We start from the raw sequence: 71,724 nt of genomic DNA, 5'->3' as shown, positions 1-71,724 counted from the left end.
GCAAGTGCTTTAATCAGCATCTCCCCGACTCAGCGAAAGGAGACTCTTAACCAAGTTCAATCTTTTATTGAAGCCTGGGCTTGTTTTGGTTCTTTGAGGCACCATCTCTCGTAGTCCAGGGTGGCCTAGAACTCACTGTGTAGCTGCGGGTAAGTTTGTACTCCTGCCTTCATTCAACTCATAAGTGCTAGAATTACACACCCACTTGAATTATAAACTTTATAAATAAATAGTGTACAACTCTTTTTTTTTTTTTTTTAGAAAAGTTCCTTTTGATGTTACTGTTAATAGAATTGTATTTAATTTTCTTATTTGTTGTCATGTGTAGAAAAGCAGTTGAAGATTGTGTTCTTTAAGAGCATTCCAACTTAGCTGGGTGGCGGTGCCATAGGCCTTTAATCCCAGCATTTGGGAGGCAGAGGAAGGTAGATCTGAGTTTGAGACCAGCCTAGTCTACAGATTGAGTTCCAGGACAGGCATAGCTACACAGAGAAACCCTATCTTAAAAAACAAAACAAACAAACAAAAACTGTGAAATCAATGTGGTTCTCTGGTTTGACAAAGTTCCAGCTGGTATGTGTTGGGTAGGAAATTATTTAACTTTAAAGTCTCTCTCACTTCTGCTAAAATTCGGTGGTGTTGGCTTGAAGGGTGTCCAGAGTGCTAAATTCAATTAGGCACATACCCTGTTTCTAGTGTTGGTTGCACAAATCTCTTGCTCTCTCTTTTTAAGATGTATTTATTTATGTGTATGGGTATTTTATCTGCATGTACATCTGTACACCAGAAGAGGGCATCATAATTCATGGGAATATAGTTACAGTTGTGAATTGCCATGTGGGTGCTGAGAATTAAACTCAGGTAGCTCTGGAAGAGCAGCAGTGCTCTTAATGGTGGAGCCATCTCTCTACCAAGTCTTTTATGCAGCGATTTTCATTTGAATCTGTCGCTTGCATTGCTTTAAAATCTGTTCGCACAGTAATGGACCATTTGGCTTTCTTAACACTTTGATTTGAGGGGCTAGCAAACAGGCTCTTATCAGAGAAATGAAAGATTCCCCCCAGGTGTTTCAAAGTTGTCACAATTAAAAACTGCTGACTTAGAGACTGGAAGGGTTGGTGCTGTTTTCATGCTTCTGTTGTTTAATAAATGGTACAATGACAAAGTAAACTAATGTAGAATTTTGTGAATGATTGGACATGTTAAATCGTACTCTGAAGAACATTGCTGTGAAACTGAAGGTGGTGAACATCCCCATTTAATCAATGAAAGGTTACTGTTCTAACATAGTCTGGGCTAGAGGCACATCTGAAGTTGTGTGAATGCTCTGAAATGATACAGTAACCTCTGAGAAGATGACTAGAAGTTCATAATCTAAAGTTGGAATCAGTATTTGCTTCTTAAATTTACAAAACATTCAGTACACATTTTAAATTGTAATTATCTGGCTGTCAGTTATGGAGAACTGATTGGGTGGGGAATCTTATAAAGCTGACTGAAGAGCTGATTAATGAGACTACTGTTGAGGTCACTAGAGGTACCACACAAGTCAGGTCCTCATGGGTCCTGGGCCTCTGGAGGAAATTGCTGCAGATGACACCTGGAGGCTTCAGTTTTCAGTCTCCCCCTCCTGTTAATGGTGATCAGTTCAGCTTCTGTTTACCTCCTAACTCTTTCCCGCTTCCGTTTTTAGAGTCCTGTCGGCAGGAATCGCCCCGTGTCCTGCTCTGCTGTGTGGCTCTTGTGCTTCGTTACTCCTCTGTGCACGTGGGGAGAGCGGTGGCTTCTCGGGAGCATTCACTTGGACTTTAAGTCTTTGGTTCCTGCCAGTCCTTTATAGACACACCTCTCTTCCTGCCTTACTATTCCTAAAAACTGGCTCACTAACCATCAGTGGTCTGGGCTTTGGAAGTGGCTGAATGACTGAGAAGGCTTAGTTCTTTCTTTCTATCCCTTTGAGAACCTAAGAGATTCAGGAAGATCCTGCATCTAACTCCGCATTAACCCCCCTACGCCTCCACTTGGCTGCTGTGAAAATGTGAGACAGAACCTCTGTGGCATTCATCCCTGTCTCAGGAAAGGTAGCTCAGTGAAGCATAAGAAACACCACCTTCAAAAAGTCAGTTTCTTGAGTGATATATGTTAGAGTAAATTTTCAACATTTTGTGTTCCTGTTGGTTCACTGTGCTTTCTCTTCCTTTAGCCCACCAGGTTCGCCTAATAGTCTTGGCTACTTCCCTACAGCTGCTAATCTTAGCAGTGTCCCGCCCCAGCCCGGCACGGTGGTCAGAATGCAGGGCTTGGCCTACAATACTGGAGTTAAGGAAATTCTTAACTTCTTCCAAGGTTACCAGGTCAGTAGCTTGAAGAAGAAAAATCCTCAGTGCCCTTATTATTTAAGTTGGTTTGCATAAAGAATGCAGCTAGGAAAGAAACTGATTCTCTTGTGTGCCTGTGCTAATGGATTTGCTTGGTGGAGTACATAGATCAGATCTCAGTGTTGAGGATCTAACTCCAGGTTCATCCTCTTGACAAGATTAGGGCTTGTCTTTGCTCTCGCAGTTCTTGCTGCATAACCCTCTCCCCGTGTCTTGTGAGGTTTTAAAGCCTGTGTGCTTTGGGGGCGTTCAACAGAGCAGGCAGCTTTACAGGTGCTTGCATGAAGAACAGGCTTGACTAAGAAGGTGCCTTCCATGGGGTCACCTGTTTGATCCCTTGACTTAAAAATAAGATGGGCATAGTGGTGCATGCCTTTAATTACAGGAAAAATCAGGCAAACCTCTGTGAGTTCAAGATCAGCCTAGTCTACGTAGTTCCAGGCCAGGCAGGGCCACAAAGTGGGACACTGTCAGTAGACAACTAGGCCTGCCTGCTAATAATCATGCTTCCTGCTCTTGTAGAGGGCACTGGTGGGGTTCCCAGAACCCACATAGCTGGCTCACAGCCATCAGTAACTCCAGCTCCGAAGATGGGGTGCCCTCTTCTGGCCTCAGAGGAAATCAGGCATGCACATGTGCACATAATATACATGCATCCAGGCAAAATTTCATACACATAAAATGAATGTTTTTGTCCTGGTTTTTTTGAGACTGGCTCTTACTATGTAGCTTTGGCTATCCTGGAACTCACTGTATAGAGCACAGTGCCGCTGCGGCCGAAGTGCTGGGATTATTGACATGCACTGCCACCATGCCCACCTTTTTTTTTTTTTTTTAGAAGGCTCTTACTGCCAGGTGGTGGTGGTGCACGGTGCACACTTTTACTTCCAGCACTAGGGAGATAGAGGTAGGTAGAGATCTCTGAGTTCAAGGCCAGTCTGCTCTACAGAGCACATTTCAGGATGGCCTAGGGCTCCGCAGAGAAAGCCTGTCTTGAAACCCAAATTCTGTGACCTGAATTTGATCCCTGGGACACTCACATTTGTCCTCTGACTCCACACAGGACACAGCCTATGCACCCCCACCCCCACCCCCAGCACATGCACGTGCCAGCACACATACACACAAAATAAGTAAAGGTGATTTAAAATTTTTAATAAAGGAGTGGTAAAGATATGGCTTAGTGGCAGATGGCCTCTAATCTCCAGGACTGCAAATAAGAGTAATTAAAGAAATAGAAACATTGACGCATGGAGTTTCAGGTTGAGTATTTAAAAATCAGAAAGTGTCTTCTAATTGCACCTAGGAAAAATGAAAAGCCTCTGTCTAACCTTGGAAAAAGGAAATAAAGCAGACAGGCACCCCAAGCAACAGCATTTTTTGGTGGACATGGACTGGAGTGTGATGTTGGCTCCATGAAGTAGCCTGATTTTGCTGCAGTTACCTTTGTTCTCATCCTTTTTTTTTTTTTTCTTTTTCTTTCTGCCTGTGTCCATCACTGTCTTCTGACTTTAATAAGCTTTTTTTTTTGCTAACAGGTTTCTTAACGGTCATAATCTGTTTCTTTTCAGTTCATCTGAGCAAAACCTGTTTCTTCGTAACTTAAAGTCAAGTTTCTTCTTTCTGCAAAGTCTAAAAGCAAGTAGCTTGTAGTCCTACTGGTCTATGAGCAAAAGCTATCCTCGTTCCTCCTAGAGCTGAAATTAGCTTGAGTCTTCAGAATAGTAAATCCCTGTGCATGTGCTGCTTGGCATTTGAAAGCAAAGGAAAGCAGTGTCTGCAAAGGCCCTTCCATTATCAGAATGCACTGTCCACAATTCAGGGGTGGTGTGATCTCACCTAGAACCATGTCTCATTCCATAGTCTCCTGGCCACCACCCTAGCCATTATTGTCTTAAGGAATTTCAACAAAAAATATTTGTTATCAGTGAGGAGTAAGTTCACTTTTTATTTCTTCCTGGCTTACCATGCTCTTATGAAGACTCAGTGTTCTTGATGGGTCAGTAACTTCCGTTCTCTTTTCCAGATGATTGCTCAGCCACAGGAGGACTGGAAAAGTCTTAAAAGGCTACCTTACAGACCTCCTTTACTCTGTCTAAATTACATGGTTTTTACTGGAATTGGATTGAAAAGGTTATTCAAATCTTTTAGAGAAAATACTTTGACTTTTGTATTTCCGTTGTAGAGATTCTGAGGAATTTTCAAGATTGACAGTTAGCCGGGCTTAAAGGTTTAGCTTGGTTTGACCAGTTTCTTTTACTTTGTACTGAATAAAATTTAGCAGTCTTAGATGTACATTAATAATGAGATTAAACAAGCCAGGCAAAGGTAGGCAGATTGCTGTGATTTTGGGGCCAGCCTGGTCTACAAAGCAAGTCCAGGACAGACAGGGCTCCAAAGAGAAACCCTGTCTCGAAAAACCAAAAAATAAAATAAAATAATGAGAGTAAGTGAAATTAATTGTGTGGAGAAAGGTACCATGTTTGGTAATTGTGGGTACTTACTTTCCCTCAAACACATAATCAAGATCACTTCCAGATTTATAATGAAAATTCCAGCACAGGACTGACAACTTGGCTCAGAGTGTAATGGTACCTGCAGTCAACCTCGGCTACCTGAGTCCACGTGGTTGTTGGAAAGAGAGAACCAAGTCCTGAAAGTTGCCCTCTGATCTCCACATATGTGCTTAAGTATGCCTGTGGGAAGGCACATACACATACGAAATAGTTAAATGTAGTAAAAAGTGGGCAAGATAGAAAATTTTAAAATTTTGACCTGCTTCAAAAATGAGATAAAAATCGTAAAATTTAGAGCAAATATTCTCTTGTGGTTCCTAGAGTTGTTCCAGGTTAGAGTTCTCCCTGTTATCATCGGAAGCACAATGGTGGTACATAATTTCTTCTCTAGATATTTGGCTTTCATTTTGGAATTTATTTTTCTTATTTATGAAATTATTTTGAGACACACTCTTATGTGTTTGGCCAATGTCTGGAGCACTGTGTAGATAAGCCTTCAGCTTGCCACAGTCCTCCTGGCTCTCCTTCCAAGTGCTGAGCTTGCAGGCGTGTGCTGTCCACCTGGCAGGGAGTTAGACCTTATAAACGGCACCAGTGAATCACAATTACATTGTGGCCTCAGCCATCCAGACCTGTAGTTCCAGTATTTGCCTTCAGTAATTCAAGCTGTGAGGCCTGCATTCAACCCCTATACCCAACCCACTTCTCATTCTTAGATTAAACCTAGATTTTTCTACTGTCAAAAGTTTATGCTGCCTTATTTGTTGTTTGCTCTTCTACTATTCAGGTAACAGCTGGTAATTATGGGGTCTAGAGTCCTTAGGTTGGGCTTTTTCACAGGTGGTAAAATTTTAAGATGACTCTTAAAAATTGGTCCCTTGAGCACAATCTGTTTAACTCTTCTCCTGCTTCTGTCAAAATTTAAGTCTATATCCTTGGCTTGGAACTTACTTTGTAGACCAGGATGGCCTGGAATTCACAGAGATCCACCTCCCTTTGCCTTCTGAGTACTGAGACTAAAAACAAGTCTCCATGCCCAGACACCCTCTCTCCAGTACCAGTTTGTTTCTTTCTTATTTTCTTTTTCAAGACTGAGTTTCTCTGTGTAGCCTTGGCTGGCCTGGAACTTGCGCTGTAGACCAGGATGGCCTCGAACTCACAAAGATCCTCTTACCTCTGTGTCCTGAGTGCTGGGGTTAAAAGTGTGTGCTACCACCGCCCAACTACTCCTGTTAATCTTAATGACTTGTAATTTTATTTCTGGTTCTTTTTGATTAATTTTATATGATTATGATTACATTGATAACTTAAATATTCAGGAAGTAATTGGTTGATTTTTTTTTTTTCTAGTGGTGCCCAAGTTTATCTTTTAAACAAATATAAAAATTAGTGTCATAAGAGGCAGGGGCAGCTCCACAAGCTCATGCTTGCCTAGCATGCATGAAGCATCAACAGTTGGTAAAACCAGCATGCTGGCACACGTCCGTAATTCCAGCACTTGGAAGTAGAGGCAGGAGGATCAGAAGTTCAGGGTCACCCTTGTCCACGTGGGTGGAATCTAGTCTATAATATGGAGCAAACCCTGTCAGGAATGAAGAGAGGGAGAGAGAAGAGAATGTGCTGTGGTAGAGATCATAATTTCTGAAGGGTAATCACTTTGAAAGTATTTGGCAGTAAAAGGATTGTTTTGGCCGGTAAAATGAGGGCACTGGTATTTTGGGTGGTGGATTGCCTATCCTGCAGCTCTTAGGAGTCCTCACCCCTTTAATACTTTTCATTTGCTCTTTTCACTAGCTGTTACTTTCAATGGCTTTGAGTTTTAAATAAATACTGGGGTTTTCTCCTCAACATTGTGACTCTGTGTCTTTCAATGACTCGTACAAAAATTTTTATTTAGTACCCAGCTGAGAGAATTAATTTCAGATCTGAAACCATTTAAAATTCATTGGGTTTAGAGATTTAATGTGTAATGCCTGACAAAGTAATGTAGTTGATGCTCAAATAGATAATATCCTGTCATACCTGAAGTTTATTTTCAAGAGATCAGATTCTGGGTTGGAGAGATGGCTCAACAGTTAAGACCACTGACTATTCTTCCAGGGGTCTTGAGTTCAATTCCCAGCACCCACATGGTGGCTCACAACCATCTGTAGGATCTGATGACCTGATCTTCTGGTCTGCAGGTGTACATGCAGACAAAACATTGATATATATAAAATAAACCTTAGAGAGAGGTCAGATTTGATACTTTTTAATTGTGGTCTGCTGGTTTTGTTTCAGTTTTAATCCATAAATTCAATGCAACGTTCCTCCTAGAAGAGATTTTGATAAGTAAGATATGAAGTATTGAGAAGAAATTAGTGTGTGGGGTTTGTAACAACTGTCATTTCCTAGGACCTAAATGTCATACTTTTATTGATATACTTAGTGAAAATAACATCCGTAGTGACAGGCTGTCCATCTTTTGATCCTGTTTGTTTTAACTTGCATTTTAGTATGCAACCGAGGATGGACTTGTACACACAAATGACCAGGCCAGGACTCTACCCAAAGAATGGGTTTGTATTTAAGGGCCCCAGCAGTTAGATCGGCCTCAGAGAAGAAGGTAAGGACCTATCATGTAAGCTCAATCAGAGGGGCACAAATAGAGAAGCCAAGAATCTGAAGTTCCTTTAGGAGGCAGATGAGGGGGCTTCCCCTTTCCTTGCTGTGAAACATGTCAGAATACCTTGAAGGAGCGTGGAGGGCCATGAAGCAGGTAATCCAAGAGCACAGTAGCAGCGTACCGTGGATGAAGGGGAGTCTACACTTCTGTGGAGTGTCTTCCAGCGTACTTGTTTCCTTCTCTGTTGTTCCTTTTGTTCTTCTTCCTCCTCGTTTTTGTTCTTCCTCTTCCTCCTTCCATTTTTTTTCCTTTTTCTTCTTTCTACTCTCTTTTGTTTTTAAGTTTAAGATGCTCACTTGCTACTTAGTCTGATAATTAACCTAAATTTAATCCACAAATTCCACTTCCATGTAGAATTTTCACATGGAAATTGAGAATTGATTCCAAAGGTTGCCTCTTGACTTCTCATGTGTACTATACACAAAACAAATTCTGTAGAAATGAAAAAGTCACCATTCTAGCAGAATTTACATTCTTTCTGAGTATCCCGCTCAGCCGGGTATAGTTATGCTCCTCCCGCTTCCCAGCAGGAACGTCACTTTGAGACCAGCCTGGACAACATTGTAAGACCTCAGGTTTGAGGAGAGATCACATGTGTGCAGTCCCCTGGTCATTATATGGCATCTAGGGCTTGCAATGCCATGTGGCATTCCTGGGTAAATCACATTAACCTCTTGGTTGAAGTTTCCCATTCTAGCTTTCTTCACTGGGAGACCATTACTGTTTATTCCTAGTGCTGTTTGGAAGAAAATCCCTCTCCGACCCACATTTCAGGAAAATGTTTTCCTGGTGTGTGACTGGGAATTGCTTCCGATGTTGCCCAGCCATATTTCTATTCCAGTATCGGTTCTTGCATATTTATTTGCTACTTTGGGATAGTCTAGGATTACCCTTTGTGCTGCTCAGGATGTTTTACCTCTGGGGTTTAGGGGTTCATTCTGCTCAGGTTGTCCCTTCAGTATGCTTCCATCCATTTAAGATTTTTTCTTTAGAGTCTTTGAATGTAACTGATCTATGCTCTTGCCTTCTTGGTCTCTCATCTACCTTGGATCTTAAGCGCCTTGAGCTCTGTTTCCTTTTGCCTTTTGTCGTTGTGCTGCCGTCTCTAAACAAGAAGAATCTCTGTGTGTGTCTGTGTTTGAGTGGGTATTTTGCCTGCATGTATGTCTGCACCATTCTCAATAGCTAATGCCCCTCAGAGGCCAGAAGAGGGCATTCTTTGTGATAACTGTCTGTACTCCCAACATGGGAGAGACTGAAACAGGCACTGCAGAGAATTTAAGGCCAGAATGTACTACGTAAGTTCCAGTCGGCCTTATGCTGCAGAGTATTTAAACAAGCAACTCACCAGAACCTTAGGCTTCTGGGTTTTTTTGTTTGTTTTTTGTTTTGTTTTGTTTTGTTTTGTCTTATTGAGACAGGGTCTTGTTATATAACCCAGGCTAATGTTTCGTACCTGGTGAAATCCAATTGTATTTAAAATTTTTTGTGTGTTGGTACACATTCATAATTCTAGTACTTTGAGCCAGAGGCAGGAGGATTTCCATGAGTTCTGGACCAACCAAGACCACACAAGAAGAACCTTATCTCAACAGCTATGCAAAACCCCCCAAATAACAAGTGGTCGTGGTGATTCACATCTATAATCTGAGATCTTGGAAGAGTACAAAGCTCAAAGCTCAGCTGGCTACTTAGTGAGTTCCTAGGCAGCCTCAGGCTGGTCTGCAGCATGAGGCCTTCCCTGTCTTCAAAAAGAAAAGGAAAAGTTACCTGTGCATAATACCTTAATGATAGTGTCTAACAAAATAAAACATTGTTTTAACATACATCTTACCAACAAGGAAAGATAGATTTGTGAATGTTTGCATTTACAACTTTAAACATTATCTTTAGGGCTGGAGAGATGGCTCAGAGTTAAGGGCACTGGCGGTTCTTCCTAAAGGTCCTGAGTTCAATCCCCAGCAACCACATGGTGGCTCACAACCATCTGTAGTGAGAGCAGGTGCCCTCTTCTGGCATGCAGGCAGAATGCTGTATAAATAATAAATAAAAAAATCTTTAAAAAAATTAATCTTCAGATCATATTATTTGCTTTACTGTTGCTTTACAAAAAAAAAAAAAAAGAAAAGAAAACTTTTTCTTCTGTACCCTTCTGAGGTTCTTTTTTTCCTGCTGTTAAAGACACTGCAGCTTCCTCTAAATACTGAAATGCCACTCACATCTTTGAGATTAAGAATCAGGTGTAAGAAAGCTAAACATTTAACATCCTTTTAATAACAATACTGGCTCTTCTATACACCAGCTTACGATGGGCATATACTTGTAGGTGCCCTAAGATGATTTTGAGTATCATATGGGCTGGGAATCAGAAGGTGGAATTGAGTGACTGACTACTGACAGGCCCAGGTTTGACTGACTTGGAAGGTCCGGGGCCTTGTTTCAGCCATGTACACAATGAAATGCCCACCAACAACTTTCAGGTCAGAAATAAACCAGGAATTGGGTCTTATTGGTATGGTTCGAGGTTCTCTTCACCTTTCAGGATTATGCCAGACATTCATTGGCTACCTAAATTGTTCTTGCAGCTGGTGGTAAATTGTCCCCCCATGGTACTAGCACTGGGAGAGCCGAAGTTCTTTAAGGAAAACTAGTGTGTGGTGTTGGCTCAAGAAAAATTTGTAGGAAGTTTTGTGACCATGGTGCATAATTGATAGATTTCCTTATCTGCGTTTGTGTGTCCAAAGAGAAGCTTTTCCATATATGCATAGTGTTTTAAGCCGAGTACCAGCTTGTCTTTTTCTAAACCACATTTTAAATATGAATGCTAACAAGCTGGTATGGGGGGGGGAAGGGTTGGGAGGTTTTGTTTTGTTGTTGTTTTGTTTGAATACTTGGTTTTTAATTTGTGCCAATTGTAGGGTTTGTTATTTAGCCTTGACAATTTTTCAAACTGGCCACATGAAATGAGATTTGGGCCATTTTCATTTCTGTCTTTTATCTGTTTTTCATTTACCTGTGAAAGCGTGCACAATGCCAACAGTTTTTATTTTAATTTTTGAGTACTTTGGTTTTTTTATTCTGTATGCCAAGTAAATAAGACACAGGGGGAAGCTGTGTGTGTAAAGATTTAAGCCTTGGTCTGTCTGCTCCAACCAGCCCTTGGGATCTGACTGAGACCTCATGTACCAAAATTTGCAAATGGTCAGACCTTCATAGACAGCTATGCAGCATTTGCTTATAGCCCACATTTATCCTCCCGTGTACTTTGAGTTATTTCTAGACTATTTATAATAGAATGCAAAATGAATGTTGACACACAGTTGCTGTGTTTCCTGGCTAGACTGCTACTAGCCCAGACTAGCTAGTAGTCTGGGGCTTGGGGCAGTTCTTGGGGCTTGAACTTGGGGCAGTCCTCCTGCCTCAGCTTCCTGAGTGCTGAGATTACAGATGTGCACCATCCCACCTGGCCTGGTTGCTGCTTCTGCCACTGTTGGCTTGTTTGGAGAACAGTGACAAGATAAGCTGGAGAGGTGGCACTTGCTGACAAGCTGAGTTTGGTTCACAGCAGCTATATCACAGCCACCTGTAACTTCAGCTCCGGGAGATTGTCTGGCCTCCTCAGTCCCTGCGTTCACATGCACATCTTCCTACAGACACACATGAATACACGTAATTAAAAATAATAAAAATACAATGTTTGTAAAGAAGAGGGGAAGCCGGGCATGGTGCTGTGCGCCTTTTAATCCCAGTACTCAGAAGGCATATACAGGCTGATCTCTGAGTTCAAGGGCAACCTGGTCTACAAAGTGAGTTTCAGGACAGCCAGGGCTACACAGGGAAACCTTGTCTTAAAAAAAAAAAAAAATATAATGATGAAAAAAGAGCCTATACGTGCTCGGGGCTGATACTTTTCCTTTCTGAATGTTCATCAGCTGTTTGGACTTACCCATCTGGATCCATGAGTATGGATTGCTTCCTGTGCCAGCTTAACCACCATCTGTTTCACTTTCCCCATCTTCAGGGTGGCCATAGGGACTGGGGTTGTGCTCAGTAGCACTTACCTAGTGTGTGAGAAGTTCTGGGTTTGGTCTCTAGTACCAGAATAATCAGTCAATCAAATGGAGGCAGCATTATGATGCTACATCCTACACCTAAAAGCTAAAACAGTGGTTCTCAACCTTCCTAATGCTGTGACGTTCCTTTTTTGTGTGTGGTGACCCCCAACCATAAAATAATTTTTGCTGCTACTTCATAACCATAATTTTGCTACTGTAATGAAAATTAATATATTTTTTGGAGATACAGGTTTGCCAAAGGGGTTGAGACCTACAGGGTGTGTGAGAATGGACCAGTTGACCTGAAATGCTGAACAGTCAGGGACATCGAGTCCCTGTTTGCCATTGGTCATGCCTTGATGCTGCTTATTGACTTTAATGTTTTTGATAGAAAGCATTTGAAATTTATACTAGGATTACAGGATTTTTTTTTTGTCTTGCTATTAAAATTTTTTTCAAGATTTATTTTTAAAGATTTTATTTTGTGTGTGTATGTGTGTGCACGCGCCATGACTATATGGCTGTCCATAGAGGCCAACAGAAGATATCAGAATCTTGGAGCTAAAGTTGTGAGTGCTGAGAGCCAAACCCCAGTCCTCTGGAAGAGTAGCAAGTGTTCCTAAGCCTTTTCCCCATACCTGTGTTTTTGTTTAGTTTGTTTGTTTAGTTTTGTTTGAGGCAAGGTCTCTCTCTCAGTCACAGAAATTCACCTCCCACCTCCCTATTGCTGGGATTAAAGGTGTGTGCCTCTGTGCTTAGCATTCCAGCCCTGTGTAAAGCCTGTAGTACTGAATTGAATGTCTAGTGCTAGAATATTACCATACTGGAGCTATACTGAAGAGTGGGTAAAATTGGAACCCAGTTGCGTTTGGCAGGTACAGTGTTACATGTTGAACACATTGAGTCTATTCAACTCTCACAGCATTGCCTATGAAACAGAAACTGGGACTGTCTGAAAGATGTCAGTCTCCTCAAAGCTTAAATTTAGAGGTTATAATACTGTCCTTTTTTTCCCCCTTCAGTGTTTGAAAGACGCATGGTGATCCTGAAGCTAGCAGACAAGAAGACTCCTGGCAATTTCAGGGGATGTTTGTCTACACTTAGGCTGCAGTATTTTCAGCCAACACGATTGGACAGTAGGCCTGGGCCTTATCTTTTGGTGGAGTGAAAAAGTTGAGCCAGGGAAGGCCAAATCATAATGGCAAGCAGCATGCACATACATGGCTCCTTGCTGAGTGCAAATAGGATTTTAAAATGTGAATTTGAAGTCAAATGTCTCACTTCTGACTAAAGTGGCATCAGTTGTTTCCTAAGTTCAAGTCTCAGAGTAAAAATATTCCCCTGGCATCCACCATCCACCATTAATTGCTCTGGAAGCTTCATTGTGTATTCTCACACTGTCTCCCTGTTTTCTGTAAAATAAACCCTCTTGCTAAGTAATTTAAGTGTAAGTTCTTAGAATACTTAAATTCCAAACTACGGAAAGGAGTAGAATAAAACTACTATTTTCCCAAATGTTGGTTTTCTTCAATAGGCCATCATGGTGCCTTATAGGTAAAAACAAAGACTTTTTAAACACCTCAGGCAGACTGGGCCTGTAGCTCAGTGATAGAGAGCCCTGAGTTCCAGTCCCAGCACCCCCGTCTCACCTTCACATACTCACCGGGATTTCCCTTCCACACACATGCCTAGTTAAAGGGCTTGGATGGTTTCCCCAACAGGTACCGGTTGTAAATAAGAATGAAGTAGGGGCCAAAATTTGAAACCAAAAATGAAGCAGCTACATACAGTTAGTAATTTCTAGTTTGAGCTGTAACTGAATGTTCGACTTCGTATGTATTATTTTATATTGTGCTTTCTTCGTTGTTGATGGTTTGGTCTTTAATAAGAGAAATTCCATAGTTTTTAATGTCACAGAAATAAGACTATTTGAACAGTGTATTCTGGAAAGCAATATACTAACCAAAGTAAATGCTTGTATATATTAAGCTAGCCCTTTTCCCTACTGCCTCCACTGTCAAGTAATTACAACCTTTAAAAGCGTTGGACTGTAGTTGGCATGCTGGGCTGAGGTCAACACCACTGCAGTTAGAGCTGACCAGTGCTTGGTGCTCAGTGCACTGTGCTCAGCTGCGCTCAGGCTCCAGAAATGCAGTATCAGGCCCTAGCTGGTACTGCTGCCTGTGTAACTCAAGGGGAAAGTGGCTTGATTGGATGCACAAGTTTCTTTGCTACTCGTCCTTTGCTTGGATGCAATGCCATACGGATTTTGTGGCTGCTATTTTTAGTTACTTTGCATTAATGCCTTGACTGGGGAGTCAAACCTTACCCTCTTACTTGACCAACATAAGCCCTTTAACTGCAGTGGGAAGAAAGAATTTAAAAAAACAAAACAAAACATTTTGTGTGAAAACTGATGAGATCTGGCACTTGAGATAAAAAAGAAAAAAGTTCATACTTGATGCCATAAGCTGCTTCTGCCCGAAGCTCCACAGGACTAAGATGGGCAGTGATGCTTTCTACAGTACAACTGCTTTTTTTTTTTTTTTTTTTTTTTTTTTGTAGAATTGTTACATTGATAATAAAACTTGCCTGCTTAATCTCAATGTTTGGTCTTCTTGCTTTTGAGAAGGTATGTGGTGATGGTGGCAGGAGGTGGGGAAGTTGCCTGGTTTGTATGTTGCAGTTTGCCATAGAGTCACAGAAGTTGTCACTAAATTGGCCCTCGAGTTTTGAAAGTTCTAACAGCTGTGACATGCTTGATCCTTACATCTTTTTTTTCTTGTTGCCAGGGTGGGGGAGGGCCTGTACAGATGTGTGTGCTTGTGTGTGTGAGCACGCATGCATGGTTAGTTGATCTCTCCTCTCTACTTGACACCGACATGTGGACATGACTATCCCCATACTTAGAAAAAGGCAGGAGGGTTCCAAGTTGGAGGTCAGACTGAGATACAAAGTGAGATCCTGTCACAAAAACAGAAAAGAAAAAGGTAAGTGTGGCCAGGCAGTGGTGGCACAAGCCTTTAATCTTAGCACTCCATAAGGCAGAAGGCGGCAGATCTCTGAGTTCATGGCCAGCCTGGTCTATACAGAGAAACCCTATATTGGGGGGGGGTGAGTATGAAAACCCAGCTATGCCATACAAAACTAGTAAGGTCTGCAACTTTAATGCTTTCCAATTGTACACTCTCCTTGTTTGTTCGCTAAGTTTAATGTTCTCATTTGTATTCTATTCATTCCCAGGACCAGATTAAATATTGCTGACTTGTAACATACCAAAAAAACATGTATCACCAGCATCACCTATCGGACATGTGTATTCTTGTTCTAGAGCTCAAGTGTCTTGGTTTAAAAAGCCAACTCTTAGAGGCAACAGTGTGCCTGTGTTTTCTTCCATGTCCAGTATTCTGTTCACCTGCTGTGCCTCCACTGAATGGTTCGGTTCACCTGGAAAATGTTTCCCAGGCCTTACCAGCATCATTTTCCAGCAGAGAGATGTCGGCCACTTGAGCTTGGGGTCCTTCTCCATCACGAAGAGTGGGAGATGCCAGAGTTCTCTTAAGGTGAAGCTTCTCACTTTGCTGTCTCCAAGAGATATCAGCTTTTCACTTTGCTGCCTCTAAGGGTGTTCTCCTGCTAAACCGAAGTGTTCTAGACTGTTTCCATTGGGGTCATACCTGATGCAGCTGTTCTTTTTAATCATATAAACAGTTGGACAGCCAGCAGGGATTAATGGGTAAGGGTACATGCTACCAAGGCTAAGGACCTGAGTTCCAGCCTGGCACGCCCGGCACACAGTAGAGAGAGCCAACCTGTTGTCTTCCAGGTGCATGCATAACCCCCCCCACACACACACACACCACATAACCACAAAATAGAACTTTTTAAGATGATGGATGAGGCCCCTGGTTCAATCCCCCACACCTGGACTAACAACTTTGGGGATTAGAGGTTAAGAGCACTGGCTGTTCTTCCAAAGGTCCTGAGTTTTAATTCCCAGCAACCACTTGATGGCTCAGAAGCATCTATAATAAGATATGGTGCCCTCTTGTGGCGTGCAGTCATACATGCCGGCAGAACACTGTACATAATACAATTTTTTTAAATCTGTTAAGTATTTGGATGATACGTAATTGAGTAAGGGTGATAGGTTCAGAAAATGGGAAAGAGCTAGAATGTATTTAAAAAAAAACTCTATCAGGTTTATAGGCGTACTTTTCCCTCACACAGGAACCACAGAGAATGAGCCTCAGTCCTGGACTCAAGTGGCCCTGTGTATGTGACTTCAGGCTCAGGATGTCTAGCCAGGCGTACCAATCTATGGTTCTATTTGTTATAGAGTACTTACCTATTGCCCTGGGTTTGATCTCCAATACCAAAATAATAATGAACAATGCTTCTAAGTAGTAGAATTTCATTTGAATACTGGCTAACGATACATAGGTAGAGTACTGATAGTTATATTGAAATAATATTCAAGGAGTTGCTTTTCCTACTCAGCTAGCTACACATCTGTATTTGCTTTCCCTAATACTTGGATTGCTTCTGACATCTACTGGACACACAGTGCTACAGGCCTTTCAGGAACCAGTTCCCAGCCAGTAAATACGTATCTAGGATTGTAACAGGATTTAAGAAAAGCTGACTAAAGCTGGTGGTGGTGCATGCCTTTAATCCCAGTAGGGAGGCAGAGGTAGGTGGATCTCTGAGTTCAAATTCAGCCTGGTATATAGTTCAAGTTTGTTCCAGGACAACCAGAGCTACACAGAGAAACCCTGTCTTGAAAAACACTTTTATTAGGTTATAATTCTACAATTTTATCCATGTTAAGTTTAGCCTAAAAAATTACAATTCTTGAATTAAAGCTTCCTTAGTATTAAAATAAAACTTTAAATCATAAAAAACAGTCCACAGGGAGAATGACAACTTTATTTTCCTAGTCCTTTCATTGTGTCCCATTGCAGAATATTATAGTTTCTTGTATGACTCATTTATCAAGATAGTTAAAGCTTAACAAAGTTAGCAAAGACAAGGAGGCTAGACATACATTCTTAAATCAATCTCTACTATCCTGAATAGACCTATGTGAGGAGCCACATTTTATAGAATCTGTGGGACTGTTTGACTAAGTCTTGATGTATCATAAGATAGGAATATCCCAGTTTCTGGTGTTTAGTAGTTGTGGCCCTAATTTAGTTGGCCAAGTGACTATGTTGGATGGTTGGGATTCCAGTGTAGCTTTGAGCCTTTCTCTGGGTGAGCATTTAAGCATAAAAAACATGTTTTGGGTTGACATATTTCAGTTAACAAAAACAGTCTGAAGCAGAACTTCAGGAGTTAAAAGCAAGGATAGCACATTTGACTATTTTCCCAGAAATACAGACATTGATGGATTAGGTCTTTTTGTTTTGTTTTTTTGAGACAGGGTTTCTCTGTGTAGCCTTGGCTGTACTGGTCTCACTGGCTGGCCTTGAACTCACAGAGATCTGCCTGTCTCTGCCTCTGTGAGTGCTGAGATCATACATTCAGGCTGATGGATTAAGTCTTTAAGATTACATATGTAGCCTTCTAATTATTAACCTTGTGATAAAAGTTTTAAGTCAACTTTGTTACAGATTGTATAGATTATGTTGTTGTTTGGGATTTTTTTTGTTTGTTTATTTTTCAAGACAAGATTTCCCTTTCGCTTGGAGAGATGGCTCAGAGGTTAAGAGCACTGGCTGTTCTTCCAGAGATCTCGAGTTCAATTGCCAGCAACCATGTGGTGCCTCACAACCATCTATAGTGAGATCTGGTGCCCTCTTCTGGTGTGAAGGTATACATGCTGGTAGAACACTGTATACACAATAAATACATTAAATAAATAAATAAATAAATAAATGAATGAATGAATGAATGAATGAATGAATGTTTCTCTGTGTATCCCTGGCTATCTTGGGCTCCCTTTTGTAGATCAGGCTGGCTTCAAACTCACAGAGACACGCCCTCCTCTGCCTCCCTGAAAGCTGAGATCAAAGATTTATTTATTGTTTATAAGTAATATAAATTATAATATAAATAGTGTGTGCCTGCAGGCCAGAAGGGGGCACCGGATCTCATTATAGGTGGTTGTGAGCCACCATGTGGTTGCTGGGAATTGAACTCAGGACCTTTGGGAGAGCAGCCAGTGCTCTTAACCTCTGAGTCATCTCTCCAGCCCGTAATTTTTTTTTTAATGTTTGTGTTTTGCATGCATGGATGTATGTGCATCAAATGCATGCAGTGCCTGCACCAGCCAGAAGGGCACTGGATCCCCATGGACTGCAGTTATAGACTGTTATACTCACCCCTGTGTGCTGGGAATTGAACCCTGGTCCCCTAGCAGACTAGCCAGTGCTCTTAACCACTGAGCCATCACTCCAGTCCTGTAGCTTTTTAAGCCTATTCAAAAAAACTTATAAATCCTGAGGTACAGAAAGCCCATTTAGGAGTCTTATACAGTCTAATTTTCTTAATTGATCTGCTTTTTTTTTTTTTTTTTTTCCTTCTTCTGCCACAAAGTCTGTTGGCTTGCTTGACACAGGACAGAAACTTTTCAGCTTCAGAGCCAGTGTTTCAAGAAAGTAGAATAGCATAAAAGAATAAGGGGCTGGAGAGATGGCTCAGTGGTTAAGAAAGAGTACTAGCTGCTCTTCCAAAGGACCTGGGTTTAATTCCCAGCACCCACATGGCAGCTCACAACTCTCTGTAACTCCAGTTCCAAGGATCTGACACCTTCACATTGATGCACATGAAATTAAATAAATAAAGAATATTTAAAATATTACCCAAATGACATTTGAATCACTGCTAAACTAATCCAGAGACCAGAAAGCGCAGGGGTGAGGAATTCTGAGCTTCAGCTATCAATGCAGCCATGGCATGTGGTAGCCTTGGACTTGGGCCTGTGATGGAAGAGTACATAAAGGGTGCACACAGAGCACCATGCTAGCAGAGGGTGCCTGAATTGCCCCGGCCTGGCAGCATGGGAGAGGTAGCAGCTAGAGCGTGGCCCAACTCCCAAGTTCACCTGTAACTGGCACAGAAATACATGAGATGGAGAAAGCAAAATGAAACCAATACGTGGAACTCGCCCCAGGCAGAACGCATAAAAGCAAGCAAAAACAGAAGACAAAATATAGAGTGAAATAGCAACGGAGATAATAACAATTGGATTCATTCAGAGGTTCATGAGTTTGACCAAAGAAGTTAACAAACAGGCCTTTTTTTGCCTCCCTGAGGCACCTGAAAAAGCACAATCCAGACACTGGGAAACCCACCCTAGGCTTCGTAAATGCCTGCTTTTGTTAGGCTAGTCCTTTCTGAGTTCCATCTTGGCTCCTTGTATGCCAGACGTCTTGTGCTAGGTCTCTTCAAACCTGGGGCTTGCCCGCAGTGTTGTCTTCTTGTGTGTAGCCTAGGTGTTGAAACCCTGCCTGTGGGTGGTCAGGTGCTAGGCCTCTCTGATTTTCTCAGCATGCTCCACCACCCCCCTCCACCCATGTCGCCAGAGCATCCTCAGGGATCAAGGCAGGCCAGAAAAAGAACTGGTGGCTCTGGCTGAACTTCCAATTATCCAGAAATAACCTATGGCTGTCTCCCTTTGCCCGGGATGAAGGATTGTCAGGACCCCCCTGCCCATCCTCCGATCAGGCTCCCACAGAACCAGACAGAATCAGAAACCAGATGTCCTAGAATAAATTAAAAGCTTTGATGATTTACCAAAGGAGGGCTCCATAAAAAAGAACAGAATAGATGCTTTCTCTTTTCCTCTTTGTGTTTTGGCTGTTCACTCATGAAGTCAGATGAACTGAAGGCTTGCTTTTGGGACTTGGACTAGCTCCAAAATGTATATATACTCTGAAGCAGCTCTTCAGTCCTGGAGGGCCTGAGAGAAGGATCCAGATTCTGAGTTTCTGAATTTGGATTGGGGTCTTGATCTTGAGGGGCCTCCAAATGTTTATCCCAAAGATGGATGGGTCCAATTGACCTAAACCATTATGGCCAAATTAATTAAAGCAAGCAATTAATCAAACAAGCCTTTTTATTCCTGTACATGGGCTGCCTCCCACTAAGACAGGGTTCGAGGTGTCAGCACTGGATGTGAAGAAGACAAGGCTTTTATATCTCAGGGCCAGGGGGTTTTCAAATGGGGAAATTGGTGGGCAAAATAGCTAGGGTTACAAGAGTAGAACATCATAAAAGTTAGTCCTAATGACCTCTTGAAACAAAGACAAGGTTGCAAGGTGGGCATAAAACAGGCAGTCTGTGCCTTACTGCTTACAGCCTAATATCAAAAGCCTTTAAGTCAGTTTTCAAACTTCTGTCTCAAACATATTTTTAGAGTTTAAATTGAGGACAGCTAGTTGTGCATGACTTGTTTGCCATGTGCCAGGTCCTGGGATTAATCTACAACACTAAAAAAATAAATAAATGTTACAAACTATCGTATTTGATAGATTTGAGGCTTCACAAGAAACTGTTTAAGAATAATAAACATGTGCTGGAGAGATGGCTCAGCTGTTAAGACTATTTGATGCTTTTGCAGAGGACCCACATTTGATTCCCAGCACCTACATGGTGGCTTATAACCATCAGTAACTCCAGTTTATATATATATATATATATATATATATATATATATATATATATATATATATTTTTTTTTTTTTTTTGCAAAAACTCATACATAAAGTAATTCTTTTAAAAGAATGATATACAGATACTTCTATTCAATGGACACTTAAGGTTTTATTATATAACAAATATAAAATAGTCCATCTTTTTTTGTTTTTCAAGACAGGGTTTCTCTGCATATTCTTGGCTGTCCTGGACTCACTTTGTAGACTAGGCTGGCCTTCTTGAACTCACAGGGATCCACCTGCCTCTGCCTGCCCGAATGGTGGGATCACAGGCGTGAGCCTCTATTGCCTGGCTTTGATATTCCATATCTTTAACAGAAGAAAAGCTGAACAGGTTCAGTAATTTCATACTAATCATGTTACTATTAATCAAGTGAATCCTTGGCTAAAAGGATATGTTTGAAGTAGATTTTTTAATTATTATTTTATTCTATGTGTATGAGTGTTTTTGCTTTCATGTATGTCTGTGTACCATATGTATTTCTGGTGCCCACGGAGGCCAGAGGAGTGTGTTGGATCTTCTGGAACTGAAGTTATATATAATTGGTTGTAAGCAACCATGTGGATGCTGGGGGTATTGATCCCAGGTCTTCTGGAAGAACAGCCAATGGTCTTAAGTGCTCAGCCATCTCTCCAGTCCCCAAATAAATTTATTCAGTATTATACTTCTTTTTTTCCTCTCTGTGCATGTGTGTGTGAGTATATGCACCACAGCACATGTCTGGGAATCAGGAGAGTAGGAGTCAGTTTTCTTAGTTCACCTTGTATGTCCTGGGGATTAAACTCAGGTCAATAGACTTAACAGCAAATGCTCTTACTTGCTGGTCCATCTTTCTGGCCCTTAAAATAAATTCTGTACATAACTCTTGGATTTTTAAGAAGATATGGTATTGGGGAGTTTGATATTTTTCTAGTATCTTGGCAGCATATTGTGCTTGGCATACAGAAAGGGACATGATTTCCAGACAGACATCTCAGGAATCATCTTTATTTATGATGTCAAAAGAAAAGGACCAGTTCCTACAGCTTCAGCTCGTGAATGTGAGTGTGCACATAGGCACACTCACACAAGCACTCAGAAACAAACACATTCCAACTGTCTTTTTAAAAAAGGTAGTATGTTTTTATTATGTTTGGAGGTTTTAAGGCTAGATGGCAAAATGTTCCTCTTCTTCTTTATTGTATATCTTTCAAGGAGCTTATTTTCAGGAATATTTCACACAAGCTTCCACAAATTATGTACAGGTCTTATAAAGATCAATAACATAAAAAGAAAAAGAAACAAGTTTTATATCACTTGAAGTAAGTTCTCTCTTTCTCTCTCTTGGTTTTTTGAGACAGGGTTTCTGTGTGTGTATAGCTTTGGCTATTTTGGATGTACTTGGTAGACCAGGCTGGATTCACAATCACAGAATCAGCCTGCCTCTGCCTCCCTGAGTGCTGGGATTACAGGCGTGTGAAAATTTAATTGGGTCAGCCGTGTTTTTCAGCACATTGTTCGCAGTATGAGATATGCACAGTACAACAAGCTGAATTCTACTGTTACGGAATAATATACACGTATTCCTTCCTAACAGAGCAAAGTACTATTGTGCTTTCTTCCAGAACACTGAGATGCGCAAACATTTTAAGCCAGTTTTGATGACTGACTCACTGCTTTCTTGTGTGTGTGTTTTTTATGTGATAATAATTTAACTTGCTTATGTAGCTGGGGTACAAGCTTTTTTTTTTGTAGCAGCAGTCAAGCGTGCAGTCAAGCGTCTACTAAACCAAACAGTGGATCACTCTTGCAATGGCAGCAGTCCGAAACCTGAGGCAAGGGGACTGCAAGCTGAGGCCAGTCAGCGCCATACAGATCCAGTGAGAGACAGAGCGACACAGATTGCGGGGAGAGAGGGAGGAAAAAGAAAGAAACCAACCAATAAATAACCAACTAACCAAAAACCTACCAATCCAAAGAACCTGCCTAGAACATTTTGCCTGGCTTTGAAATCCTCGTGGGAAGACGTAGGCACTGGCTGTAGATCGCGTCCAGGGTTCCGGTTCCTCCGCGCTTGAGCCTCAGTTTTCTGTCTGTAAAATGGGGACGGACTTGGGGACTGGATCTGGGCAACAGTGCGTGACTTCCCGAGTCCAACCGCAGCGTCACGAAAAGCTTGCTGTAGCTCAGGCTTCCCTGTGCGGATCACAGAGGAGGGCCGGCGGCGGCGAACACGCCCTCCTCGCCGGAGCACGGCCAACACTGGGCCGGCGTGGGCTTGGCCCAGGCGCGCTGGCGAAACGCTCCGGCCGGCCTCCGCTCCCCGCACTCTGGTTCCCGGAGCGCCCGGGGGGCGGGGGGGACCCAGTTGGCGGCGACACCAGAGGGGGGCGGGTCAGGAAGTGGGGGCGCGGCAGCCGGGAGCTAGCCGGAGCTGCCGCGGGGTTTGGCCGCACGGAGAGGTTGGGGGACTCCGGGCCGCTGAGGGAGCGGGAGGGCCGCCCGGGCCTCCGCGGAGACGATGGCGAAGGAAGAAGGTGACGGCTCCGGCGTGCAGCGCGCCAACCGCCGCGGCGGGCTCGGGAGAGGGGCCCGGCCTGGCTGCGGGCCGCAGGGCGCGGGGTGGGCGGGGGCGCGCGCCCCCGAGTTTGCAGGGAAACCGGGCGCGAGCGGAGAGGATGGCCCCAAGTTTTTGTCTCCGGGAGTGGGACACCAAGGTGGAGCTTAAAGTTGGGAGTCTCTCGGAGAGGAAGCTGTTGGGGAGTGACGGGGCCGAGGATCCGGAGTTGCTCCGTAACTGCAAAGCGGGACGGGCTTGGGTGGGTTCTGGGGGAACGTGAAAGCCTTGGGCGCACCCCGCGCGGGGAACTGAGGCAGGGATCCGGGATGGGATGGACACGCAGAACCTGACGTAAGGGGTAACGAATGGCCAAGGGTAGGGGAGTGTAAATGGTTTTAGAGGACGAGGAGGCCAAAAGGACTTCTAGGGTTAAAACTGATGGATTGAGACGGCCTTGGTGGTGCAAGCCTGTAATCCCAGCACTCTGTGAGGCACACACAGCCGAATCTCTGTGAGTTGGAGGCCAGCCTGGTCTACAGAGTGAGTCGTTAGTCCAGGACACCAAGGCTACACAGAGAAACCAAACAAAAACCAAAAACCAAAATAAAACAAAACTGATGGAGAGGACTTTGCATGTCCCTCAGGGTCAGTGTCAAGGAAATTATTTAGCCAGCAATTTATCTAGAGAGGAGAAAAACAGGAAGCAATAAGCAACTTAGTAACCAATGATACTTAGTGTAAAAAAAGTATTTGTGGCACAGTAACTCATGGTATGGCTGTGCATGATTGAGCTCTTAGACATCACTCTTGGCTGAGCAGTTACATGCTGCGTTTTGCTGGAAAAGTTTTAAGCTTACAAAGTGGAGTTGTGAATATGATCCGTATTTCATCGGATTTAGACTCAAGCTGTTGAACAAAGGGTACACGAAGGGAGTTTGAAGAATTGAGTGGAAAGCCATTTTTCAGAAGATTATTAGAAGTTCCTGCTGACTGGGACTTGATGTCCTGTCCCTGAGGTCACGATTTCATCATTCCTCCTCTTCCTGCAGCTCTTTGTGTTAAGATTCATCCACATTTAAGAAATTACCTAGAAACAGGCCCCCAGAACAGGTAGTTGGTCAGGAAGAATGTCATTCCACTTGTTTCTTCAGCATTACCAGTGTTTGTAGTGTGTTATCATTTGAAAAAAATTTTTTGTAAATTTTATTTTTGTGATTAGCTACAGATCTGTGTGGGTAGTTGATAAACCAGTTTGTCCCTGTGTGCATATTTATACTTAAAACATGAAAAAAAAAAAAAAGTAATGCAGCATTACTAAAACTTAATATTGTAAATGTGCAAAAATGCCAATTAGGATATAATTATTATGCTTAATAGTATGATGTGGAACTTGCTAAAAGACTATCGTTTTGTAAAAGTATTTGGCTATAAACTGATGAAATTTTTGATTACAAGAATTGTAGATAATCCAAAAACAAATGTGCCTTATTTAGGACAATTAGTCAGTGGCAGTTTTATTAAAATACGCTTTCTTTCAACAAATGTTTAATTCGTGGTTGGGCCTCTACTCTTTTGGGTACTGGGATATAATAGTCAGCAATGAATGAATAAATATTTGTTGTAATGATGCTTGTGATAATATTTACAGCAAACACGTCTATGTTGGTATTTCCCTGAGCACTTTCTGTTTACAAATCTTGTTTTATTCTGTTAAAATTAGGCCAGTCTCTGTATTTGTATTTGAATCCAGGTGCAATTTGTAGCTTTTGGCTTCCTCTTCACAGGTACTTGGAGCCTCTTTGTTGTTCAGCTGTCTCTGGAAGTAAATGTTCTTCCAGGTGTCCCTCCTGATGAAGTACAAGTGTTACTTACATTTATACTTGCAGAAACAGACATAAAGCAAAGAAAGGATGATGGGCTTTGAGCACAGCAGCATTAGCATTTTTCTTGGATCCTCTTTGTCTAGTCTAGATGGGTATCTAGAAGCCTGTTTGTAGCTGTCATTTCATGTGATGATGGCCGGGCTAGAGATTGAAGTAGCAGATTATTCTTATGGCTATGTATTCATCATTTAATTTGCCTTTTTCTTCTGTTAAAAAAAAAAAAATTTTTTTTTTTTGGCTGTCTTGGAGCTCACTCTGTAGACCAGGCTAGCCTCAAACTCAGAGATATGTTGTGTTCATTTTTAATTTCTACTTTATTTAGGGTTCCTTAAAGCTTCTCCCTTCCAACGCCCCCAACCCTAGGCAGGTGAGAAAGGGGCCACAGACCCTTTTACTTCTCCTGGCTATTTAGGGTTAATGGGTTCTTTTAGGGCTATACAAATTCCTCATCAAAAGCAACAAGTAGTCACCTCCATCTCTCTCTCTCCCCCAAGCTGCTGTGTCACAAAGTGTTTCTGGTCTCTCTAAACTGCCACTTGTCACATACCACTGCTTCAGGTCACACTTTTTCTTTCTGGGCTCTCATATTTATATCCTCAGAGCCCTAGCCCACACCCCTCTTCGTGCCACATGAGGCAGGTTGCTAACAGCCGGCAAAGAGCACAGCCTGCATGAGACAGTTATCAGCTGTGGACGAACTAAAGCCCAAACTAAAATCCCACACTTGGGATTAAAACAAAAACATATTTACATAACATAACTGAGTTTTTAAAGAAACCAAAACTTCCACTATAGAGATTCATCTTCCTCTGCTTCCCTCTGGAGTGCTGGGATTAAAGGTGTGGGCCACTACCATAGGCTTCCCTGTCCACTTTGGCATATCCGTTATTGCTCTTGTTCAGTTCATGAGTAGGCAGACATGTTGGTGAGACTTTATGGGTGTAATTTATGACATTCCTAGTAGACACAATCTCACAGCAAAGTCCTCTATTCTCTGGCTCTTAGAATCTTTCTGCCAGTCCTCCACAATGTTCTCTGAGCCTTAGGTATGTGAATTGTTCTCTAGATGTACCCACTGGGCCCGGCTCCACAGCTTTGCGTTTTGATTGGCTGTGGTTTGGATAGTTGAGGCGTACACTGTGTGCATGTAAAGTATGGTTAGGAATCACGGGACGAAAGAAGTCGGTGAGAGAGGGACTGGATGAAACTATACTTAATGTATACTTCACCTTTTTCTTTCTACACTGTTGTTTAAAGACACCTTAGTAAGTATGAATTTGCTTGGAAACAGTTTCAGAATATTTGTTTTATTCAAGTGTCATAGTAAAGCTAAAGAGCTGTCTGTCTGGTTGGAGGAACCTATTCTTTTTGCTACCAGTTTCTTTCTTTGATCTCACATTTTATGGCTTAAAGACATAACTATGAAAAAAGAGAAATAAAAGCCTGAGTCATACTATTGGCTGGACAGGGCCACTCTTTTTTCATGGCAGTTACTCATCTCACAAGGTAATTTTAGTTATGTTGTCTATCTCAAATTCTTGTTAATTTGGAGTCTCTTATTTTTTCATTTAGAATTGACTTAGTGGTTTAGATATAACATTTGCATTACATTTTTTTTAAAATTAGAAATAGAAAAGGTAAGCATTTTGGTATTAGGGCATTTTTCCAAGTGCTTCCCATCTGTATGATAAGACAGAAAGCTAGCACCTGTGTTTGTCAGCGTGCACATTGAACGACCACTGTAGAAGCGCTTCCAGGATTGTATTGAGGAGAGGCTGGCCAACAGCTCAGCAGTCCAGCATTGCCTACTATGCTCAGGACCCTTTGTTTAGTTCCAAATTCTGGAAAGAAAAATGGTGGTGTGGGGCAGAAGAGATGGCTCAGAGGTTAGGAGCACTGGCGGATCTTCCAGAGGTCCTGAGTTCAATTCCCAGCAACCAGATGGTGGCACACAACCATCTGTAATGAGAGTTGGTGCCCTCTTCTGGCCTGCAGGTGTGCATACAGACTGTACTGTACATATATATGTATATATATATATATATATATATATATATATATATATAATAAATAAAGAAATTGTTTTTAAAAAAAGAAAAAGAAAAAAAATGATGGTGTGTGCCTGTAATCTCAGCATTTAGAAGGCTGAGTCAGGGGCATGAGAAGTTTGAGGTTACTCAAGAACCTACCTTTAAAAAGAAAAAAGCATAATTTTATGAGTCATGCATTGTATTTTGATCAAAAATTATTAACCTACAAATGATGGATTTGATAATCTCAGCTAAAATAAGAAGGTGAATAATCCCTCAAATTCTTTTGGAAAAAATTTAATTTACTGTGGCACATTTTAAAACAGCATCATTTCAAGAGAAGAATTTGTATTCTTTTAGCAGTTGGACTCTGAGAGGCAGAGGTGGTGTTAGGGTCTATACATTTTTTGCTTCTGTTCGTATACTGAAGACAGTTTTGAGGAAGGTGGCACAGTGGGTCTCAATGTGACCGGCTTTAGCCATATGATCCCAAGTTACTTTTTGTCATAGAAGATACACTTGAGTCCTTCAGTATCAAAGTTGTGCCGTTTGTGGCTTTATCAACCAGGGAGGCCCATTAGAGACAGGGCTTGAGGATCTGGCCATGTAGGTGACCTTTGCTTGCCACATAACAAACAAAAGCTGACCCACTCGAGATCCTGAAGATTGATGGAGACATTGCAATAATGTTGTCAATATTTTTAGGGTCAGCTGTAGAACCCCGCCAAAGGAAAAAGTCGAAGACATCAGGAAGTCAGGAAGCCAAAGCAGAGAAGGCCCGTAGAACCCCAGCCCCTCAAAGAGCTTCAAAATGTAAGTCACTTGATCCAGTGTGCTACCGTTCAGGTAACCCTGCTGGGAAAGTACGTTTCCATCATTTTAATATGTGAACTTTCTGAAGAGATTTCTTCTTGTGTGTGTGCTTTGAGATGTTGAGAACTAAACCTAGGGCTTTCGAATACTTGCTAGATAAGCTCCCTACTGTGGAACATGCCCCGTCTTAAATAAAGGTATTTTGAAGTTCAGTTTATGCTTAACAATTAATTTTTGCTATAGAACAGCCCCTAAATTGTATCACCTTTCAGTAAATATTTACATCTTATTTATGGCTCATGTTGTGGCCATGATATGATAAGTGCTTAGTTCTTAATATGTTACATGTTTCAGTTCCAGGTTAGCTGGTGTGGCTTCATGTGTCAGGAAGGAACAGCCCCTGTTTGGGACATGTTTTTCTTGGGACAGAGGAAAAGAGCAGGAAGGCATGTAGCGTCATAGTTTCTCCTGGAGGCTCTACTAGACCGATCCACTGTCACTTCTGTTCTTGGTCCAGACAAGTGCTAGTCAGTCCAGACAGTAGCTTACAGAAGCACACGTGACTGCAGGAAACTCTCAGACATGTCATGGTCATGTGTAGAAATGCATACTCTTCTGTTTCTATTCATTTCTTTATTTTGTCACATTGGGGACCAAGCCCAGGACATGTGGCTCACACCATTAGTGAGCCATCCTTTTCCTCATAAGTATTTGCCCCTCTTTCTCAGACAAAATATACCCTCCCTTGCACTAAAGAAGACATCTAATCTTATTTTGTCATAGCATCAGATAACTTGAGTTTTAAACTCAAGCATCAGGGCCAGCTAGGACTCATTCTGATCTTAAGACCTATGAACTGAAAATACAAATTATCTGCGCTGTCACAGTTCCTACGAACAGTGGTTTGCTTCAAGGACTCAGGATCTTAGGATATAGTTGTCCTTAAAGCCATGATTTGCTATAGTGAATAACACAACAGTACAGGGCAGAGGTCTTTTGAGAAAAATGTGTACGTTATAGGATGCACACTTCCAAAATTTCTCTCCCAGTGGAGTCATACAGGGCTTTATCTCTTTTGTAGTTTTGTCAGTGAGTGGAGCTCATTAGAAACAGCACTTGGGTTTTTAGGTACCTTGTTTTTTAGTCCTTGTAGGTACTCTGTGCTTATCACATGACCAAGGTTTAGACTCCTGGAAAAAGCATAAACCACATTGTACAAATAAGGTAGGCACACTGAACCACACTTGTCAAAGAATGGTAGAAACTCCCTTGAAATCCAAGTTCCCAGATGCCAGCTAAGAGCCTATCTTGTAAGAAATCCTGTCCTGTGGAGCTGACTCAGGCCTGCCTTGGAAGTGTTTTAATATGCTGCCTCTCAGTAGACATTATTAGGTAGTGTGGTACTGGAAATGCTTGTGTTTGAAAGAGCTGGAGATAAACATTGCAGTTCTATAGCAATTCAGAATCCTGCTAAGCACATGCTGTCTCCTTACCCTGTGGTAGGAAATCTTTTGAGTGTCCTATTGTGTTCTTTGGGAGTTTCTCAAAGTTCATTTTTCTTTATGGTCCTTAACTTTGTCTCTCAAAGACTCCTCTTTCCCTATTATCTTCTTTACCTGAAGAGAGCATTAGAGCTGTGTCACACATAGGGGCCAAACAGCTTTCTCAGATTGCTTCCTTCCTGTAGAAAGTTAAGGACATATACACACACTGATACACACACACACATATATATGTATATACACATATATACACACATATACATATGGATATGTGTACGTACGTACGTACATACATACATACGATGTTAGCCTGGTGGTGCACACCTGTAATTCCAGCACCCGGGAGGCTGAGGAAGGAGGACTCAGAGCTCAAGGCTGACAAGCAATACAGAGTGAACCTTGTTAAAAACAAACAACCTACACAGTGGCAAATATTTGATAATACTGTTGCTGTCAGTAGATGCAGTTATTTTTTTAAGTTTACGTATATGTGATTTTATGTGTATGAGTGTTTTGTCTGCATGTGTGTCTGTGAACCACATATATGCCTTGTGGCTGCTAAGGCCAGAAATGTGTGTCAGCCTCCCTGAAAACGGAGTTACAGATGATTGTCAGCTGCCATGTGGGTGCTGGGAGTCAAATCTGGGTCCTCCGGAAGGGCAGCCAGTGCTCTTAATCACTGAGCCAGCTCCTGTTTTTATTAAGTACTTGTAGGTGTGTGTGTCTGCATGTAGGAATGTGCATGTGATTGCAGGTGTCTGCAGAGGCCAATCGTGTCAAATCCCCTGGAGCTTGAGTTCCAGACAGTTGTGAGCCACCAGAAATGGGTGTTGGGGACTGAGGAAAAGCAGCACTCTTAAGCACAGAGCCATCTTTCCCATCCCCTGCTTAGTAGTATTTCGTTGTTTGACTATATGTAATTGTTTCTTTGGTTAAACGTTGAGTTGTTTTCAGTATATAGTTACAAGTATTCCTGCTGTGAATGTCCTGTTTGTGGACATGTATCTCATGGGCAAACTCATGGCTTCCAACTCCTGAGCTGCTCCTTCACCCCAGCCTTCCAAGTTACTGGTCTTCAGCTTTGCAGCTGCAGCTATAGCTAATTAAGCATTTGGGAGCTCACTGTGTAGACCAGGCTGGCCTCAAAGTCAGAGATCTCCTGCCTCTGCCTTCTGAGTACTGGGTTCAAAGGTGTGCACTGCCATGCCCAGATTACTGTTTGTTTTAAGGGTTAGATACCAAGCTGTCATTGCTTCAGTTACTTCATATATTTATGGAAGTGTGCTTACTTAGCACAGCAGTAATAACCGCTATGTTCTGCACTCTTAGCATTACTGATCACTCAGCGCTTTGGGGACAGGAGGTATATGTGGAAATATGTGTGTCTATATTCTGTATGTATATGTGTGTATGTATTTGTCTATGTGTGTGCTCATATATGTGATACAGTAATTATATCATGATATTAGAAGCAGTAACTTGAAAAAAACCAGGCATCGAGGTGTATACCTGTGATGTCAGCGCTTGGAAGGTGGAGGCAAGAGACTCAGGAATTCAGGTACAGCCTCTGCTGTGTAGTGACCTTTTGTTCAGCATAGGCTACATGTGACCCTGTCAAAATCCAAACCAAAGTCAAATTTTAAGACAGTTTTATTAAGGGTCAGTGTTGTGGCTCACACCTTTAATTTCAGCACTTGGGAAGCAGAGGCAGGTGGATCTCTGAGTACCAGGCCAGCCAAAGCTACATAGTGAGACTGTGTCTCAATAACACCACCACTACTATAAAAAGCCAAAATGATAAAACAGTTATATCATACTAGCACTAATAGTTAGTTTATTGAATAGAATGTAATTTTTTTTATGTAAATATATATATTTTATATGATAATAACATTTGCAAACTGAGTTTTGTTTGTCTTTTGGTGATAGGGATTGAGCCTGGGCGATGTCCTTGCTAACACTGCTAACCCACAGCCCTGAGATTTTTGTTTAACTGATCTAATAAATGGAAACGTTGATTGCCCCAAAGTCATCTGCTTTCAGTAGCAGAGCATCGGGTTCTGTGCTTCCCAGCTGTGGTGGGGCTGCATCCTCCTGTGTGCAGAGCCAGCTGAGCTCTACACTGCTTCATCAGCAAGCCATAGTTTATAGGATATATGTTGCTTATTCTTGAAAGAAAGAGAGAGAGAGAGAGTGTGTGTGTGTGTGTGTGTATAATATATATATGAGTAATTCAGAATGAGTGTAGTGCATTCCTTTTGATTACTTTTAAAGTCAATGGGCATTTTTCTCATCTCTTTGTCGGAGACAGGATTTGTTTCTGTAGTTCTATAGTTGGCTTTTTTTTGGGGGGGGGGATTCAGACTTTATTGGTTCAATCAGAAAAAGCAAAGGCAACATAACTATTATTCCGGGGGTGTCATCCACAGACTTGAAAGCAGCTTTTTTTTTTTTATGTGTTTTTTTTTTCTTTTTTTCTTTCACTTTTTATTTTCTTTTTTGTTTTTTTGAGGCAGGGTTTCTTTGTGTAGTCCTGGCTGTCCTGGAACTCACTTTGTAGAACAGGCTGGCCTTGAATTCACAGAGTTTCTCTGCTTCCTAAGTGCTAGGATTAAAGGCCTGTGTCCCTACACCTGGCTTTTTTTTTCATGTCTTAACCAAGTTTCAGTGTACTGTTCTTTAATATTATGCATATTTAACTTGTTGTGAAACAAATCTCTACAATGTGTTCATCATGTAAAATATAGACCTGACTTAATTTTTTGTTTACTTACTTTGTGTGTGTGTTTGTGTATGTGAGCACACATGGAGATCCGAGAGTAGCTTTGGGAACTAGTTCTCTTCTTCCACCATGTTGGTCTGAGCATTGAACTCAGGTCATCATGATTGGTGCTGGGGTGTATTTCCACTAATCCACTAATCTTACTGTCGCTAGACTTGAGAATATCTTTCCCTTGTTAGCATTTCACATTAGTATGCTACGTTTGTTCCAAGTAATGAACATGGATGTGTTGCCCTTAAATAAGGCCTATGCTTTATTCATATGTTCTTAGTTTTTAACCTAATGTCTTTTTATTTTTGTTGCCATGTTGTTTTTGGACTCTATGCTCTGACAGTTTCCTAGGTTTGTTTCTGATGACCCTGACATCCATCTGTCTGTCTTTCCACCTCTTCTTTCCTTTGCTTGTGGTGGGGATTAACCCAGGGCTTCACATATGCCAGGCAAGCATTCATTCCGTCAGTGAGTTCTCAGCCGGGAAGCATCCAGCGAGGGGCCTGTAGGATGGGCTTTATTGCAGGTTAGCATTTTGTTGTGATTAGATTGGGGTTATGTTTCTGGAGAGAAACCATTGATCTAGGGTGCCATTTTAGTCACTTCATTTCAAGACAATGTATTACTTTTTGATTATCTTCAGTATTCTTTTTCAGATGTATCATTTCAACGTTTTGCAAAGATTTTCATTGGCTGTCTTGCAGCAGTTATTAGTGGTATGATGCATGTTTTCTACTTATCAGCTTACCATGAACGGAAATTCTGGTTTTCCAACAGGCAGGTAAGAAGAATTTTGAGATTATGAAAAGTGTTTTCAAACTAATTACTAACTTGAGCATTGTGTTTCTTAGGAGATCATGTGTATATATGATAATTATAGCAAATATTTTATTTATTAGTATTAGCAAAATGCTGTGTAGAATGCTCAAAATGCTCTTTGAGACAGTTACAGTATCACCCTTAAAATATGTAGTAAGCTGGGCATGGTGGAATATGCTACTAATTCTAGCACTGGCATCCAGAGAAGTTGCAGATGGGACTCATTTGTACAAGTGAGCGGTGGGCAGTTGCAAAACAAGTGAGTCCTTGAGATTGGGATCAAAAGGAAATGGTGATAAAATGGTCAGAACAGTGCTAACGTCTTCCAAACTGAGTGCACCTGGTTCATCATAAGCTGATGTCAAGGACATCAGGCACGCCCTTAGGGTTCTTGAGATACGATGTAGGTCTGAAAGTTCCGTGCATCACTCTAGAAATTTTGCCTGTTTATAGTATGCTGAGAAATGGGGAAAAGAGATCAGAGGTCCTCAGGAGCAGCCAAGACTCTTCCGTTGGAAGATGGCTGTGGTCAGTCAAACCGAATCTCTCTAGTGACTTTCAGTAAAGTGCTGTGGTATTGGTCAGCCTCTTTGTAGTTTTGGTAGCTCATACTTCAGAAACAGCATTAAAATATTTTTATTTTTAGACTATATAATTACAGTTGTATAATCTAATTTTAGAATTAGATTTTATAATTACAATTTTGGGAGAAGGTTTAAAATGATTAACAAATACAACAGGATTTAAATTTTATATTTTATTATAGTTTCAAATTATATTTATTAATTTTTTGTCTATGTCTGTGTGGTGTAACAAGTATCTTGAGCCACTAAATCATCTAACTGGCTCTAATAATAATATTAAAATGATGACTCATTTTTAATCTTTGGCTTTAAATTATGTATATTTATTTCACTGAATCCTTAATCACTATAGTTATATTTGAAATTTCATCCTTTGACCTTTGAATAAATTTGCTCTCAAAGTTTACTTAGCTATATGGAGTTTTAAAAGGTTTGAGCTTACATTGGTGGGTTTTGTTTGTTGAGTTTTACCACTGCTTCTTTTTGAGCAAGTAGTTAAGCTGACTGATTTGTGGGGAACAATGAATATGAACACTTGTAAGTGACTGGGTACTGACTGCATCTGCATGTTGGTTTAGCTATCGCTGTGGTCTGCCTTTCCCTTAAAAGTCTGTGTCTTAGGCAGGGCACATCTTTAATCTCAGCACTCAGGAGACTGAGGCAGGTTGATCTCTGCAATTTTGAGGGCAGCCAGGTTTGCACATTAAGTTCTAGAAGAGTCAGGGCTGTACAGCTAGGCCCTGTCTCAAACAAACAAACAAACAAACAAACAAAGTAAACAAACAGGAAAAAACACCTCTGTCATGATAGTTGTCCCTGCCAGGTGTAGGAAGCTGTCAGAAAGTGACCTCCCTCTCATGTTCTTTAGGCTGCCAGTCTGCAGTGTTTCAGATCAGGTGATTGTATTGTATAGGCAGAATGGAGACCACTAGAGGCTTGAAAATGTAGGTATTCATGAAGAACTTAGTATAAACAGATGAAGGGCATTGACAGCGCTTTCTCAAAACTGCAGACTTTTCTAACCCACTTTAAAATTTGTCTATATTTTAGTAAGCTCTTATTTACTTATTTATATGTTTATTTATTATTTGGGTTTTTGAGGCAGAGTTTCTCTATATCCCTGGCTGTCCAGGAACTTGCTCTGTACATCAGGTTGGCTTAAAACTGAGAGACCTGTGCACCTCTGCCTTCTGAGTGCTGGCATGAAGGGTGTGTCCCCCACACCCAGAGAGTTAGTAAGGTCTGTGTGTTTCATATGCACAGTTAATTTTAAGGATGATGGTTAGAGTCATCTTTGAAATCTTACAAAGAAACAAGTCTGTTGTTTTGCTTTTGAGACAAAGTCTCACTCTGTTAATTAAGCTAGCCTAATTACTATATAATCACTATATATGGTCCAGTCTGGTCTCAGACTCAGTGATCCTGCCTCATCCTTTTGGGTGCTGGAGTTAGAAACATGAACTACCACACCTAGATGGGAAAATGTTCCATCCCAAAAAATACTTTTAAGAGAAATTCATTTAGGTCTGTCTTAGTATATTTGGGCTGCTGAAACAACATATAAATTAGGCTCAAAGGCCACCAGCAGATTAGCAGAGTTAGTATTTAGTGAGGTCTCTCTCTTCCTCTCTCTCTCTCCCATCTCTCTTTTCTCTCTCTCTTTGCTTGGCCCTGCTCTCTTACTTTCTGAGACAGAATGTCACTATTTAACAGTGCATGGGTAGAGCTCACAGATCTGTCTGCCTTTGCCTCCAAAGTGCTGAGGTTAAAGGCATGTGCCACTAGGTCTAGACCAGGACTTCTTTCTTGATCCATAGGTGACCATCTTACTGTGGCAGAAGAGACAGGGGAACTCTGGGGCCTGTTTCATAAGGGTACTAACCCTGTTCAGAAGGTTGTGTCCTCATGACACACCCACATTCCAGATGCCCTTTTTGAAATGTCATCACAGTAGCAATTGAGTTCCACATACAAGATTGATCTCTATCTAGGGATGCTGGCATCTAGACCATAGCAATTTTTGGATGGGAGGGTGGTTCATTGGTAAAATAGACCTGAAAAACATTTTCTCTTGGAGACTAACGGTGGGAGACATATATGGAAACCGAAATGTTTACAATAAAGAAACTCATAGAACTGTTTAATCTAGCCCTTTCAAGACACAACTACAGAGCTGTTTGTAGGTTTCACGTTTATCTAAAGGCAGGGTCTCATCATGCAGCCCAGGTGGGCCGTGAACTCTCAGTCCTCCTGATTGACCCTTTAAGTCCTAGGATTATAGACATGATAGATAAAACTTTTACTTGTATGTATGCATATATGTATTTATCTTGTGTGTGTGCTTGTTAATATGGTAGTTAAGGAAAATGTAAGTATCTCCTTGACTAAAATGGTAAATCCATGTCATGTCAATTTAAAATATGAAGAAAACAAACAGAACCAAAACATTAGAAGATGAGGGAAAAGAAAGTGCAGCTGACATTTACAACTGACATTCAAATACTTATTTCATTGTAGGAACTTGAACGAGAAATCACATTTCAGGGTGACAGTGCTATTTATTACTCCTATTATAAAGACATGTTAAAGGCGCCTTCATTTGAAAGAGGTATGTAATTGTAATAATACTCTTCTAAAATGAAACTGTTCTTAATGATTAAGAGCTTTAGAATGTGGGAATTTGTCTCAGAATGTAGTGATTTCTCTTTTTGTACATAATAAAAAAGTTGGGAAAATGAGGCATCTGGTGTTGCATTTGAATGTCTTTCTTTTCATATTAATTGTGGTGACTAATGAGTGACATGTTGACTCACTGTCAAAGCAGAGCAGTAACCTGGAGAGAAATATTTATGTGTGTAGGTGTGTACGAGCTGACCCACAATAACAAGACCATCTCCCTGAAGACCATCAACGCCGTGCAGCAGCTATCCCTGTACCCAGAGCTCATTGCCAGTGCTCTCTACCAAGCGACCGGCAGCAGTGTATGTAGTTCTTCTGCAGATTGATTCATGGGTGTGAGTGTTTTGCTTGTATATCTGTATGTGTACCACATGTGTGCCTGGTGCCCTCAGAGGTCAGAGGGCATTGGATCCTCCAGAACAGTGGTGCTCAACCTGTGGGTCTCGATCCCTGTGTGGGTTTCATATCAGATATCCTGCACATCAGATGTTTACATTATGATTCAAAACTGTAGCAAAACTACAGTTCTGAAGTAGCAGTGAAATAATTTCCTGGTTGAGGTTCACCACAGCATGAGGAACTATTTAAATGTCACAGCATTAGGAAGATTGAGAACCACTGCTCTAGAAGTTACAGATGGTTGTGAGCCACCATGTGGGCTCTGAGAACTGAATTGAAGTCCTCTGTAAGAAGAAAATATGCTCTTAGCTACTGAGCCATCTCTCCAGCCCTCTCTTTTCACTTTATTTAAATTTATTTATTTTAAGATTTATTTATTACACAGTATTCTGCCTGCATATATGCCTGCACACCAGAAGAGGGCACCAGATCTCACTACAGGTGGTGGTGAACCACATGTGGCTGCTGGGAATTGAACTCAGGACCTTTGGAAGAACAGCCAGTGCTCTTAACCCCTGAGCCAGCTCTCCAGCCGCCTCTTTTTACTTTAATGTCTATTTTCTTACATAGTCTTGTATCCTCAGGTTGTTTAACATCATCCTCTTTATCATTCCCTCTCTTTTTGCCTTTAGGAAATTATTGAACCAGTGTATTTCTACATTGGCATTGTTTTTGGATTACAAGGAATATATGTTACAGCTTTATTTGTTACAAGTTGGCTTATGAGTGGCACATGGCTAGCAGGAATGCTTACTGTTGCATGGTTCCTGATTAACAGGTATGAAAGGTGTTTAAATTGATATTTACAATTTTTTTTGTAGCTGTGGTAGTCAGAGAGTGTCAAAAACATTCCCATTCTTAAAATGCTCAGCCATAAGCTGCAAACCTGTCAATTGTTAGGCTGCGAGGTATGCTTTAGTCAGGATTCCCCTCAGGGCCTAAGCTGGCCACATGATCACTTGAAGAGCAGGCCTGGGAAGAGGGCTCAGTGGTTGAAGCACTAGCTACACAAGCATGAGAACTAGAGTTCAGATTCCTGGAATCCATGGCAGTGCTGGGTGGATGTGGAGCCGCCTGGAATTAAGCTCTTAGACGGCTTCTGGGAGCCAGTTGGTTAGCCAGACTTACCACATTGCTAACTTTTTGGTTGATCGAAAGACTCTACCCCAGTGAATGAGATGGAGCACAATTGAGGAAGAGTACTGAAGTCAGCCTTCGCTTACACATGTGCTCCCCAACCCATGACAACACTGGCACACACGCACCACACATACACACGAGGGTGAAACAAAGCAGAAGTTTTCTCCAGCTGGTATAAGTGGCGATGTCAGAAGAGATGAGTAGGATGCACTGGACCACACTGGGTTGAGGCAGAGGAAATGAACTCTTTGAACATGTAGTAAGCTAGTGAGAAGACTGCTAAGCCTGATAACCTGACTCATTACCAGGACCCATATGATGGTCCAAGAGAGAAGAGTCCTACAAGTTGTTTATGACCGCCACTGGTACACGGTGGCAGGCACCTGCCTGAGCTTTAGGTACTCCTGGTCTGTTTAAAACCCTGACTCAAGCCAGGCGTGGTGGGGCACGCTTGTAATCCCAGCACTCAAGGAGGCAGAGGCAGACAGTGAGTTTAAGGCCAGCCTGGTCTACAAGGCGAGTCCAGGACAGCCAAGGCTACACAAAGAAATTCTGTCCCCAGTACAAAAAACAAACAAAAAAAAACAACAACAACAAACACTTGACTCAAAAAACCTCAACCTACCCCATTATAGTGGCACACACCTTTAATCCTAGCAGTCGGGAGGCAGATGCATGCAAGTGGATCTCTGTGAGTTTGAAGCCAGCCCACTCTACGTAACAGGTTCTAGGACAGCCAGGGTTCTTTCATCCTGCTGAGGAACAGCATACAGCTTTTTACAGCTAGGCAGAGACTCTACTACTGAGCCTGTTCCCTGGTTGTTTTTGTTTCTGAGACAGACTCTTGGTATGTTGACCAGGCTGGTCCCAGACTTACTATGTAGCCCACCGTGGCCTCAAGTGCACTGTCCTCCCCAGTGCTGGGGTCACAGACACACACTCATGTGACGCTGGAGATGGAACGGGTCTTTTTGCATGCTGGGTGAGCACTCTACCAACTTAGCTATATCCCTTGCTGATTTTTCTTCATGTTCTTACATCTGGGCGTTGCACTGTGGTATCTCTTCTGGGTTATTTAGGGAGAGCGGTGTCTTATTTTATCGATCAGGGTTTTTAAAATAAAGATTTATTTCTTTGTATTTTATGCATGTGGATGTTGCCTACATGGATACCTGTGCACCGCATGTATTCCTGATACCCGCAGAGGCCAGAAGAGGGCATCAGGTCCTTTGGACAATTGTGAGCTGATACGTGGGTGTTGGGAATTGAACCTGGGTCGCCTGCAAGAGTAGCCAGTGCTTTACCTCTGAGCCATTTCCCAGCCTCCTTGGAGGCTCAATCCTGAGTACCAACTCAGCAAAGAGAAAAAATTGCTTCTGGAAGCAGGTGCTGGCTCAACTCGCATGGGAGCTGCACTGCTAAAGCAGTCAGTTTAGTTTTCTGTGTTGCCTGCCTTTTCTCTTCTCCCTTCAGGTATTCTACTTCACAGATTTTTCTGGCTTTCTTTTTAACCAACTCACACTTGACAGTTTGCAGCTTCTGATCTTACCTGGAAGTCATAGCGTAAGCTATTTTAAGCAAAGAAGTTTTCCCTAGCTTTGTTTCCTTTCAGTTTTTGTGTTGAACCCAGGCCTTGTGCCTGCTAGGCAAGTACTATACCACTAAGCCATACAGTTGTCCTCTGATTTAAGTCAGTGTGTGTGTGTGTGTGTGTGTGTGTGTGTGTGTACACACGTGTGTACTAAGAGCCTTGTTGCATGGTAGATACTAATGTTCAGTAATATCTCATTGTAGTTTATTACTCCTTTTTCTCCATGAAAGGTGGGAAGGGAATTTAGTTTTCAGCATGGTTGTAGAAAGACAGGTGAGACCGAGCACCAGGATCTCACACCCATCTTTCCCGGGGTTTCCCTGAAGGAGAGTGGTGAGAGGTATACATAAATAAGCAGTCCTGATCAGGATCTGGTACGTTTGCCATTGATTTTCAGTTTTGGTTCTGTGAAGTGGCTCCCTGGGGAGAAGTTTCCACTGACATTTTGCTCGAGGGGAGCACGTGGTTGCATTGTAGGCTGTTTGCTTCTGCTTAGCGGATTTTTGGGAAACAGTTTCGTTCCCGTCAGGTAGTGATGCATTCTGTTTCTAGGGCTGTCTTCTCAGGGTGTGTATGGCTCTTGGACGCAAAGTGCCTGCATCGGAGAGTGACCACACTGATTTCTCATAAGGCTTCTTTTGCTGATTTGCAAGCAGCTGCTTTTTCCTTGGAATCCTTATTTGAGTGTGGTTTTGGAGATTTTAGGCCGATGTGCTGTATCTATTGCTTTGGGTCTGCGGCAAGGAAGAATTTTAACAGGTGGTAGGTGTGTGGTTCTGTCATGGCAACCAGGAAGCAGAGAACATGGTTTTAGTTTGCATGCACTGAATGACCATTGATGTGCATGTTCTTAGTTGGTAAAGTCTCTTCACATTCTTCCCAATTTTTCTTTTTTCTTTCTTTTTTGTTTTGTTTTGTTTTGTTTGTTTGAGACAGAGTTTCTCTGTGTAGCCCTGGCTGTCCTGGACTTGCTTTATAGACCAGGCTGGCCTCAGACTCACAGAGATCCTCCTGCCTGAGCCTCCCGAGTGCTAGGATTATAGGCATGTGCCTCTGTGCCTAGCTACATTTTTTTTGATTGAAATGTTTCTGTCACGTCTCTGTGCATACCTTCTATTTTATAGTGCTGAGGGTTGGACCCAGGGTATGCTCTGGAAGTACTGTAAGTTTCAGCTACAGTCCTACTTTGTTGGGGTTTTTTGGGTTTTGGTGGGGGTCAGTTTGAAACCTAGGTAGGCCACAGACTGTGGTATTCCTGTCTTGGCCTCTTGTGCTCTGTGCCACCATACTCAGTTCCTGTTTTCTACAACATTGTCCACCTTCTGATGGTTGAGCTGGCGTAACACTGTAACGGGTGATGGAGAGAGTACACGGTAGTAGCTCTATAGTATAGGCTGTGATGTTGGCACAGTAAAACAATTAACCATGCATTTCTGAGAAGGCTTTCCTGTCCTTACATGATAAGTGGTGACATCCGTGGGAAACAGAAGTTCTTCCTTGGGCCAGTGTGGAGGCGATGCAGATGTTTGTCTCTCATGTTTTGTCATCCTCAGGGTTATCTATTTCAGGTTTTTTTTTTTGTTTTTTTTTTCAGTGTGCTTTGTATTTCTCCTCCTCTTCCTTTTCTTCCTCTTCTTCCTGCATCTCTCCCTCTCAACCCCCTCTCCTGTTTTTTGAGACAGGCTCTCACTATGTAGCCCTGGGTGTCGAGAACTTTCTCTGTGGACCAGGCTGTCCTCTAACTCATAGAATCCAACTGCCAGATCCACTTCCTGAGTGCTGGCATTAAATGTATGAGCCACCATGCCTGGCCGTGTACTTTTATAAATAATGAAAGTGGAAAGCTTTAAATTTTGATCAAGTCTGGTAAGTTGGGTTTTGCAGCTCTCCCTGGTTCCTAGGGTCATTGGCTTCTGGTCCTCAGGAACTAGGGAGCAGAAGCATTGAACTAGGGATTCAGTGGCCTGTGAGCATGAACAGAAATGACCTTCTGGGATCAGCTTCAGGGACACAGATCAGTTTTATTTGGGGTGAACAAGGGTTATATAGAACTTTGGGGGATAGAACTTTTGGGGATAGGGATATTCAGAATTGGCAAAGATCATGGGGGAAGGGCTAAGTTACTGAGATGCCTCATTTGCATGGAGAGAGGCATTCCGGGAATCTCAGGTGCTTGCTGAGTGGGTTCTTATGGAAGAAAGGGAGGTGAACCTATAATTTCCCTATGGACAACCGGACGTTTCTCAGGTAGAAGGTATGGGGATCCAGGATCTCCAGGCAGAGAAGAGAAAGCCTCAACAGCAAAGAGCATTCTCCATTTTATGCTAAGCTCAGGGCTTTCCAGTCATGGTGAACTGCGAACTTAGCAGTAAGTTTTCCCAAAAGGGTTTTACTTACTGTTTTTCTTTTTCTTTTCATACTTTTATGTCATAATCAAGAAATCTTTGACAAGCCAGAATTGTTAGAATTGCCATTTGTACTGTTATGTTTTTAATGTGCTTTCTAGAAGCTCGTATATTGAAACTTAATTACCAATGTGTTATTGTTGAGAGGTGGGTCATAAGTGAGGAGTAATCTTTATGACTGGAATTACTGTTCTTATAAAATAGTTGATGGGCACTGGGCTATAGCTGAGTGGTAGAGCGCTTGTCAAGTACACACAAGCCCTGGCTTCAATCCCCAGCACTACAGAAGAAAATTTTGGGGGTCGAATCAAGCTATCTTGTTCCCCCCACTCGTGAGGAAAGGCTGGAAGGTTCTGTCTGTGAGAAATGGGTCCTCACTAGATGCTGGATCCCTGGCACCTTCCTTGATCTTAGGTTCTCAGCTTCTAGAACTGCGAGCAATACATTTTGTTGTTTATAAATTGCAAATTCTATAGTAACCTGCTGTAGGAACACAAACTCACTAAAATATATTATTTTTCTTACCGTTTTGAAAAAATAAAGTCAGAATATAGAGATTTTAAGTGTTCAGTTCAATGAACTTTTACTACTTTTTGTTTACATTGTATTGGTTAGTGTATGTGTATGTAGGTTAGAGGTGACCTTTCCAGATCTGGTTTTCCCCTTTTTTGTTTCTCATTGCTTCCTAACTAGCTGGGTATTCCACTGCACCACTGTTGATGTCATCTGTGATGTCATGAGGGTGGCGGCCATCCACATTGCAGCTCACAGACTGTGCAGTACCCAGGATCTCCTTAATGGAAAGCTCTCTGGCTCAAGAACGGTGTTGCATCTGGCTGGCAGTGTTGACAGTCTCATTAACTGTGATATTTCCACAGTGTTTAATGATCCTCTGCGCCTTTCTGTCCCCCGGCAGCTCCTTTGGGACTTTGATGATCAGGGCAGAGGCAGAGGGCACCACCTCAGTCTTGGCCTGTCTGTTCAGGATGTAATCCTCAGACCTTTCCAATCACCGGCAATGTCGTCACCAACTTTTTTTGGAGACAGACCCAGAGGACCGATCTTGGGGGCCAGTGCGGATATGCTACTGGCCTCATATCCGGTGTACCTCAAGTACACAACTTTGAACTCCTTGAGGTCAAACGTGGGCAGTATGGTGGAAGTGCTTGAATGGGATGAACCACCATTCGACACAACCGAAGAAAGTTGCACCGTAGCTGAAAGCAGAAAAGCTGGTTTTCCCCTTCTGCCATGTGGGTCTTGGGGATTGTTTGTTGGAAGCGCCTTTCCCCATTGAGCCTCTCACTCATCACTCATTGTTCCTGAATTTTGACTATTTTATACTTTTTTTTTTTTAATTTGGTTTTTGGAGACAGGGTTTCTCTATGTAGCCGTGGCTGTCCTAGACTTGTTTTGTAGACTAGGCTGGCCACAAACCCACAGAGATTCCCCTGCCTCCCTGAATGCTGGGATTAAGGTGTGCCACCATGTCTGGCTATTTTATACTCTTATATAATAGGCTACTAGAGGCTGATTACAATTTCACAAGCATGGAACTAATTTTTCTGATTTCTCTCAGTATTCATTTTCCTATTTTCAGTATTCTTAAGACAGGGTCTTGCTGTTTCTTTGGCTAGCATGGAACTTGATGTGTAGACCAGGCTAGCTCCAGGCTTGTACAGTGATCCTCCTGCCTTTGCCTTCCAAGTGCCAGGATTACTACTATGAACTGCCAGCATGGCTCAGCAGTAAAAAGCACTGGCTGTTCTTCCACAGGGCCTGGGTTCAATTTCCAGCATCCACATAGCAGCTCACAACTGTCTATAGCTCCAGTTTCAGGAATCTTAAGCCCTCTGCTGGCATCTGAGAGCACCAGGCACACATGGTACACAGACACACATGCAGGCAAAGCACCATATACATAGAATAAATAATAGTAGTTTAAAAATAAACTAAGAGAAGTGTACTGTTACACAAGCGTATGCCTCACTGTCAGTGTTCCTCTGTGTTTATTTTAGGGTAGATACAACAAAGATCGAATACTCCATTCCTTTAAGAGAAAACTGGGCTCTGCCGTACTTTGCATGCCAAGTTGCTGCACTTACAGGCTATTTAAAAAGAAACTTAAATACCTATGCAGAGGTAAGGCACAAGTCTGTTTTATATATGACACAGCTAACTCTGATGCTTTGGAAATGAAATGTGCTACATGTTTTGATACAAAAATCTCTTATAGTTCAGGCTGGCTTCACACTCATTCTGTAGCTGAGGCTAGGCCTTGAACACTTAATCCAACTGCCTCATATAGGATTACGTTTGTACACCATCATGCTGGGCCATGATGCATAGTTTTAAAAGAAGTCATATTAGGAGTTAAGTTCTATTCAGTGGAGCATGTTACTATGTAGTTGTTAAGTCATGTTTTTCTGTAATCTGATAACAATCAAATATTTTTAGGAAAACTGATATTACATTGCTTTTAGTATGGTTACTTGACAATTACATGAAGAATATCTCATTTTGGAAGTTAATATATCCGAGTGTTGTTTTTGCCATTTCTCTTACTTCAGGAACATTTATGTCCTTTAGTCATCAGAACTTAAAGAAATGTTACTGAAGATGCAGCGGTGGCCGAGGATGACAGTGTATAAACTTTGATGGCAATATGGCATGTTCTTTTGCTCAATCACATGTCCTCCCTGACTGAGATGTAGTAGGTCAGTTAAAGTTGAAGGAAATGTCTGTCGCAGGTTACTTAGATTCTCAATTATTGTTACTGTTATTGCCCCAATCGGCTGTTGAATGAAGGCCATAGACTGTGTCACAGACTAACTTTAATAAAATATATGTCTACAGAAGCAGTTCATTATATTAAAGTTGACTGAAATGTAACAGTCCTTTGGGGGTCTGCCTGGCCTAGATAAAAAATTCCTGGCTAGGAGGAGACCAGAGAGACCAAACAAAATTTCCTAAGGAACTTGGCTGTCTGGAATGCAGGGCAGGAACTAGGGCTGGGGGTGTGATTCTGTGGTAGCTGGCATGTGCATGGGCTAGAGCTTCTACCCTAGCACCATAACCAAACAAACACCAATGGGAAGAGTTAATTGGATTCCTTTCTCTATTTTAATGTCCATGTATTTTACTTAATACAATAGGAAACTGAAAGGTAATAAGCCAAGTATGGTGATGCTTGTCTTTAATCCCAGTGCTCATGAGGTAGATGCCAGAGGAGCTTTGTGAATTTTGAGGCCAGTCTGGTCAACATTGTAAGTTCCAGGGCAGCCAGAGCTACACAATAGAGTAATCCTGTCTTAAAACAACAACAAATAAACAAAACAAAAAAACTTTGGAATAAATAATCTAGCATCACAAGAAACATTGCAATGAAAAACATTAGTCCTGTGCTGTAGATGCAGCTCCATGGTAGAATTCTTTCCCAGCAAGTCTGAGGCCTTGTGTTTGAGCCCTAGCACCAGAAGAAAACACCAAACTATGGGAGATATCCATTACAGATCTGAAATATGTTCATGTTGTTTTGCATGAAAATGCAACATTCAAGATATGAAAATTCAGCAAGTAGGTTTGCTGTGCTCAGGGTGTTCATCCCTAAGTGGAGAAGGAACAGGATGTTGAAAGATACAGCTCAGGCTGGCCTTGGAGCCTCTGGCTCTAGTTCCAAGGACTGAAACTAGGGAAGTGCACCCCCAGATGCAGCTCTTTCAGTATTAAGTAAAGAGAAGTAGCATCCAGTTTTGCCTAGCTAATATATATAGCATTGGAGGGAAATAGGCCAAACTTGATTAAGAACAAAGCATTGGCTAGTCAAGGCAGACTCTTGATAGTTTTTAGGAAAATAAACTTAGCATGGATGAAAAATAAAAATACTATATTAGTACAAAAGAAATTTCCATATTAGCAAAAGTTTACCAGCCACTCTAATAAACGCCAATTTCTTTTAGTTTTTGCTTCCTCTCTTGACATGAAAAAAAATTGTGCTTGAACCCCTGTTTTGTCCCACCCTCCCTTAGCAATATACTATGGAAAGACAGGTGCTAGTTTCTCTCTGTGTTTTGTTAAGATCCTGCTGGGTTTGTGGGTTTTTTTTGTTTTGTTTTTGTTTTTTTAACAGAGACTCTCTACATAGCCCTGGCTGTCCTAGAACTTGCTTTGTAGACCAGGCTAGCCTTGAACTCCACTAGCCACCTGTGTCTACTTCCCAAGTCCTGGGATTAAGACGTGCTTCACCGTACGTGGCTGGTCTTGTGATTTTAAAAGTAGCTTCAAGTGCTGCAGCCCATTGGGTTTGTGCAGTAGTGAAATTGCTGATCTTAGCTGCTTTCTTTCTCTCTAGAGGTTTTGCTACTTGCTGATGAGTGCCTCGACGTACACCTTCATGATGATGTGGGAGCACAGCCACTACATCCTGTTTCTTCAAGCAGTCTCTCTGCTGCTGCTGGACATCTTCTCAGTGGCGCAAGGTGATAAGGTAGTGCAGCACTTTAAATGGGTGCAGACGCAAGGACCAAGGTTCACAGTGTTGTCTCTCAAAACCTCTTCTCTGTTTCTCCATCCCTATCCTCAGCTGCTCAGAACTCTGATGAACATCAAGATTGTTTGAACAGGGAGAACCTAACAGAAAGATTTAATAACCAAGGCTGTGTATGTAGTTCAGTGGTAGAACACTTTGCTTGACATGCAAAGGCCCCTGATTGCTTTCTCATACCAGAAACCTCAAAACTTACCCCTCTCCAAAATAATTAATCAAGAATAAAGTTGTGGGCCATCTTGATTAAAGGCAGTCACATTGTTGGCAGCTGTGCCTATAAAAATTGGATTCAACAAATAACAAGATGCCCTACCCTAAAAATTACAGCTAGAGAAAATGGGAAAAAAAAAGAATAAAGTTGACATCTTAATAATTGATTAGCTGAAAGGATGATGATAAGAGGGGCCTGCAAGCGTTACAGAAATAGCAACTGCTGGAAACAGGAGGGACGGAGCTGCATTGTCAAGTGTTGAAAAAGTTATTCCTATCTTCTGAGCTTCAGTAGGAAGGAACAGCTTTGTTGGGGTCAAGAGCTGATAGTCTTTTGGGTAAGGTTTGAAGTGCAAGCCAACAAGGAGCAAGAAAAGAGTGAGCATCTCCTTCATCCAGCTTTATACTTTCCCTGAAGCCTTTCCTATTGTCAGAGCTTTGTCTTGAAAAGAGATGTGTAGACAGAAGCGAGAATGGCCAGTGAAGCTGAGAGTTACTCTTTTTTGTACACACTTACATGGAGTTAGCCAAGTCAAGAACTGAACATCATCAGCATCACAAGACTCTGCACTCTCTCCCAGGCTGTTAGCATTCTCCAAGGGTATCTCTCTTTGAAGAGTTGTTTTTAATTTTTAATTATGTATATGTACCTGTGTGTCTGTGCACATGTGAGGAAGTCAGTACATGTGTAATCTAGAAGAGGCTATTGTATCTCCCGGAGCTGGAGTTACAGGAGCTTGCGAGCTGTCGATACTGGTTCTGGGAATTGAACTTAGTTCTTTGCAAGAGCAGTAGCTACTCTTAATCACTTAGACTTTTCTCCAGCTTCTTTAGTCTTCCTTTGTTTCGCATTTTTTAAATGACTTAAACATTTTCGTTGTGTGGCTGTTTCACCTGCATGTGTGTGCCACATGCACGCAGTGCCCTTGGAGGCCAGAAGAGGCCTGGGGTCCCTTGGAGCTGGGATTAGGGAAGGTGCTGTACCGCAGCTCCACAGAGCTGCCGCAACAACCTGACAACAAACAGAAGCTAAGGGTAAGGTTAAGGTGTGTCACCAAGAAGGCTCTTTAGCTTCCACTTACGGTTTTCTAGCTCTTGGCTTTGCTTCTATAGAATGCTAAGAAGAGAAAGGTAAGTTAATTATACACCATAACGGTAAAAATACAGGTTGAACATTTGCTAACACTGTCTTAAGTTATAGTGGGACATTTGCTTATAATTACTATTTTAAAATTAATTTTATTCTTATTTATTTTATTTTGTTTCAACAGGTTTATGAAGTGTTTAAGATCTACATATTTTCTCTCTTCCTTGGCTATTTGCTACAGTTTGAGAATCCAGCTTTATTGGTGTCTCCTTTATTAAGTTTAGTGGGAACATTTATGCTTGTTAAGTGCCTTCAGGTAATCAACATTGCCTTCTTACAAATAGTCATTATTTTAAATCGTTAATTGTATACCTCATTTTTTGTTCATGTGATTTTGGTTTTTCCTTTGTAGCTGGATTGGAAAAAAGGATCTTTTGTGGCTAAAATAATGAAAGTGTTTGAATTTTATTTGTTATGTACTGTGCCAGTGACCTTGAATTTTATAGTGAAGGTAAGTAACTCTGAGCTTTGGATCAGTTTGAATAGAGAAATACGCTGTGCCAGCTTTAGTGGGAGCGATGAGCAAGCAAGGGAACAGAGTGTATAGAAAATTACCCTCAGCTACACAGTGAGTTCGTGCCTAGCCTCTCCTACGTGAGACTGTCAGAAACCAAATAAACCAACAAATATGTCTTTAAGGGCAGGGGTTATTAAAATCAGCTATCCTAGGTTGAAATTTTCATACTCTCAAAATACCGTTGCATTTTTATATCTAAGCATACAGTGAATGCACTCATATTGCACACTGTTACTTAATCCACTTTTCTGTTAATCTGGCTGTGTTTTCTATCATTAGTAACTGGAAATAAGTATGCTTTAAAAGCATAAGTAAGGGAGTATTTCTTTGTTTAGGTAATGTTTTCTCTTCTGTGAGAATGATACCTCACAACTTGGCCATGGTGCCTGATTCTCTCTCTTCTAGATGTTTGTCCCACACAAAGAAAATGAGCATGTGATGAAATTTCTTGAAGTAAAATTTGGACTAAATGCGACTAAGTAAGTTTCACATTTACAAGTTCACCTAATCTGTAACATGCAGAAAATACAAAGCAAGAATGCTTTATGGAGGGAGTGTGCACTGGTTACATGCCTTTTAGGAAATAGTTTTGGATATTATATAGAAGATTACTTTTTGGTTTTGGTTTTGTGGTATTGAGAATTGTTCCAGGGCCTTGTGAATTATAGGCAGGGGCCCGCCACAGAACTATGATAGCCCCAGCCCTATCAAATAAGTGACATTGCTCTTTGGAATGGCGGGCTGGGAATGGGGGAGTAGGGCACAGCTCAGGTGTAGAGTGCTTGCCTGGTAAGCACAGGGCCCCAGTTCTAAATCTGGGCCAGTGCTGCCGGAAAAAACACATGGTGAGCATGCTTGGGACTGCAATTTGGATATCTTGCACAGCAGCATAAATAAATAAATAAAATTTTAGTCCCCTAAAAAGTAGATATACTTAACGCTGTTAACAGCATTATAGCATTTTAATGTATTTAAGAATTTATTTATTGTTGCATGTGGATGTGTTGTGTCTGTGTGAATAAGCATGTGTGTGCCACAGCACATGTGTAGAAATCAGAGGGCAAATTTTGGGAGTTAGTTCTTTTCTTCCACCGTGGGTTCTAGGGCTCTGACTCAGGTTATCAAGCTTTTGTAGGGTATGCTTTTTCCTGTGAGTCATGTCTCCAGCTTCATAGTGTTGTTTTAAAGATTTCCTATTTATTTATTTATTGTTGGTTTTTTTGAGACAGGGTTTTTTTGTGTATCCTTGGCTGTCCTAGAACTTGCTCTGTAGACCAGGCTGGCCTCAAGCTCACAAGAGATCTGTCTGCCTCTGCCTCTGCCTCCCTCCTGAGCGCTGAGATTAAGGTGTGTGCCACCACCACACCACACGGCTATCTTTTTATTTTTATTTATATGTATGTGTGTGTGTGTGCAGGCATGATGTGCAGGTGAATGAAGAAACCAGATTCCTTTGAATGTAGTTACAGGTGGCCGTGAGCCAACTGATGTGGGAGCTGAGAGCTGACCTTAGAGCCATTGCAAGAGCCTCAAGTACTTTTAACCATCTCTCCAGCTCTTTCAAAGTATTTTTAAGGCTTTTTCCTTTGGTGAAGATTAAAGACTCAGTCTAAAGTTGGAATAAGTGAAGACTTAAAATGAGGGCTGCAGGTATGGCCACTGGGTAAAATGCTGACCTAGGGTGTACAGAGCCCTAGGTTTGATCTCCAGGTAAAACAGCCAGTAAACACTGTACCGGCACTGTGATCACCGTTACAAAGGACAGAAGCAGGCTAGGAATGTAGCTCAGTAATCAAGCATTCGCCCTATGTGAGAGGCCCTGCATTTGATCTCCAGTCCTGCCAAATGAGGAAAAGAAAGGGCAGAGGACAGGCGGGAAGGTATTTGTTTCATAAAGCAGTCTCATACATATTATAGTATAATAGCATAACAATTAGACCACAAGCAGCCCAGTTTCTGATGTTGTGCATTAAAAAATAATGTGTTTCTAGTTGTTGTTGGTTTTGGTTTTGTTTTGTTTTATGAATCAACAGGAGAGAAATGCCATTATGTACTGACAGCTGGTAATTGCTTGCACATGTCTCAAGCTCTGAGAAGGTTTGGAACCTTTTCCTCACTCCTGTGATTTATAGGAGTGTAGACTGAATTTCTCTATAGCACATAGCACAACTAGCAAATGAAGTGTTTGATGTGTGCACTCATTCCCTATGGTAAAGGGCCCTTTAGGAGACTCTACAGGCCAGGTACACAAACAGTAAACACTGCTGCAGATCTGCGGAAGGGAGGTTGGTTTGTTTGCTTTTGTTTGTTTTTCTGTTGACTTTACCCTGAACCCGGAGCTCATCCTACTGTCTTCTAAGGTTGAGAACTGCTTTGAGCCTGTGTTTATTAGTTGATATTTATATAGTACCCAGTAGTCAACATGCCAACTCTTAGTTTGCTTTACAGGGTAATATACTAGGTGATTGAAGGTTAAAACAGTCTTTTCTCTCAAAATCATTGCCTGTTTAGTTTTGTTTTCCCTGTTACTATAGGGCCTCACACAGGCTCAACTGAGCTACCTTCCTAGCCCTGATTGATTTTACACAGTCAATGACATGGGTGCTTAGATGTGCTAGCTCTATGTTGGGATTTGGAGTTTACCAGAATTTCAGGAAATATTTCTCCAGAGACAGATTTCTAAGAACCACCAAAGATGGATGGCTTAGCTGTTAGGAGCACTTACTGCTCTTGCTGAAGATCTAGGCTTCTTTGGCTCGTAGTACCTGCAAGGTAGTGCATATGTTTCAGTGGATCCAACATCCCCACCTGGCTTCCTCCAGCGCCAGCCACAAAAGTGCTAAACATACATACATGCAGACAAAACACACTTAAAATAGTAATAGGGAAGTCTTAATTTTTTTTTTTTAAGATAAAGAATGTTGTTTGTTTAAAAAAAAGAAATGGGGAAGCCAGGCATGGTGACACACACCTTTCATCCCAGCACTTGGGAACAGTGGGAAGTGGAGCTCTGTGAGTTTGAGGCCAGCCTAGCCAAGGCTACACAGAGAAATCCTGTCTCAAAAACCAAAAAGAATGAAAGAGAGAGAGAAAAATGAAAGAAAGAAGCAGGGCATTGATGATGCACATCTTTAATCACAGCACTGGAGAGGTAGAGACAGACGAATCTCTGAGTTGGAGGCCAGCCTGGTTTACAGAGCAAGTTTCAGGACAGCCAGGGTTATGCGGAGAAATCCTGTCTCGAAAAACAAGCAAACCAACAACAGCAGAAAGAGCCACCAAAGAACTGTTAAAAGTTGCACGGGATACTAGTTCAAGAACTTAGGAGATAAAAGAAGCAATTGTAGTCTGGGATTGCAGGTGTATGCAGCCCTGGGTTCAGTCCTCGTATCATATAAACTGAGCATAGTAGCACATGCTTGTAACTGGTTCTTGGTGAGGTGTAAACAGTATCAGAAATTCAGGTCATCTCCAGCTACATAGGGAATTGGTGTTTATGATGCCTTGAGACACATGAAGCCTTGCCTCAGAATAATAACAACAACAGTTAAAGAGTCCCGGACCCTGTATTAGGTATTTTGGTCGCACTGTCTTTAATACTGAGATACTCCTATTTATCACATTGTTGAGCTTCAGCTTGTTTTTTAAACATAGTCATTTTGAAATAGACACTTTGAAGATTTTGTTATTTTATGTATGTGAGTGTTTGCCTGCAGGTATGATGTGCACCACATACGTGGGTGCAAGTGCCCTTGAAGGCCACAAGGCGGCACTGGGTCTCCCGTGCCATCAACTGCTGAGCCATCTCTTAATTATCTTGTGAGCACTTCTGAACATCGCACCATCTCTTTACTGGGGATGTGGCTCAGTGGTAGAAGTGCCTGTCTCACGTGCTTGAGGGTTTAACCTCAGCAACTTGAAAACTATATTGCATTGGACTTTACAGATAGTCAGAGTTTCAGTGTCTTAGCCATTCTACAAAATGCCCATGTTGGCAACTTCATAGACTTCTTCAAGAATTTATTAAAATTATTTTTGTTTGTTGTGTATGGTATTTGTTCTGCACATTATGTCTGTGTACTATTTGCCTGCCTGCTGCCTAGAGACCAGAAAAGGGAGTTGGAAACCCTGGAACTGGAGTTAGAGCTGATTGTGAGTCACAATAGGACTTGAACCCAGGTCCTGTAGAAAGGCAGCCAGTATTCTGAACCACTGAGACACATCTCCTGCTCTGACTTCTTTAGAAAAAAAAATTTAAGTGTATGTGTGTGCCATAGTATGTATATTGAGGCCAGAAGTCAAATTTTTAAAGTTTGTTATCTTCCACTATGGCATTGAACTGAGGTTTTCAGTCTTGACAACTAGTGCCTTTACCCACCAAGTTGGCACTTTTTTTTTTTTTTAATTTATATAGTATTTTGCCTGTATGTGTGCCTGTCAGAAGAGGGTACCAGATCTCATTATAGATGGTTATGAGCCACCATATAGTTGCTGGAAATTGAATTCAGAACCTTTGGAAGAACAGTCAGTGTTCTTAACCTCTGAGCCATCTCTCCAGCTCCTTCCCCCCCTTTTTTTTTTCAAGACAGGGTTTCTCTGTATAGCCTTGGCTGTCCTGGATTCACTTTGTAGACCAGGCTGGCCTTGAACTCACAGAGATCTGCCTCCCTCTGCCTTCCTGAGTACTGGGATTAAAGGCGTGCAGCCACCATGCCCAGCTCACCAAGGTGCCTTACTGGCCTCAGTTTTATAGATCATTTGGTTCCACTGTTTCTGCTCCATGGATCTTAGCATATGGTGAAAGAGGTTGGGAAGCAGAGGGAGAGGGGAAAGGGGAAGGAACAGGATATATACTTCAAAGGCATCCATCCAGTGACCTTTCTTCAGATAGGCCCCATCTTCTCAGATTAGGACTCCATCTAGCTTATGACCTAATTAGTTCTCTAGCCTCCATCTTTTGCTATTGGGAATTAAGCTTTCCAGCCACAAGCCTTTTTGGAGGAACTTGATTACCAACCCTAACTCTGGCAAGAGAAACAGCAGTATTCTATTTCTGAGCAGTTAAGATGAAGGCACGTGCTTCCTGGTAGCCTACCCGAGTTTTATCTTCACGTTTAACTGAGATTTTTAAGATACCTTTATGTTCAGTAGTTTAAAGCACATGTGATTTTAATATCATACGTTTTGTCTCTTATAGGAATTTTACGTTGAACTGGCTCCTTTGTCAAGAATCTCTCCAGGCACCATCTCAGGATTTTTTTTTACGATTGACACAATCTTCCTTATTACCATTCTATATTTTAGTGTTAATCATTTGTCTTCTTTCTATGACACAAGTTATTTTTAGGAGGATGTGGTAAGTGCTTATAACAATCAGTTGTATTACTAATTGATGTATTTTAAAGATATAAAACATTTTAAGTATGCTCTGCCACTAAGTTGTACCCAGATCCACTTTTTTTTGTTTTATTTTGGGGTGTTTTTTTGTTTGTTTGTTTATTTATTTGTTTTGTTTTATTAAGAGACAGGGTTTGGGGCCCGGGTTTAGTGCTATGGAAGAACACTTAACTAGCCTGCATGAGGCTCTGGGTTTAGTTCTAAGGGTGTAAGGAAGGAGAGAACAAGGTTTTCCTGTACTGCCCCAAATGCTCTAAAGTTCATATTCTCAAGCCTCCAAATCGCTTAAGACTGCAGGTGTACGCCACCTCACACCTTTCTAATGCTGTGTTTACTGTATTGGTCATTATAAATTAATCAAGAAAGCAAATATTTAGCTTTATACATCTGAGTATTTGCATACATGTATAAGTAATAGATTAAGCTTTTTCAGACTTGTTTTCTAATTTACTGAAAATTTTATTTAACTAAGAATAATGTATCAGCTGTGTGTGGTGGCATATGCCTTTAATCTCAGCACTTGGAAGACTGAGGCAGGCAGAGCACTGATTTTGAGGCCAGCCTGGTCTACAAAGCATGTTGTAGGATAGACAGGGCTACACAGAAAAACTCTAAGGTGGAATGGGGATATATAAGTGTGTGTGTGTGTGTGTGTGTGTGTGTGTGTGTGTGTGTGTGTGTGAGTGATTTCATTGAAATGAAGCTAGTGGTGTGATTTGAAATTACTGTAAACTTTTTGGAGTATGATGAGAAGCCTATAATCCAAGCACGCAAGAGACTGAGCTAACAAAATTGAGTTCAAAGGCAGCCTAGGCCACATAGTGCGACTCTGTCTCAAAAAAAAAAAAAAAAGAGAGAGAGAGAGAGAAACAAAAGCAAAAGAGCAAAAACAATAACAAAATGAATACTATGAACATAATTGTTTTAAATATGTTTATCATGCTAGAAAGGTAGTTATGGGTACTTGTGGTATGCCTCTAATTCAAGCCCTTGAGAGGGGAAGACAGGATCCTGACTTCAAGGCCAGCTTTGAGTTACATAGCAAGTCCAGAACTAGTTAGGCTGCAGGAAACCGCATTGCAAAATCCAAAATACATACATACAAAATACATACAAGAAATACTAGCGGTACTTCTCAGTTGACCTACTTTGTACAGTGTGTGCTCTCGCAAAGGCTGATACTACACTTGTGTAGTGTCTATATAAGTGTAAACATTTGGTAACCCCCAGCACTACAATAAAAGAAAAAAGCGACTTGAAGCCAGTCACACTAGTAATTTCTCAACTCTCTAGCCTAAAGCAAAAGGTGGCCTGGAGTAGAGCAAGCCTAGCTCCAGAATATGTTCTGGGCTAGCCTGAGCTGGTAGTGAAGCCCGTGTCCAAACAAGAACCAAACAAACAAAAGGAAGCTGGCTAGCTACAGCTTCTTATCTTCGTAATTTACGTATATTGATTAGAGTGCTGGTTCAGGCATAATTGATCTTAGGAAAGAGAAGAAATCCAGTTTAGGTATAGTCTTCAAAGATGATGATAATGTCTTTGATTTTTTGTGTATATTTTTTCTGAACTATCAAAAACATATTCCCTTTATTTAGTGGTAAATCTCAGAAAGAAACTGCAACTCTTGAAGATGGAAGAATTGGAGAAAGGCCAGAAATAATTTATCATGTAATTCATACTCTTGTACTGGGTTCTCTTGCGATGCTTATGGAAGGGTAAGAACACTTGTTTGATCAGTTTGTTTTAAAACTTGTCTTTTCTACTGACAAGTTAGTAGCTAGTGAGTACATTTAAAACAGTTTGCAAAACTTTATTTAAGAAAGTATAAACTTGGGGCTGGAAAGATGGCTCAGAGGATAAGAGCAGTAGCTGCTCTTCCAAAGGTCCTGAGTTCAATTACCAGGAACCACATGGTGGCCCATAACCATCTGGGGTGAGATCTGGTGCCCTCTTCTAGCATGCAGGCCTACATGTAGGCAGGGCATTATATACTTAATAAATAAGTAAATCTTTTTTTTATTGTTTGTTATTATTAGTTACATTTTATTAACTCTGTATCCCAGCTCCCTTATTCCCTCCCAATCCCACACTCCCTCTCTCAGCTTCTCCCTGCCCCTTTCCAAGTCCATGGATTGGGGAGGACCTCCTCCCCTTTCGTCTGGCCCTGTTTTATCAGGTATAAATACGTAAATCTTAAAAAAGAAAATATAAACTTTTTAGGACATGGGGTGGCCTTTAATCCATTACTTGGGAGACAGAGTCAGGTGGATCTTTTGGTTCAAAGTCATCCTGGTTTACAGAGAGGGAGTTCCAGGACAGCCAGGGCTACACAGAGAAACCCTGTCTTGAAAAAACAAACAAACCCTTTTTAGGAGCTGGAGAAATGGCTTATTGGTTAAAAGTATTTGCAGAAGACCTGAATTTGTTTCCCAGAACCCACATAAATCAGGTCTCTAGAAGCCATCTGAAAACCTTCAGTTTCAGAGGCTCCAACACTCTTTACTGGCCTGTTCCAGCACATACATACACTCAAGCAAAGCAAAATAAATAAATACGGGTAAAATAAATAAAAAGGGTTGGTTTTTTTTTGTTGTCTTTTTTTTTTTGTTTGTTTTGTTTTGTTTTGTTTTGTTTTTTAAAGACAGGATTTCTCTAAGACTTAAGTGCTTAATGAGCTCCCTCTTGTGGGATCACTGTCCTGTATGCAGTCTATTGTTGACGAGAACTCTGTTATGCAGCATACTACTGCTAATATTCAGATATGTCAGTCATACAGGAGGCAAAGGCAGGTGCCTCCCTGTGAGTTCATGGTCTACATGTCAAGTTCTAGCCCAGCCAGTGCCATATAGTGAGACCTGTCTCCAAAGATCAAGACAGAAACAACAAACCTGAAAACATACAAAAAATTATTTGTAGTAAGTTTTTAGTTTTCTCTTTTTTTTAAGATTTATTTATTTATTATGTATACAATTTTCTGTTTGCATGTACACTCGCATACCAGAAGAGGGCACCAGATCTCATTACAGATGGTTATGAGCCACTAGGTAGTTGCTGGGAATTGAACTCAAGATCTATGGAAGAGTAACCAGTGCTCTTAACCTCTGAGCCATCTCTACAGCCCCAAATTTTAGTTTTCAAACCTCCCTTATCCTGCTTCTACATAAAATCATGCGAGATTATTAATAAACTTTATGAAAATGTATTCATTGAGCTACAAGGGTTTTGTTGTTGCTGTTTTGTTTTGTCTTGAAACTGTCTCAAGTCTGACCTTGAGCTTGAGAGCCTCAAAAATCTATCTTAAAACCCCTTTTGTGAAGTGCTAGGGGCAGAACTAGTCTTGTCAGGCAGGTGGCTACCTCTAAGAGTAGGGGTCAGAGGTCAGATCTCTCTTTTTGTTCAAGATTACACATTTATTCACATTAACAATAAGTAAGATGCATGAAAGTAAACTATGAAAGGTGATTTTTGAGACTTTTTGCATGGTGATTTATTATTGTAATTCAAAGCAAAATGTATTGTTTTTCCATTTTGCCCCTTTTTTCTTCTCTCCCTACATCCTTCCTTATTTTTCTTTGTGGTGGTGGGAATTGAATTATGGTCTCATATATGCTAGATGAATACTGTACATGGAGCTGTACCCCAGCATCTTTTTTCTGTTTAAGTGAAAACAGATTAAGAACTGGGCGAGGTGACTCAAACATAGTATTACAGAAGTAGAGGCAGAGAGTCAGAAGTTCAAGGTCATTGGCTTGGCTGCATTGCAAATTCCATGCCAAACTTTGATACTTGAAACCTTACCTAAAAAACAATTTTTAAAAATAAGAGAAAAGTCAGGTATGGTAGCTCATTCACTTAGAAGGCTGAGGTTGGAGGATTGTCTTGAGTTTGAAGCCAGCTTGGCTTACAGAGTGAGATCCTGCCTCAAAGACAAAGGAAAAGCTAGTCATGGTGATGACTCGTACCTGTAACCCAGCACTCTTATCATGGTGGCTCATGCCTGTAACCCCAGAAGGCTGAGACGGGAGACTCACTCTAGTAAATGTCAGCCTCATCTGCATAGTGAGCTCCAGTATAGTCTGGGCTACTGAGTGAGATCATCTTGTCTCAAAAAAGAAAGAAAAAAGAAAAGAGGGCTTCAAATGAAGGTGCACACCTTTAGTTCCAGTGACATGTCGATCTGTGAGTTTGATGTCAACCTGGTGTACACAATGAAACCTTGTCTCAAAAACAATCAACAACAACAACAAATTGGGTACCAATCTGTTGCTGAAAATTAGAAGTAAAGACTTTTCATTCTTCATTAATATTTTATGGGCAGTTAACAGAATTTAGGAAAGAGAAGTCAGAGAAAAACCCTACCTTGAAAAAAAAAACAAAAAAGAGAAGTCCTATAATGATGTGCCCTAGGATGTATGATATGTGACTTTTTTTTCCAGCTTGAAATTCATCTGGACTCCTTATGTGTGCATGTTGGCAGCATTTGGTGTCTGCTCCCCTGAACTTTGGATGACACTTTTAAAGTGGCTTCGGTTAAGAACTGTACACCCAATATTGTTGGTGAGCCATTGTTATTTTATGTTTACTACTTGTTCATCCTCCAGTTATATAAAATAAAATGTTAGGACCATAAAGATCGCTCAGTGGGGTGAAGGCGCCTGCCCCCAGGTGTGATGATGTGAGTTCAAACCCATATGATGGAAGAAAAGAAATGGGTCCCATTAGTTGTCTTACATGCACAGGTGCATGTGCCTACAAACGTGTTTGCGTGCACGCATGCGCGCGCACACACACACAATTAAACATATAAATGTAATTAAAATTTTTAAATGCTAGTAAAGGAAAACCAAGGCAGCCAGATGGTCGTGGCTCACACCTTTAATCTCAGCACTTTGGCAGCAGAGGCAAACACATCTCTGAGTTCAAGGACAGCCTGATCTAAAGAGCAAGTCCCAGGGCAGCCAGGGCTATACAGAGAAACCTTGTCTCAAAAAGGCAAAAAGCCCAAACAAACAACAACAACCAAAAACAACAACAACAACAAAAAAGTTATGGGTAGAAAAATAGACTATGATAGATAAACATTTTTTTTAAAGTTTTGTTGTTGTTGTTGTTCTTGTTTCAGACTAAGTGCCAAGCTGGCCTGGATCTTACCATATAGTGAGGGATTATCTTGTATTTGGCCCTGCTGTTTCCACCTTCCCTGTGCCAGGATATACAGGATATGACCTAGACCCAGAGCTTTTACATGCTAGCTAGGTCTCTGTCCACTCAGCTGCATCCCCTGCTCATTGTTTTACTGATTTGTTCGTTTGTCTTTGAGACAGGGGTGTATGTTGTATCTGGATGTCCTAACCCCTGTCATTTCCTCAAATGTGGGAATCTGCAAAGAATTATGTGTGGTAGTGGGAGACAGGATGATGTTCATGCTTCATAATGGCTTTGAAGGAGAGGAAACAGCAACAAGCGAAGTAAAACAAACAACAAAACAATAAAAACAAAATCCTCACCAGAAATAGCACAGGAGGAACAAGAAGACAGCAGGTTATGTTTAACAGTGGTCTTCTTCGCTGGGTGCAGTGGCACTTGTCTGTAATCCCAGCACTCAGGGAGGCGGATCTCTGAGTTTGAAGCCAGCCTGCTCTACAAAGTGAGTCCAAGACAGCCAGGGCTACACAGAGAAACTCTGTCCCAAAAACCCAAAACAAAAACAAACAGTGGTCTTCTTGCATTTTCCAGTCTTCCATAATTTACATTTCTCATTGTAAGATGATCTATGCTAGCTATTTTTCCTGTGCGGTTTCAGTGCCTTTTGCTATTAGGTTTCCATGCTAATTCAAAAATAATTACAAGGACTATTCGTGGAGATAACCTAGAACCCCTGCACAGATGTAGCCCATGTCAGCTCAGTGTCCAAGTGGGTTACATAGTAATGGGAAGAAGGACTGCCTCTGACATAATCTGATTGGCCTGCTCGTTGATCACCTCCCCCTGATGGGGGAGCAGCCTTATCAGGCCACAGTAGAGGACTGGTAGACTAAGATCAGAAAGGAGAGGAGAACCTCCCCTATCAGTGGACTTGGGGAGTGACATGCATGCAGAAAGGGGAGGGAGGGTGGGTTCGGGAGGGGAGGAGGGAAGGGCTTATGGGGGGATACAAAATGAATAAAGTGTAATTAATAAAAAAAAATTACCTGCAAGTTCTTTAATTTTTTTTTTAATTAAAAAAAAATTTTTTTTGGTTTTGTTTTTTTGTTTGTTTTGGTTGGTTTTTTTTTTTAGAGACAAGGTTTCTCTGTGTAACCTTGGCTGTCCTAGACTCACTTTGTACACCAGGCTGGCCTCAGAGATCATAACATAGAACTCTGGCAGAATTTTCACATAGTGGGGCTAGAAACATGGTTCAGCAGTTACAGTCATGAACTCCTGTAGAAGACTCAAGGTAGCCTCTCAGCCCCCATATCACGTGTCTTACAGCCTGCCTCTGGCATCAGCCCTTAACATCCACATGCTTACATAGAGCTGCACATTCTGGATAGGGATTAAACATTTTAGGCAGAGTCCTCCCTCTTGATCTAATGTCAGTCTTAATGGTTGAATTTTATATCTATAAGGATATTCAGTTGATCATAGTATCAATGCTAATAATTCTAGGATATATTCTAAAATGTGTTTACTCATAACTCTTTTTGCTTTACTGTTTTAGGCTCTTATTCTAAGCATGGCTGTGCCCACTATTATAGGTCTTAGTTTGTGGAAAGAGGTAAGAAAACTGAAATTTTATATTATGAAAATGTGCTTATCTATAAGGTATTTACTTTATATATGTGTGTAGGAAGCTTTTATCAAGATACTGCACTAATAAAGCTGATGTCCTTAATGTTGCTGCTGCTGTTACTTCAAAGAGCTAAAACAATTTTTCTTTTTTTTGCCTTGGCTCTCCTGGAATTCAATATGTAGACCACAGTAACCTCTAACTCTTAGGGATCTGCTTGCCTCTACTTCCCAGGTGCTAGGATTAAAGACATGTACTACCAACTTCTGCTCCCAAAACGTTTGTTTGTTTGTTTGTTTGTTTGTTTGATGTATTTGAGCACTCATTTGCTTGCTGTCTTTTGAGACAAGGTCTCAGTACGTAGCCCAGGCTGTCCTTGAATTTATGCTGATCCTTCTGACTCAGCAGCCCCAGTGCTAGGATTACACATAATCTAATGTGGTTCTTGTTAGTCTAAAGCCATTGTAAATGCCTATCATAATTGACAGAGTTAGAATAATAAGCAGATCTGAATATTTAAATATATTTTGGTAACTCTAATTTTAATATCTGTGATGAAATAAAGTTTTTGGCTTGACGTAACATAACAGGAAACTAATTGCTAATAAGCCTGCAAAAATATTTATCCTTGAATATTTTTATTTGATATGTCTGTGCATGAAAGATATAATTGATGATTGTTTGGTAATAGCATTAGTTCCTGAGTCTAGCAGTGAGTAAACTATAAAATTACAATTATCGTGGTAGAAAAGCATGAGTAGGTCAGTGAAGAGGGCAGAGACCTGGCAGTTTTGCCATGTCAATTGTGCTTTAAGTTAGTCTTTTGGAATACTCTGAAACAATTTTAAGCTTTCCAGTTACTTACACCTCCGGGTATTTTGCTTTGTGTTTTAGTTTTTTCCACGATTAATTACAGAATTAACAGAACTACAAGAATTCTATGATCCAGATACAGTGGAACTTATGGCCTGGATAAAGTAAGGACCAAACTGCCCAAAATTATTACTCACTGTCATTGTCATTGCATGCTGTCTCACTAATAAATAAATTGTTCTCCACATTTAGAAAATGTGGCGATAAACTCAGGAATCATTACTTTGTAATTTTACTTTTCTAAATAAACTCACTTCAATGTTGAAACAACATTGGTAAGTATGAGACTGGAGGCTTGGAGACCCTCCCACACAGCAGAAATGTGTGCTCCAGAGGCAGACATCCTTTACTGCTCATGGGCTAATGGGGAATACCTCAGGGGCCCAGAAAAGACTATTGCCAGTGAGAACATCAAGGAACAAAATGTTCAAAAAGCCATGCTCCTTCTGTTAGCTCTTGATTAGAAACAATCGCAACAGTAAAAGTAATTCGTCTCTTGAGTTTGTAGTAATGGGTCTGAATTCACATGGGCTTGGAGTTTGAAATCATACTTGTCTGATTCAGGAAACCCAAGGTAGTGAAATCTTCATAAAAAATACTTCTGACTTGGTTCTTTTTAATTCAGGTTATACGGACTTCCACAAATAGTTTCATGAAACTCCAAATTAACAAACAAATGAGAAAACAATTCACCATAGCAAATATCAGCTATTATTGTTGTAGTAAACAGTGGAATTGGACTTTAGCAATTTCTGATAATTTGCGTTCTTTCATTTTGGCATGTAACAGACTGTCATAAAACTTTATAAGCAGTCAATAGTTAATATTTTGCACATTTTTGAGCATCAGCAAGTGGTAACACACTGGAGAAGATTCTTCTGGCCTCAGTCAGCGTAGGTGGGACTAGGTAGTCAGGAATGGCCTCTTTTGCCTGTCTGTGTTTGGCTAGTTGTCACCTAAGATCGGATTAACTTGGCCTGTGGTCTTGTGGTATATAGCCAATGAATTCCCAAAAGCAAACAGAACGGACAGGGTTCAGTGTAAAGCACAGTGTCTATGATATTTTGCTTGTATCTTAAGGTTTCTGTTGCTGTGATAAAAGCATGACCAAAAGCATCTTGGAGAGGAAAGGGCTTATTTCATCTCACACTTTATATCACAGTCCATCATTGGTGGAAGTCAGGACAGGAATCTATAGATAAGAGCTGATGCAGAGGCCATGGAGGAGTACTGCATGCTGTGTTACTCTTCATGGCTTGTTCAGCCTGCTTGCGCTCGCTCTCTCTCTCTCTCTTTTAAAGACTTATTTATTTTTTATACAATGTTCTGCCTACTTATATACCTTTACACCAGAAAAGAGCACCAGATCTTATTATAGATGGTTATGAGCCACCATGTGGTTGCTGGGAATTGAACTCAGGACTTCTGGAAGAATAGTCAATGCTCCTCTACACTACTTCTCCAGCCCCAACCTGCTTTCTTATAGCATCCAGGACCACATTCCCAGGAAAGCAGCAGCACTCTCAGTGAACTGGGTCCACCCATATGAATTATGAATCAAGAAAATGCACCACAGACTTGCCTGGAAGCCAATTGTATGGAGACATTTTCTCAGCTAAGAGTCCCTCTTCCCAGATACGTGTCTATTTTGTGTCAAGTTGACATGAAACTAGCCAGCACACACAGCTGTTGTCCTATTGATCTAGCAAATCACATGGCCAAGATTAGCTTTTCTCTCCATATCCATGGCTAAGAGAGAGAAGAAATAGTACAGTGATCAATCTAGCCCTGGAGAGAGATTTCCAAATAATATGTTGAAAACTGTTAAAGATCTAGAAACAAAATACGAAAAAGAGGTAACACACTTTATAAAAACGTCCTAGAAGAGCCAGACCTGGTGGTATATGCCTGTAATGTTGAATACTGTGGAAACTGAGGTAAGGGGATCACTGTAAGTTTGAGATCAGACTGAACTGCAGGGTGAGACCCTGGTGGTGGTAGTGATTGTAAAGCCTAGAGAATAAAGCAGGTGGAGCCAAAATATTTATAGAAATGACAAGTTTGTTTATAGAATGAGTACATAAAAGTGAGACTACGTCTTTTAATGAGGTCTTTTTTCTGTAAAGACATTCCTTATATATATATAAATGTTTTAGGTCACCTTAACGATTGTTGCTAATACTTCATGTGAGTTGTAGTTGCCATTGGGGAGCTTGACAGTAAAACACTAACAAAAGGAAGCTGCAAGCCAGGCACAGTGTTGCATGCATGTAATCCCAGCTCTCAGGAAGCAGAGGCAAGCAGATCTCTGTGAGTTCCAGGATAGCCAAGGCTACACAGAGAAACCTTGTCTCCAAAATCAAAAAGAAAAGCATGGCTAAAGCCTGAAAAATGGTTTGATATTGGATAATTGGATATTTATCGGCGTATATTTTATCTTATGTCAGTTTTCTTACTCCTGAGTCTTCCATTAGGACAGTGGTCAGGTGCTGCTCCTTTTCTTCCAGAGTTTAGCTCTATCTGCAGGACATAGTAGTCAGATGCTGGATAGCGCATAAATTAACGTAGGACTGGAGATACAACTCAGAGGTAGACACCTCCTGAGCACTGGGATTAAAGGTGTGTCTCGCCACCTCCTGGCGTATGCTTGTTTCTTATCTCTACTCTGTTTTAAAAAATGTCTTTATCTTCAGTACTGAAAACAGCTGCTGACATGTAGATGTTCATTCTAGCCTGTTTTTAAATGAGTACATAACTTAAAGGAAGCATACTTGACAACTTTGAAATCTAAAGGTGCTGTACATTGCAAGTTGCTGGTATTTGAGAGTTGGTATAAATCAGTGATCATAATAGAATATTTATTGTTTTACCATATGATCTGTTGGTTCTTGACAGGAGGCAAGCTCCAGTTGCAGCTGTGTTCGCAGGAAGCCCACAGTTAATGGGTGTGATTAAGCTGTGTACCGGGTGGATGGTGGCAAGCTTGCCACTTTATAGCGATGATGATCTTCTCAAGAGAAATGAAAACGTAAGACATTTCATGTTCTACGTTTGGCTCTTTTAAAAATAACACTGTAAACTTGTTCTGTGCTGATACATGTTTCCTGATAGCTAGGAAAATCTAATTTTCAAAGATGCAATTCACTTCAGTTTTTTAAAAAGCTGTTGGGAGGTTGAAACAGGAGGGCTTTTCTGTGTAGTCTTGGCTGTTCTGGACTTGCTTTGTAGACCAGGCTGGCCTTGAGCTCACAGAGATCTTCCTGCCTCTGCCTCCCCAAGTACTGGGATTACAGGTGTGTACCATGTACCCAGCTGGCATTGATCCTCTGAAACTGAAGTTATAGACAGTTGTGGTTACAGACAGTTGGAGCCACCACGTGGGTGCTGGGAATGGAACCTGGGTCCCCTGAAATGTAATGAGTGTTACTAAACACTGCAAAATCTCTCCAGCTCTAGGACCTTACTCAATCTAGGTATTATATCTTAGTGTTTTTCAGAACAAATAGTATATGGTACCATAGGTCCAAGCTGTAATGAGATGGCCATCTAGTCACAACCCAAATTTCAACCATCCTTTCTCATTATTTCTGAGTGGCCAAATTATTTTTAACATTATTTACTCTTATATGGAAAATGAGCATTAGGACACATGGCAATAAAAAAAACTAAAGAAACTATTACAACTCAATAATAAAACAACTGATTAAATTTTGAAAATAGGGAAAGGACTTGAATAGGCATTTTCTCAAAGAAGAACTACAAGTGACAATTTACCTATGAAAGGTACATAACTTCATTAACCGTCAGGAAAGTGAAAATCAAATCCACAAGTAGAGAGTTCTACACACCAAGTAGAATAGTGCCGTCAAAGGACAGGCAAGCTGGGCTTGGTGGTCTACACCTTTAACCTAGCACTGAGGAGTGTGATGGGCTGAGGCAGGAATTCAAGGGCAGCCTGCCTGGTCTTTGTATTACTTTCCAGTACTGCCAGACATCAAGTCTCAAAAAACAAACCAAAAGGACAAATAAGTGTTGCTTAGGATGTGGAGAGCTCCAGTATAACCCTGTACACAGTGTGTGGGAAACTAGCCAGAGAGTCTTCACAAGATTAACTGGAGTTACCTTACGACACAGCAATTCTGTTGTAAATGAAAATGTATGTCCTGCTCAAAATTACATAAACATTCATGTACATTATCCATAAGGGCCCCCAAATTGAAGCAACCGAAATGTTTATTAACTGATACAGGTAAGCAAAATGTCTTATCCTTATGTTAATAGAGCAAATATTATTTGACTTTGATAATGAAGTACTTAAAAATACTACAGTAGAGTATGGATGAGTTAGGTAAGCTTTATGCCAAGGAAAGGAAGCCAGACACAAAGGATCACGTATTAGAGTTGCCCTGTATTTCACATGTCTAGAAGAGATATCTTTGTAGAGACAGTAGATTATTGGTTATATCGGACTGTGGCAGGCAGATTGGGAGGTGACAATAGGATATACAGCATTTCTTCTTTTGGATAATGCAGATATCTAAAGTTGTGTTAGTAGATGTACAACTCTATAAGAATAATAAAAACAGTTGGCAAACTGTACTTTATTCAAAATTTTGAATTTTTATAAGTATATGTGTACACATCAGGGTGAGCTCAGGTGTGTGTGGAGTCCAGAAGAGGCTATCATGTGGAGATGGAGTTAGAGCAGTTTTGAACTACCTGATGCAGGGGCTGGGTACCAAATCAGGTCTCCTAGAGGAGCAAGACATGCTCCTAACTGCAGAGCCATCTCTCCATCCCTGCTAAGCACTTTTTATTAAAGCTGTGTCATTTTAAATTAGCAGGGGCTTTCCGTGTCTTTTAAATTTTGTTTTATTTCCTTTCAGATTTACCAAATCTATTCAAAGCGATCTGCTGAGGACATTTATAAGATACTGACATCCTATAAAGCTAACTACCTAATTGTAGAAGATGCCATCTGCAATGAGATGGGAACCATGAGAGGCTGCAGGGTTAAGGATTTATTAGATGTTGCAAATGGACATGTGAGTAACCATTTGAAAAACCGTTCTGACTTTAGTTAGCCTTATCGTCTTCTTCCGTGAGTTTTAGCTGCTTTAGCAAGCCACCTTCCCTCTCAGCTTGTCGTGGAAACCCTGCATAACTGGTAACCAAGACAACTCACAGGGGAGTTTGTAAGCCTGAGAAATAGAACTGGTGGGAGCAGATGCTTTTACTCCTGAGAAAATTTAGGCTAGACGACTTGAGAAAAAGATGACTTGATGATGCTGAGTTGTAGGGCAAATTCTGTTTTGGCTGCAGCCAGCATATTTTTTTTTTTCCTTTCTGAAATAATTATGTTTTTCTTAATAATCCAAGGCCAGTTTGGAGGTGAGGAATTTGTTTTCACAGTTTCCATCTTTCAGGGTTGGAGAGGTGGCTCAGCATTAAAAGAGCCCTTCTTGCCCTTGAAGAGAACCCAGGTTCAGGTCTCAAGACTCACATAGCAGCTCACAGCCTAATGTCCTCTTCTGTCCCCTGGAGGTACTCCATGCATGAGGGATACATATACAGGCAGGCAAAAACACCTATCCACATAAAACAGTAATTTTCCTTTGTTACTAAATAAAAGCTTACACTATAAACTTAGTTTATGCTGCATGTATTTTGAATGCACTCAGTTGGTGCTTGACAACATGATTTTTACTTATCGGTGACAGATGAGATGTAATCAAGAAATGATATTTAGTAATTACTGATAATTTCCTTCTGCTCTCTTGCTGCCTTTCTATTCTTTTGGTACCCTACCTTTCTGCTCTTCCTTTCATCTAATACCAGGCATAAACTTAAGCTACTTTACTATTAACGTTGGCTAGCTGATGTCTGATATAGGTGATACAATAATATTATAAAAACAAACAATCCTGGGGCAGGAAGCGTCTTCAGTGAGTTTTTGTCTCCAGGCCTGACAACCTGAGTTCCAGTCATGGGACTTCTGAAAGTTGTCCTCTCACCTAAACACACACACACACACACACACACACACACACACACACACGCTAATGTAATAAAAACTTTAAAACTTAAAAATTAGCTGAGCTCTGGTAGCAAGAGCATTGTTAAATGGGAATGTGAAATCCTAATACAAGCGTGCTTGCTTGCTAGGTGAGTATGGGTCTACACAAGAAGAATGTGATTGTATAAGAAGATACTGTGTTCACTTTTCATCCTTTGAGGCTGTATTAGAATTCTTCAGAGTGGTGATGGAAGATACAGAAACAATGCCAGCTAAATTTTAGGATTAAATCCTTTATAAACTGCAGACATTTTATGTTTATTTCTCTATCAGTGTTCAGGAGGTTAGTGGTTGTGGGGACTTAGGAAAAGGCTTAAAATGGCTAAAAGCATAAGATATTTTATGCTCATATTTACCAGTGATAATTTTCATGCAACATTTCTCATAAATTTAGTAAGTGTTTTAATAATGTGTTTCTTATTTTTTGGTAGGTGGTTTGTGAAGAAGGTGACAAGTTAACCTATTCAAAATATGGACGATTTTGTCATGAGGTCAAAATTAACTACTCTCCATATGTGAATTACTTCACTAGAGTGTACTGGAACAGATCCTACTTTGTGTATAAAGTCAACACTGTGATATCCTTCCAATCTTGAAAAATAACAGAGCCTTCATTTCAAAGACATATTACTTGAAGTAAAATGCAGTTTTCTTGGACCTCCATGGTGTCTTGCAGATTGAGTGTGGGTATTTGAAATGCTGCTACCCCTCCCACGCCTGCTGATTCCTGGGTTTAGTGTTTTGGAAATAGACGATCAGATGTTGATGTCTTAGTAAACCGTCAAATCCACCACGGCTATCTTCCTCACTGCTTTCCTCCCTAGTACATGATTCCAAGTTTCCCTGTGTGTCATCTCCTCATAAATATTGTTCTGTAGTATTGATCTTTAATTTGAATATTTGTCAGTGTCAGTGTTTACTTCAAAAATGTGATTTTTAATAAGTGCTTAATGTGATTTAATTCTATAGTGCAAGCGAAAATTCTCCGAGCAAGTTTGTAACAGATGTAAATCTCTTGCAATTAAAAACAGTTTAAATGTTAGTTAAAAATATGTGACATTTAAATTAAAATGGACATAGCATAAAGGAAAGTGATTGTTTTTATGACACTGTTTCTGTCATCTGCTGCAGTGAGTAAGCACATTCCTGGTGAGACATGGGATGGATTAGTACATTTGTTCATGACTTTTAAGTGATTGCCTTTTCTCATGTATGCCCCTTAAGTTGATAACATTCAGTCACGCTAAGGCATCACTCTGTACATACATACATACACACATACCTACATGTTAGTGGACATTTAAAAGAATCTTACAGGTTTGTGGAGTGTGGAGTGTGCAGTCTAATCATGTTTCTTTGGACGCATTAAGTGAAAGGAATTGACACTGTCACAGTAATAAACGTACACCACCACTGAGCATCATTAAGTGAAAGGAATCAGCAGTGTCACAGTAATAATGAACACTACCACTGAGCATCAGTGTCTGGAGCTATATGTAGATGCTTTTAAACGAGCAAATTGAGAGCTAAATAAAGTTTTCAACAGTTCAGAACATAAGTGCTATATTCCTTTGTGTATTTTCATTTTTGTATCATTAAAAGAAATTCTAAGCCAGTGTAGTGGCTTATGCCTCTACTATCAGCATTTGGGAGGCAGGGGCAGGTGAATCCATGAGTTTGAAGCTAGCTTGGTCTAGTGTGTTCCAGGACAGCCAGAGAGTTACATAATGAGACCCTGGGGTTTTTTTTTTGGGTTTTTTTTTGTTTTGTTTTTGTTTTTTTTTCTTTTTTGGTGTGGGGGAAGAAATTATAAATTAATCTGCCCTCTTAAAGAGATTCAGGATAAAGCCTGTAAAGAAATGGCTTTAATAAGATGCATAGTTAATTTTACACTAAACAGTTGTTCAGTGAACAGGTCCTATAGCTCGTTATTTGTTACTGTGCTATAAAAATCACATTTTCAGAACTCAAATTAAGAAAATATTTCCTTTTTTGTAATTATATGTACATTTTTTTCAAGTATGTGCACTTAGAGTAACTTTTGGAGCTTAGCTGACATCTGTCCTATCTTCTAGTTTTGGTTGACTCTTACACACTTGTTTTACTATAGACAAGCAGCTACGGCAGTGTCTCTCACACCGACTGTGAGCGTCGTGTAGTCACTGGTGTTTCACATCAGGCATTACGAAAAATTAGCGGCTACTCAAGTACACTCTTGAGTAGATGCATGACCATTCTTATGGTCAAAGCATGTAGAAACAGCTTTCATATTGTAAAGGCGGAAGTACAAAGTGTGTTTCCCTTGTAATATGAAATATTCAACTGAATTTTTATTGACATGATAACGTGCTAAGTTAGTTTTAGTTTTAGTTTTGTTTGTTGTATTAATAAGTTTTGCTTTTGTCAACTTATTTCTTAAATAGTTAAGAGATTTTTTAATTTGAATTTTATATTTAGTCCCAGGCATGGTGGTTTACTCTTTTAATCCCAGTACTCAGGAGGAAGAGGCAGGCAGATCTCTGGGTTCAAGGCCAGTCTGTTTTACATAGTGGACTTCAGGACAGCTACATAGTGAGACTCTGTCTAAAAAAAAAAAAAAAAAAATTTATAATTGGCTCACTCAGCATCAACTGAAATGAGAAGTAAGCTTTATTTTAGAAATGACAACACTGGCTGATGTATCGATAGTGGGCTCTGGCTGTCCCTAGCACTACTGGGGTTGAGGGGAGGCAAATGAAGGAATGAAAAGAATAAAATGATAATATTAATATCAGAGATAAGTTGATTCACTTTCATCTTAATTGTCATTAAGACAACACTAGAAACTTTGTGTTGAAAGCATTTAATTTTTTCCTTAGTAATTTGTAGAGTAAGAAGTGAAAAATTCTGTAGGTGATAACTGGGTCACGTAGCAGCTGTTAAAGTCAACTGTAAAAGCTGCCTTGAAGGAGCAGAGTTTATGGGATTCAGGTGGGAAGGAAGTCCTTAAAGACAGAAAACATATTTGCTCTTAATACAACAAACCCATTGAAATAAGTGCCTTAACTTCTTTATTTCTAAATTCATTTTATATTTTATATCATATTACCCATTTTCTTTTCCATAAAGAAATACTGGTAACTTCTGCCACGTTGCTAAAATGCAGGAAGGCCGAGGGGGTAGGTCCACTTCCTATCTTCCTTGCATACGAGTGTCCTGGTGCACTTCCCTAGTGTCCAGGAGGTCTGGGTTTGACCCCTAGCACAACAACAACAACAAGATGTCCCCATGTCACAGTAACTGTTAACTTCAACTCGGTAATGAGCAAATCTGTGTGAAGAATTTCCAGTGTCCTAAGTCAATTTATTTAGCTTCTTGAATGCCAAATAGTCCAACAAGTGGAATGTACTTGCTAAGGGATGGAATGTGGACTCCATGAGTTTAGTAACTTTAAAAATCACTTCAGCGTCTGTGTTCTGCATTATGCTAGCAGAGTTACAATCTAAGTACTATATACTCTACTCCAACACTGTCTTTACAGACATGCACACATGCACACAGGCTTTTCTTTTCAGGACAGCATCCCAAATTGCCAGTCGCCTCCGTGTTCTGACACTCTTCCATACTGTCTAGATTGAGTCAACAAAGAATAGAGAAATGGAAGTCAAAGTGTGTTAAAAATTTGCGGCTGAAAACATACCTAAAATAGATTATTGATTTCTTGTATAACTTTTTTTTATTAAGTTACTTTAGTTTTGAGAAATCTTTCTTGGGGCCTTTTATTTTTGATTTGGTAACACATTTTGGTGCCTCTTTTTGTATAAAAGTAGTGTTGTTTTTTTTTTTTTCTTCAGTTGGCAGGGTTTTTAACAGTTCTATGTAAATTAATCTTTTAGTAAACTTATTTTTAATGCATGACTATAGGACATGTGATACTAATTCTGTATACTTAAGAACATTTTAAAGCTGATAACTACTTTCTAACTTATATTTTAGCATATCCTTTCTTCCTTTACCCAGTTTTTAACACACCTAGATTTGCTGTGTGTGGTGTGGTGCACACCTGTGATCCCAGCATGTGAGAGGTGGAGACAGGAGGATCAAGCGTTCAGAGCCACCCTCGACTACATACATGAGGTTGAGGCCAGCCTGGGATGCATGAATCCCTATCTCTGAGAAAAATCCAAACATTAGATACATAGTCTCTATTGTTACTATTGGATAGTAGCTTTAGGCTCAATATGTATTAGAATTCTGGCTCTGGGAATTATAAGGAAAATCAAGTTCTTACCCAAATTACTGAGTTTTTTTTTTTTTTCAATGTATAGGTTAATGCTTTAAATAAAATTAAATGCAATGTTGGAAAGGAATATATATGTGACAGCCTATTTTTTTCTAGTAAAGTTTCTAAATAATATACTTGCTTCTGTAATAAAAAGAACATTTTGGAAACAAATGTGTTGAATTAAGTGTAAAGGTTTCTTTAGATTGTTTCTGCTTATATCTCCTAGAATGGCAAAATTGTAATCTTAACATATGGAATACTGTGTGAAATTTTGTAAGAAATAGACTTTACTTGTGACTATTATCTATATTTTGTGTAATAATGGCATAACAGAAGCATTCAGTATCTCATAAATTACCTTTTCCTGTTTCAAGCCAATTGCCTTGTACAGCTACTTAACAAGAGTGAATACAGCTGCCTTTGTGTAGGCTGGTCTCTTAGGTCATATCAAAGATGATGTGTATTTACAGTAAATGTGTTCCTCCTGTAG

General features: G+C 40.8%; 2 protein-coding genes and 1 pseudogene across 7 annotated transcripts in view; 2 read left to right on the top strand and 1 right to left on the bottom strand.

Annotated features, from left to right (window-relative positions):
• The window catches only part of Esrp1 (epithelial splicing regulatory protein 1), a 53,278-nt gene extending 39,058 nt beyond the window's left edge, over positions 1-14,220 (top strand). For 3 of the 6 annotated variants that reach the window (XM_055603447.1, XM_055603441.1, XM_055603442.1), the window contains exons 14-16: positions 2,204-2,354; positions 7,390-7,499; positions 12,637-14,220. In XM_055603447.1, coding sequence (XP_055459422.1) covers positions 2,204-2,354; positions 7,390-7,464 — 226 coding nt within the window. In that variant the 3' untranslated portion in view covers positions 7,465-7,499; positions 12,637-14,220. The remainder of the gene's footprint in view (positions 1-2,203; positions 2,355-7,389; positions 7,500-12,636) is intronic. The other 3 variants (XM_055603445.1, XM_055603444.1, XM_055603446.1) reach the window with 3 other exon arrangements.
• Positions 14,221-22,669: 8,449 nt separating this feature from the next.
• Positions 22,670-67,627, top strand: Dpy19l4 (dpy-19 like 4). The gene is made up of 19 exons (XM_055603425.1): positions 22,670-22,791; positions 27,433-27,540; positions 32,472-32,596; positions 35,736-35,826; positions 36,078-36,199; positions 36,929-37,074; positions 43,451-43,574; positions 45,784-45,918; positions 47,460-47,591; positions 47,688-47,786; positions 48,258-48,331; positions 53,050-53,208; positions 54,845-54,964; positions 57,686-57,806; positions 59,953-60,009; positions 60,916-60,998; positions 63,790-63,922; positions 65,781-65,939; positions 67,402-67,627. Exons 1-19 carry the CDS (start codon positions 22,776-22,778, stop codon positions 67,564-67,566), a joined length of 2,169 nt encoding a protein of 722 aa, XP_055459400.1. The 5' UTR covers positions 22,670-22,775; the 3' UTR covers positions 67,567-67,627.
• Positions 42,118-42,742, bottom strand: LOC129673656 (60S ribosomal protein L12-like; annotated as a pseudogene).
• Positions 67,628-71,724: the final 4,097 nt, after the last annotated feature.

Source organism: Psammomys obesus, unplaced genomic scaffold (assembly GCF_907164565.1).
Source record: "Psammomys obesus unplaced genomic scaffold, mPsaObe1.curated_primary_1811, whole genome shotgun sequence".
NCBI classification, from domain to species: domain Eukaryota; kingdom Metazoa; phylum Chordata; class Mammalia; order Rodentia; family Muridae; genus Psammomys; species Psammomys obesus.
This window is presented reverse-complemented; position numbering and strand designations above follow the sequence as displayed.

Coding starts and splice junctions, on each gene's coding strand:
- Dpy19l4 (XM_055603425.1), top strand. Junction 45,919..47,459: donor CAGTGGCGCAAGGTGATAAG/GTAGTGCAGCAC, acceptor TTGTTTCAACAG/GTTTATGAAGTGTTTAAGAT. Junction 47,592..47,687: donor TGCTTGTTAAGTGCCTTCAG/GTAATCAACATT, acceptor TTTCCTTTGTAG/CTGGATTGGAAAAAAGGATC.